The sequence below is a fragment of the Gymnodraco acuticeps genome, unplaced genomic scaffold (assembly GCF_902827175.1).
Source record: "Gymnodraco acuticeps unplaced genomic scaffold, fGymAcu1.1, whole genome shotgun sequence".
Lineage (NCBI taxonomy): Eukaryota > Metazoa > Chordata > Actinopteri > Perciformes > Bathydraconidae > Gymnodraco > Gymnodraco acuticeps.
The window spans coordinates 3,371,082-3,443,170 of NW_022990981.1; the positions used below are offsets into that span (position 1 = coordinate 3,371,082).

The 72,089-nt window shown below is 40.4% G+C and overlaps 1 protein-coding gene across 2 annotated transcripts; it reads left to right on the forward strand.

The window, feature by feature from the left end:
• Positions 1-35,380: 35,380 nt before the first annotated feature.
• Positions 35,381-49,895, forward strand: LOC117559063 (neoverrucotoxin subunit beta-like). Of its 2 annotated transcripts, none has more exons than XM_034235708.1 (4): positions 35,381-35,483; positions 41,985-42,122; positions 47,719-47,765; positions 48,465-49,894. In XM_034235708.1, exons 2-4 carry the CDS (start codon positions 42,010-42,012, stop codon positions 49,037-49,039), a joined length of 735 nt encoding a protein of 244 aa, XP_034091599.1. In that variant the 5' UTR covers positions 35,381-35,483; positions 41,985-42,009; the 3' UTR covers positions 49,040-49,894. The 2 variants fall into 2 exon arrangements, with proteins under 2 accessions (XP_034091599.1, XP_034091597.1); XM_034235706.1 differs by lacking the exon at positions 35,381-35,483 and adding an exon at positions 39,422-39,889 and having other exon boundaries at positions 48,465-49,895.
• Positions 49,896-72,089: the final 22,194 nt, after the last annotated feature.

Consider the following 72,089-nt stretch of genomic DNA (forward strand, 5'->3'; position numbering starts at 1 on the left):
CCCTCATTCCACGTGTCTCTGCTCAAGCCCTTTGTCTCTAGTCCACTCTCTCCTCCGGCTGACCCTCCCCGGCTCATTGATGATCACCCTGCATTTACAGTATGCCGGCTGCTGGACATTCGGCGGCGTGGTCGGGGTTTCCAATACCTTGTGAACTGGGAGGGATATGGTCCTGAAGAACGGTCCTGGATCTCAAAAGCCCTTATCCTGGACCACAGCCTCCTGGAAGATTTCTATAGGGAATTCCCTGACAAGCCAGGAAGGCCGCCAGGAGGCGTCCGTTAGGGGGGGGAATACTGTTATAGTTTAGGTGTTTTGCTTTCTCCTCCTCCCCTCTGTCTTCTCTCTCTCTCCTGTGCAGTGTGGTGATCGTTAGAAGGCTCAGCTAGTTCACAATGAGGAGCACCTGTACTCATCTAATCAACTCCTCCATAAAACCCTGGTCATGTTCACACTCCAGTGCCAGATAATTCCGTCTCACTCGGTAGAGCTGAACGTCGTAGTATCCTAGCTTAGTGTGATTTTCTCTTGCTGTTTTTGTTGAAGAGTAACCTTGTTTTTTCCTCTGTTTTTCCAGTGTCTGCTCGAGCCAGCCTGAGTCCTGCCGCCGCCACCGGCGTGAACTAGATCCACCTTCATTTTGTGGATTGTTTTTTAGTTGCTCCTTTTTTCCTTTATTAAACTGTGTTAAAAAACTGAATCCATCTGGTCTCTGCCATTGTAGGTCCTGAACTTTTGACCCAGCCTTAACAACCAAATGGGTATCAAATAAACAGTAAGCATTGGTAACACAACTTCCAAAATTACAGTAAAATAAAAAGGACCCTGTCTCGGACAATACACAATCCAACATGTTCAACAGAAGAGAATCAGTTATATTGTTTGTATGGTACTTTACATATATATCTGTTTGTTTAAGGTGTCCAGGTGATGCAGACAGGCTGGACCAGAGAGTGAGAGACAGAACTGGACTCCTCACAGCAGTGAACTTCAGCACAGGTACAAAGACTCTTTTTTTCATACTGTACAAAGAATCAAGAAAGATATTGGTTTAAATAAATGAAGTATTGACTTGAATACACTGATATACATTCCATTAAACAATACTAAATACTAGATCACCTACACATCAGTTAAGTTGAGGGTTTTTTCCTTGCAAAAAGTTACATTTAGATATTTAGCAATATGACTGTCAGCTTTCTAATTTAATGTATTAAAGGCAAAGATATTTAACACATAGTGAGAACTGCTACTATTTATCTCTCAATATTGTCTGTAAAAAACGTGGTAAAAGTGATTCTTTCAGTGAGACAACAGAGCAAGCTTCTACAGTTGCACTACGTTTTGATAACAGTTAAATATTATTTTGATAATAACATATATTTCAATGTTGATGAACTTCATACTGTTCATTCAAAATATAATTGTCTTTGTAGCTCACTGTTGAAATAAAAAAAAAACATTACAATTACAAAATAATTATATCTACAGCCCCTACAAACACACCACTTTCATAAATAACACACTTGTTCTGCAATAATATGTTTTATGTTTCCTGTCATTTTTGTTAGGAAAGGACATGCCTGAAAGACACGACATGTTCTCCTTCTCTGAGGGTCAAGAAGAACATCCAAGAGGAACATTAAAAGCTGATGTTATGAGATTTTAAGACCAGTACAGGACATTCACTAAGAAACTACTTTTATTGTGAAAACACAGTCAGCTAATCGAATGCACCAATTTCCACATCTACACTCCATCAGCTGATTATTTCTATTTGCCTCACTTTATGAGCTTCACATCACTTGTGCCTTGTACCGCAGAGTTTGCAATGTCACAAATAAATGGGGCCAATCTTCAGTGTGTAATCTAACATTTTCAGTAAGAATAATGGACGAAAGGAGTGCAAATACAAATACAATTTATTGAAATGTGAACCAAAAGTTAATCAAACATGTTTTAAATAAAAAGCACATATGGACAGAAGGTGTAACCTATTAAATGTATAAGTAAACACATTTAGTCAAATAAAGTGACAGACTAGGCCTGTGCAGTTGGTATCAGCTTTGCCCAGCATGGGCTCCTCCATCAGGCCTGGTCCTCCTCGCTGAGGAAAGACCCTCAGTCCTCTCCAAACCAACAGACAGGACGTCCATCACACGGAGGTTTCTCCCTGAAGGCTCTGGTGCTCTCTGGACACCATGCTGTCTCAATCCGTCCACACTGAATATGAGAGGGGGAAAATGAAAATAATAAATGCTTTAGACAATAAGAAATATAAAGTTGACTGTTGAGTTGCTCAGTTTTTTTAGATTGTCAATACTATTACTGTATAACTAATATCTCAGGTTAAGAGGCACATTCAAATAAAGATTGGTCTTTAAATACATTTTGTCTCTTGAATTGTTTGTCTAAAGTCAAGGATCTAGAACTGGTACTTAGTTTTAATGATACAGTCTGGTTATTATGCTGTTTGGAGGAGGCCTCACAGGTAAGAGCACTAACTAGCTACCATCACATGTACCTTAGCTTGACTTAAATGTATTAAACGTATAATTAAGTGATATCAAAATATAAATAACTAATGTCATGCAAACATATTAATATTTTCTTGATTCCAGTGTTGAATTTAGCACAATTGCATACAAACATTAAGGGATTTTAAGATACTGAAGTATTATGCTAAAAACTCAATAACTTAGATTATTATTTATAGTTTTGCTGAATAGTTCCATGTCCGCTTACCTTAGAAACGTAAAATGCCACGGCAGATGGGGATCATGTTAGCTTAGCTTGGTAGCTTCAGCTAGCTCTGGAACTTCCAGCTCGGTGGCAGCAGGTCCCGCCTCGGCTCCGCCTCTTTGCCCTTATTTGGAGCAGGCGGGAGTTGAACTCTGACGTCACTGTCGAGCCGTTAGTGGCCGACTCCGCCTACTAAGGGCTTCTCGGCAACTCTGCAGAATCCTTTGGGTGACGTCACGGACCCTACGTCCATTTATATATACAGTTTATGGTTTTAGGCCTACTAGTAGTTTTAAGCCATGTTTTGCTTTCCTTTTTTCGTTTTCAAAACAGGCTTCAGAATGCCTACTCAGAAAACTCCAGAATAGGTGGCAGAGCAGTGTGACGCACAAAAACGTCCTTGCGTGATTTGTTCTGAATAGCGATTGGGCTAATCACAAATAGTTATCCATCCCTCCATCTTCTCCCGCTTATCCGTGGTCGGGTCGCGGGGGTAGCAGTTCCAGCAGAGAGCCCCAAACTTTATTTTCCCTGGCGACATCAACCAGCTCTGACTGGGGGATCCCAAGGCGCTCCCAGGCCAGCAAAGAGATATAATCCCTCCACCTGGTCCTAGGTCTACCCCTTGGTCTCTTCCCAGCTGGACGTCCCTGGAACACCTCCCGAGGGAGGCGCCCAGGTGGCATCCTAACTAGGTGCCCGAACCACCTCAACTGGCTCCTTTCGACGCGAAGGAGGAGCGGCTCAACTCCGAGTCCCTCCCTGATGACCGAACTTCTCACCTTATCCCTAAGGGAGACACCAGCCACCCTGCGGAGAAAACCCATCTCGGCCGCTTGTATCCGCGATCTCGTTCTTTCGGTCATGACCCATCCTTCATGACCATAGGTGAGGGTAGGAACGAAAATGGCCCGGTAGACAGAGAGCTTTGCCTTCTGGCTCAACTCCCTTTTCGTCACAACGGTGCGGTAAAGCGACTGCAGTACCGCTCCCGCTGCTCCGATTCTCCGGCCCATCTCACGCTCCATTGTTCCCTCACTCGAGAACAAGACCCCGAGATACTTGAACTCCTTCACTTGGGGTAAGGACTCATTCCCTAACAAATAGTTATATATTAGTATATTAGTTTATTAAAGATCATTTCCAGCTTGAAGACAAGACAGTTTATAATAACTCTTACTGCCAGAAGGGGGGAGGTCCACGGTGCTGACATTTATAACAACAAGTTCACCGGAGATAAACTCAGTTAACCTGTCTGTTGTGAATTCCCTGTGTGTGCTGTTTAGCTAGCAAACATTACCTATTTAATTATTAGCTTTTTAATGTAAAACATAGTGGAATAATAGAATAGTTATTAAGTATTCAAATGGAGTCACATGGAGCACACGTTAGCTATGTTACTGGTCATACTGTAAAATTACTAAGTGCATGTATGTATTTTATTGCTCATAGCCTAATGCATTGATCTGATAGGACTTACTTCACCATCAGCAGCCAAACCCTCAGCATAAATATCTTATTAATACTAAAACACCACTGTATATATTCTTATATATATTAAACGTAATGTAATGCAATTTACAAATGTTTACTTAAAAGTATAATTATATATTTAATTTAAAAAAAACATATAATATATATACACTGCACAAAATGTAAAAGCAATACTTTTGTTTTTGCTCCCCCAAAATAAACCCTAGGCAAATGGTGGACACAACAGATACTGACTGGTTGTGCAATAATCATGCTGTCTAATCAGCATCTTGATACGTCACAACTGTGAGGGCGATGGATTATCTCGGCAAAGGATAAGGCAAAGTGCTCACTAACACAGATTTAGACAAATTTGTGAAGAATATTTGAGAGAAATAGGTCTTTCGTGTTCATATAAAAAGTCTTAGATCTTTGATTTCCGCTCTTGAAAAATGGGAGCAAAAAATATAAAGTATTTTTGGTCTGTGCATGTATATATTAATTATATTTAGTTATCTTTTTATTTAATATGTTACTCTATCTCGCTATGTTTATTATGTTGAATTCTATGTTTTCTTTTAATTTATCTTTTAGGAAGATAAGTATGATATTTACAAAGTTGTATAGTCTCACGTTAGAGACGTTTTGAATTTTTTATTTTTTTCTCATATAAAATAAAAAACCTTACCATACATGTAGATGTTTTCATCATTTTGAGTGAATGCATGTTAGTTGTTATTAGAAAATGTGCTTTCAAATGATATGATAATGGACCATTGGTGCATGTCACAGTGGAAATCAGCATGACGTCCTGTACATGGCAGGCGTAGCCATCGGATGGCCCTCTGCTGGTTGGTTCGTGCTTTTTCCAAAAAGTGGAACAGCAGTAGCTTGTAGCTGAGTTTTTTTCATTTGGATTGGAATGGCAACCATGACAACCACTCATTGATGCATATTGAAGTATGTGTAAATACATCACTAGAGGTTCCATCAATGTAAGAATTTCCTTGGTCTCGGATATATCCTGACCTATAACTGTGTGAAGCCAAGGTACACTGTCTGTGTGAGCAGTGTCACTCAGGGCTGTATATGTTTACAGGTCACCAGCAGAAAGAGCACCAACCAATTCAAGCTGATGTGCATATTCACAACCAATCACATCCGTCACAGTCACAACACTCTCCGGGGTCAGATCAAGGCACATCGATATTCCATGTGGCCTATTTCTCCCGAGCATGTCGCAAATGATACACATTTTCACATCCTAAATGTAGACTGGTGCAGGATTAGAGCAGTCATACTTCTACATTTCATATCTCAGATATGAAAATAAATTGCACAGTGGTTGCGAGATGCAGCTCTATGTAGAGAAGTGTAATGCAGGCAGGCAGTCACAGTGTGACCCTGAATGTCCTGTTAACTATCCACACAATCACAGTAGCTCTGCCTGGGTCAATTCTCAAATAACAGAAATATGGTAATATGCGTATTGATATTGGGCTAAGCACCTCCTGAAGAAGCCTGAACAATGGTCTCACCCTGACCCTAATGTTTATCGACTCAATTATCCTTCCATCTCCACGTTCGGTGCACACTTGGACTGCTTATTTGTCCCATGTTAAAAGATGAAAGCCAGTGAAAAGTGTGCCGAGGAAAAATGAGGGGTGTGGAGAGTCAAAGAGTTTCATTTCTAAGACGAGGAGGCATTATGAGCACATTTATCCAAAATTGGAAAATAATGAAGAAAGATTAAAGCCCTCCCAGTATTTTAGATGCTCCAAATGGACAACCAGTCCTGCAGTTGACAATGGAACACAGAGAGTTCCAGACACCATTATGGGCCACAAATGTGAGAGAAAATATGAAAGCCTCTTTGCAAGAGAGAGGGAGAGAAACTTGAATGTACATCCCCTTTAATACATGCTGTGTTGTGGTGACAAGACAAGAGATAAGCGCCCACTGTCTTTAATGACGGCTTTTACATTACCTATTTCTGCTGTGATTATACACCACCTTTGCAAGTGCTGCAGCTCTATTCAGGCTGATCCTCCAGACCCCTTATCCCTCTGTCATCTGCAATATTTGGAGCCAAACACAAACATGTATGTGGCCTGCTCATTCAATGCTGTTGCCACCCCTGATTTAATTCTAAAATCTGAGATATATGCTTTGTTTGGTTCTATTTTGCATTCTCAAATCAATCGACACCTATTGCACTGTGTGCGCAGTTCGGGCTACACATGACAGCAGTGTATGAAAAGCATACGTCTGATCGTCCGGGACGTGTTATTTACAATATTGGACAAGGACATCTTTCCATTGACTTGTCCGACGAACAAGTGACATTTTTCGCCCATATTTATTGACAAATGATTGATAAATTCAGCTTACAAAAGGCAGAACTCATTCGCAAATTGTCCGTGTCCGCCATTGTTGTTTGCGACCGCTTTACATTTAATTCTTTGTCATGTGTGATTAGGGATGGGCACCGATCCCCGGTATTAAACGGGCCCCGCGACGGAATTATTAAAGACAGTGGTACCGTTACGGCCCGTCCACACGGTGGCGTGCGTTGAAGCTTCAACGCTTCTTCCCATTCACTTTGAATGGGGTGACGTCACGCTTTGCCGAACTGCATTGTGGTTCCGTCGCAAAGTTCAACTTTTGAAGCTTCGACGGAAGCGTCAGCCAATCAAATCATATGCCAGTACAAGCTCTAGCCAATCAAACCGCGTGGTTGTGTGTCCGGGGCGGGAGATTCATGTGATTGGTTGTTGGTCGAGTTTCAGACACGCCCGCCGGCAAGCTTCAACGCATGCTGCCGTGTGGACGCTGCGTTAAGCTCCAACGTTTTCGGTGTTTTTATCGGTACTGGAGACATATAAAAAAGATATGGCATATGTATTATTGCTACATAAACATTACATTGCAGTTTTAGTGTCGCCAACAATTAGTGTTCTAATATGCAATAAGACTACAAAATTCGCCTATGATGTATTTTCGATCTTTCCAATCTAGACGAGAGATCTCTCTCCCCCATCTGTTTGTGAGGGGGCGGGGGAGTTTACACACACGCGGCTGCTAGATGCATGCAACACACACACTAGAACTAAGCACTCCAAGGTGTGGTTAAACTTTACCCGTCTCGATGTGGACAATGCTCGTTGCCAAAAGTGCAATAAGAGTTTAGCATGTAAGGGCGGTAACACAAGCAATTTGTCTAAACAACAACACATTATGTCCCGTAATGTTCCACCACAACCTCAATCTTCCTCCAGAAGAACCGTTAGGCCTTTTGCAGCATACCCGTATGCCCCAACTGTGTTGCTCTGTACCATTGTAAAATACGATGCAGAAGAAGAAGATTCCAGTGGCCCCAAGAGGGAGATTCTTATATAGCATGTTTCTTGCCAAATATGAACAAATTACATTACATTTCATTTAGCTGACGCTTTTATTCAAAGCGACTTACAATAAGTGCATTCGACAAACAAGATACAAACTTGAAGAAAACAGAATCATAAAGTACATCAGGTTTCATAGAGCCAAAACATTTCAAGTGCTACTGGCTTTAGATAAGCCAGTCCTTTGTTAGTATATAAGTGCTTAGTTAGTATGTGAGTGCTTAGTTAGTATATAAGTGCTTTTTATTTTGTTTTGTTTTGTTTTAAAATAAACAATAAAATGTTACCTTAGTTACAGTAACCCAGATTCTTGTATGCTTTATGTTGATATTTAATAATATTTAAAATAGGTGCAGCATGCACAAAGTATATGGACAAGTGAACAATGTATTCGGACAAGTAAATTGCCAAACTCACTTGTCCATGGACAAGTACTCTCTAAAAACTTTTTCTTACATTGGACAGGTTGAGAATTTTGTTCAGATGAGGACTACAGCCCCCCCATCACCTCCATCTAAGCTGAGAAAATACAGACAACCAGGTCACAGAAATTCGGTCACAAATTATTGGGCAATTATTGTTGGAAATCCTATGGTGCGATATTATTCTCTGTAAATCTCAAAGTGTGAATAACACAAGCCAAGCAATTTAAGCAGGAAGGTCATAGCAAAGTAAAGCAGGAAAATTGCCAGGAAAAAAAGCAGGCTTTCTGAGAGAGTGAAATAGATGAGAGATGAAGGGAGATGAAAAGTTGACGGGCTACCCAGGCAGGTCTACAAAAAGTAATGAATATCCCTTGGTGTGGAGCGATTTTGAGGAACTGTCATTCTGAATGAAGTGAGATAAAAATTATATTTCGTCCAGATAAAAAAACCCAACCAATACAAAAGCAGAAAGGACATATGTCTGCCTGATGCTGCCCTTAATCCAAGACAAGGCCTGACAGCCTGCACCATCAAATGTCAGAGCGACTGAAGCATCACAACACTGTGATTATAAACACTGCAGCATTCAAGGAATAAACATGCAATCTATGGATACAACGTGGAGTGAAATCTAAATGAACATGTATCTCAACTTTTAATTATATTCTTGGCACTTCCTTGTAATATTTGGGAAATAAAAATATCAAAAAGAGAGAAAAATGTGTCATTTAAAGATCTCCTATCATGCTTTTTTTAGGCATATATTATGGGTCACACATCATGCATTTTAGACATCCATCATATCTATCCATTTCAGCCCTGTTAGAGAAGTGCTGATTCTTGGTCAGTAGCTTTTGGCCCAGCCCCCTTTTGAGCACGGCAAGGCAAGCAGTGAGGTCTCCTCTCTCCTTACAGATACTCAACTAAACGCTGCCCTGATTAAATGCCATATCATGTTCCAAAGTATTTCAAGGGTTATATCTGAAACAGTATGGAGCTCAAATGCTTTTTTTCTTGCGGGTTTACTACAAGGTGAGTTCCTTTTTTTATTTCCTGCTTTTTACACAAACTCTCTCCAGTTAGCTCTGAGTGTTAGCGATGCTTGCTAATGTAAACAAAGACCATATTACTTCCAAAACACATAGCGCATTGTTTCTGATACAGCGACGTTTCTGATATCATATCGGATGCAAATCTGGATCAGCTCCGTTGTACCACCGTTTTTAGAGATGTGGGTACGGAGGAAAAAAGAGAGAGTTTTGTTTTCTGACACTTTGGGAGTCCCCTGACACACCGGGGAAACATATTTATGTATCAAAAAGTGATGTTTTTATAATAGGAGACCTTTAAATGTATTGTTTTGTGTTTAGTAACATACTACTGGACTCAGTCTAATATTCTTGCACATTTATCACTGTATACACATTTATCACCACTCAAAGACCTTTTGTGGTTGCATGAAAAAAATGTAAAACTATTTTTTTGACAATAATATATTGATAAATTAAAGGTGGGGTTGGTAAGTTTCAGAAACCGGCTCGAGTGCACTAACATTTGAAAGTACACAGCCGAAAAGAATCCTCCCCTTCCTTCAGACTTCCTTACAGAGCACCTCCTCCAACACACATGAACGCGCACATGACTTAGGTTGGCTATATAGTTCAGGGGAATTGTAAACCATACAAAACAGATAATTACCTGTCCAAGAGAAAAAGAGTGACCACGGCGTCAGATTTCGACTCGGTGTGTATGGAGGTTATTCCCTATCTTTATTCAAGAGCGTGGTATTTAAATTTGAGAGCATACTTTATTGATTTCCTTCACTCAAACCCTGTCATCGCACCAAAGACAAACCAAAGAGTAACCGCCCTTACGGGACACTGTAATAAGTAAAGCGAACGCACCCGCAAGGACACCTGGCCTCCTATTGGTTGAGGGATTTTGACAGGATTGTTGCACAAAAGTTTCGAGCGCGCACAGAATAAATCTGAGAGCAGAACAAATCTGTAAGCAGCAATATATCTGAGTGCAAGCGTACAGTTTGAGCAGAAGCAGAGCTAATCTAAGTGCAAGCAGGCACTATTTGAGTGCGAGGACAGGGTTTGAGGGAAATAAATACATAAAGTATGCTCTCAAATTTAAATACCACGCTCTTGAATAAAGATAGGGAATAACCCCCATAGGTGTGTTCCATCAGTAGTCGCCATCGTTGAAAAGCAACTCCGATATTGACTCTGGTTTGAATTCTCCTAGTTTCCACTTTGTTTTTGTTCCTAATTTGCTCCGTTACATTATTTCTTTTGCCACCAGTAGACGATGTTGAACCTAACTCTGCCATGGTGAAAGTGGCCGCCTGTTGCTGGCGAGTCATTGAAGTACTGCTGCAATGCACGCCCAATGAGGGCACGCCCAATGAGGGCACGCCCAATGAGGGCACGCCCAATGAGGGCACGCCCAATGAGGGCACGCCCAATGAGGGCACGCCCAATGAGGGCACGCCCAATGAGGGCACGCCCAATGAGAGCACGCCCAATGAGGGCACGCCCAATGAGGGCACGAGATACATTTGTGCATGCACGAGATGGAAGGCTGACAGACAGGGCGGCAATCCAATCCGTTTAGCCGGCGGATTGGTCGTACTTTTTACAGTATTACGGCATCCACAGGTGACATTTTTTTATGGATTTTTTGTCAAAGCACTTCAGATATTCATTGCTATCGGGATGTTAAGAGCATTCCATGGAATATAACAAAAAGTGTATCTCGAGCCGGTTTCTCAAACTTACCTACCCCACCTTTAATATATGAAATACTGACATCTCAATGCTCTTACATGGCCAGGTGGGGCCTAAAGTGATTAACAAATGCTTCAGAAGCACAAGGCATTGCCATCTATCGGCTAGGCTAATAACAACTCTTACACAGTTTGTTTTAGGCCGCATTTTGACCTTTGTATTGACATCCGTTGAACAGTTTGGCTTCATACAGCAGCTGTAGATTAATAGTGAAGGAGGATTCAATTAGAATCCACATGCAGTCGCCATACATGTACACGACAGACAGTCTAATCAGAAATGTTAAACAAAAACACAGGCTAAAGCTAGCATTAGGAGTTAGAGAAAATGTAAGCTAGTTAGCTAGTGTAAGGAATAAAACCAATATATGTGCCGGAAACTTTAAACACACGTCTAAATCATCTTATTGATGCTGTATTAATCACAATCTGAATGCCATGTCACCAAGAAGCCAACAGGAAGACCTGATTGATTGACTACTTACTTATTTCATTCACAAGACATAATGTGATCAGCAACTGACAGAGCTTTTGTTCTGTTGAGTGGTTTATCTGGTCATGTGATACGTTATGAAATAATGTTATTTGGATACGCCACTAGAGGGCGACTGAAGATCACATGGACACAACTATGCGCTCCGGGTTAAAGACAAAGGCCAATAAGAACCTGGCCCCTCCCTGCCCCCCGTCAACGCCAAGCCAATGGGAGAAGACTTCAGATGATAAATATGTGACCCAAGCAGGAAGTCGGTGTCTTTCCCATCCCATGCGGTGGACGGGAGAGCAGCAGCTGTTCACAATTTTTGAGATTTCACTGTATCATCGTATCATTGTTTTATTAAACGCTGTTAACTTGTAAAAAGGCTTCCTGGACTCTTTTTGGCTAGATCCTGGGCTCTGAGCTTAAAAGCCCTACAATTTCTAAGCGTTTTATTTAATAGAGTGGTGCAGGAATGAGTCCTAAAACCCTTGTTTCCAAGTCAATGGTTTTTAGGATGTGTTTGTGGTTAGAAGCCTGAAATAGGCTCTGTGGTTAACACAAGCTGAAGAGATGTTCACTTTTTTGAAATATGTCAGTAAATACACCACTAGTGAATATCTGAAGCTCCTATACTGTATGTCATAAAAACGACAGCTGCAAGCAAGTCACTAAATAAACTACTAAACTTCATCACGCCAACATAAGTCCGCCTTTAGCTTAGCAGTGGTGTTGCGCAGCCATGTGACCGTGATGTACTTCATTTATAGCCTAACGTTAGCTTTTTACTACTGGAGATTGCATTATCGCTTGAAAAATCATAAAGTGGTGTAAATGTGACGAACAAAACCTAAGTATCATAAACGTGTTTTGGCCACAAAGTTTATTTTCTGCAGTATACCTATGGGGAAATCCCATTGCATTTTGTTAAGGGAGCCCTTTACCCATTGCATCTGCCTTCAAAAGTACAGATGCGCTCTGCAGTGGCGGTTCTAGACCAATTTGACTGGGGGGGCCACTGGGGGGCCAGTTATTTTCTGAGGGGGGCACAATAAATGCAGGACGAAAAAGAGAACTAGACAGTATGAAGTAATTGCGCATAAGAAAACAATGCAATACAGTTATTGGTATTTGTTTCAGTACACTTATTTATTTCAGATAGATCTTATAGTTATTACTGTTAGCTTCAGCTTAAGTTATAGTGCAATGTTTGCACTAACACCATATTTATATAAAAATAAAGGCAATGAACAGTTACATCTCTACTTTACATAAGGGTGTCTGCACAATCTCACATTACAGCAACAAAATCCTGCGGTTGCGGTGCCGAGTACCAGAAAATATACATTTAAAAAAAAAAAAAAATGTCATTGTTAGGGTGGCCACAGGGGGGTCAGAGGTCAGTGTTAGGGGGCACTGGCCCCCCCTAGAACCGCCCCTGGCGCTCTGTATTATGGGCGCATCTCCGAGTTTGGTCCGTCTGAGACTCAGAGACTCACACAGCGGTCGAACAGCGCTGCAGGTTTACGAACCGTCCAGTTTGTGCTTTAGTCCACTGTGGCACTCGTAGTGACTATTTATGAATGCAGCCTTGATGTCTTACATGGCCTAAAATGGACCACATGCTTAACAGCTGCATCTCTGTGGTAACCAGTCAAACCTCTGAACTGTGAATTCAGACAAACTTTTTCCTCCTCTCCCTCCTTTTATCTATTTCTTTTGTGATCGCAGAATGAATTAGGCATAGATTTTGCCTTGTTTTGTAGAAAATGATGTGTCCTTCGCTAAACAATACAGCCATGCTATTCATTCCAAAATCATAATGATTTTCCCTTGAATAAATAATCCACATCCATTGACTCCTTTTCATTTTGCAACACAAGCCCACTATTCAAAGTGGAAAGAAACGAGTGTGAATGACTTGGAGCTGGAGAGTTACCTTGCATAGAGATGAATTAGGCAACATTTGCCAATATTGTGGATCAACTACTCAGAGAATAAAAGCAGCATTCTTGTGTTACCTGGCTGGGGAATACAGCCACAATGGACTTCAAACAAGGACCAGCGCACAATCCGCCGATTGATTTTTACTTTTGGGACCTTGGACTTCACAACAAAAAAAATCCGGCAAAGACAAGCATAAAGGAAAGCGTTTTGAATACTTGTTGTATTACCCTCTTGCCATTTCTCAGGCAGAATGTAGGCTGTGCGTTGTACGTCAATGGATGACCTCAATCTCAAATGTATCTTGTGATGCAGAAAGTAAAAAGCTCCCTTTGGAAACGCTTGTTTGGCATTGGTTTACTATTTATCGTATGTTTGTATATCACCTTCACATGCCCTTGTGTTTTTCAATGGATTATAATACAGTATCCCCTGAAACAATGATGAGTAATACTTCCACTTTCTATAGAAGTGATAAAAACTTAATTTGTTTCTCCATCCCTTTCAGACACACGGGAGAGTTTGTAAAAGTTTGCAGATTTTGAATAGATCTCCTCAGAATATGTTCTGTGTCAGTCTGTGTAACTCTCTGCTGCTCTGGAAGGTGCCCACACTCCCACCTGAGTGACACTCACTTGAGCTCTGCTCCAGTCTCCAGCCCCTCTAACAGCAAGATAAGACTCTTATCACCTCAAGGAGTGAAGATTTGGCCTCAATCCAAGAGAACCAACGGAGCAGGGAAACCACTGTCTAGACACTTAAGGTGAACTAAAAGCAACAATGCTCTGTTTGACAGGAAATACTAAAGGGCTGTCGCTAAGGCGCGGCACGCCGAGCAGGCTGTACTTCAGACAATGTCATTGTGCAAAAGCGCCTCACCAAATCCCCTTTCCTGCAGTCATTTCTCACCACCAACAACCAGGAACCTCCTGCAGGACAGGGAAGATGAGGGCACATGTCATATCAGAATGCAATGCGATGCAATGCTGTTAAATGCTACGATCCACATCCCAGTGCTGAAGTGTAGTAAAAACAAACAGCAGAAACATAATCTCAGTGTTCCTCACCATCCTCGTGGATTCATCTTCTTATTACAGACACATGCATTTCCTAACATTCGGTCTATATGCTGTAAAATGTATTATCTCTTCCATTTACACACGGCATCTATTGCACGTCTGTCCGTCCTGGGAGAGGGATCCCTCCTCTGTTGCTCTCCCTGAGATTTCTCCCATGTTCCCCTTTAAACTGTGGGTTTTCTCTGGAAGTTTTTCCTTGTACGATGTGAGGGTCTAAGGACAGAGGGTCTAAGGACAGAGGGTCTAAGGACAGAGGGTCTGAGGACAGAGGGTGTCGTTTTACTCATACTGATATTCTGAACAATCTGTGTTGTTGTATTTGCTGTAAAGTGTCTCTACTGTAGGTTATTTTTATTATATGTACAGCACTTTGGCTCGACCAAAAATCGTTTATAAATGTGCTATACCTGTATAAATAAAACTTGATTTGATTTGATGAGCCGTTCATGTGTCCTTGAGGCTAGGCACAGCGTGATGACGGCTTTTCTTTTCTGCATTAAACATTTTAAAAGAAAGAAATACAATTGTGCAGTGTTCAGACTGACTCTGCTCCAGCATGCAGCCTCCTTCTCCTTGGCCTTTGTTGGTTTTGTTGCGTGTTACACAAACTTGAGTTTATGTCATTAATAAAGGTCAGCGTGGATGGATTTTTTGCAAGCAATAGATTATTGAGAATCACAATTCACACAGAACAGTTTACGTCGGCCGTAACCCAACTACACTTTTGAGAACCTCATAGTACCTTTATACCTAAAATGCATTGAGTGACACAATTAGTTGTTTATTCTGAACATCAGGTAAAGAGCTAGAAAATAAATGTTTTCCATGCAGGAACCAGCTCTACTGGCAACAACGCGGGGTCTCTTCCTCTGGTAATAGGATTTAATATAATTGAATTTATTATAATACAGACACAAGGACTGTCGCTATATGGCGGTGTATAAAATAACCATGATATTTATGTTGGTAATACAACATGCCAACATGATAGAAAACTAAACTTGTGATCTTTTTCTTTCTGTTTGTTTCTCAGTTCATTGGTAGCGTTTTCTCTCTCGATGAGTGAAATTGTTTTTTTTGTCCACTTTATTACAGTTATGGTTACAAACGTAGTCTTCTCTCTATACTCAAAATATATGTGTTGAAAACAAATATAACAGCTGTTCTTTAGATATTGCGATAATATTGTTATCTTGAAATGTTCTTAAACAATAACTGTGCAGTGGAAATCCAATAGTGTCCGCTCTAACACACAGCTTTACATCTTTGTAATAAATACTGCTTCAAAAAAGCAGAATTGTATAATAGATAAATAAATACATAATTTTTGATAGATAATATCCAATTGACTCTCTAAAATAGGCCAACATACATAGAATAGAATCATTTTTTCTCTGATATGTATGAATATTTCATTTTTAAAAGATGATACAAAAATGTGCTGTCAATTACAGTTCTATGCAACAAAGTAAACCAAAATAGGCCAAAATTGAAACTGGCATGTTAGACTTTTAAAAATCTGAAATTGGTGGAGGCAAGAAAAAGGCTATTGGTGCATGTCAAGTTCCAAAATGGTGGTGAGGTGATACAGGGGAGGCTTATTCATGTAGACTGGTTTGCTGTAACACTGACAAACATTAAACTAAACTAAAACAAGTTTCAAGAGTCTACAACAACAAACTCAACTCTACACACACTCTGTTCTACTGAAACACAACTTCAGATCTGTGGGTCGACAGCAGACCCAGATGTGACACTAATCTGCATTGAGTATAATAATAATCAATTTTGTAGTTTAACAACAGTTGTTCGTCTGCAGGTATTCGTCAACCTCAAAGCATGTTGATCGCTCATGGTTGAATCTAATTTGTATTTATGATGATTTTGTAGTTTTATTAAAAGATTATATATCAACCTAATTTAAAAAATAATGTATTTGACATTAACATTCTTTAAATATTATTATTAATTATTTCATTAAAATTAAAGCCTGTCTATGGGACATTTAAAATATATTGTTTTCAGCTGTTTTAGTTTTCAAAGACCTGCCAGTGCTGATGTTCACTAAAACATAACCCTTTAAAACCCTCTCCTCACAGACACAAGTGTGAGACTGTTCATGCAGAAGTGAAATCTTTTTGTACATTTATTTAAAGTGTAATTGAAAAAGGTATTTATGAGGTGAGTATGATCATACGACTGAAGAAGTTGTGTTGGAGTTTAACGCGGCCCCCATTTACTTCCATTCCAAACACTTTTGTGTTTTCTGAGTATGTTGTCACAGAGGAAGCATGCAAGAAACGTTTTCTTCATGAATTCAAGGAACCACATGAGTGATTGATGGGTGACCTTCCTAACACTGGGATGGTAGAGGGAGCGGTAAATACCGTGGCCATGTGTGACCCCTACTGGTCACTGGAGCAGAATTCTCATTAAAGAGCGCCTTCCATTAGTTTTCCTTCTTTTAAACATGTGAAGGTGTGTGGACTCCTCACTGTCTCACTACAATCCCAGGATGTGTTATCGTGTCCTGTCACCAGATTCAAGGATGCACCAAAATATGGTTACTGATTTTAAACTGTAGAGTCAGACCCAGTGCAGGACTAATCAGAAAGCAAATTGGATGCTTGTTTTTTTTTTAAGCTCAGCAAAATGTCATATGTCCAAGTCTTTTCTGGGGGCATTGGGGAACATTGTATTCAGTTGCATGTGAATGTGTTGCCTCTCATTGTGTGATTGAGCCCTGCCAGTCTCCATCTCAGGGGGATTCCACAGTCTGCCTGCGCCATTTACTGCCAGGCCCTAAAATACACATTTCCATCAACAAGTGAAATCTTTTTTAGCAAAGAAAATATCAAATTAGAGATTCAAGCCAGTACACACTTATTTTTTCTGTGTCAAAATGGCAGAAAGTTGAAGATGAATGCCACAGTCATAATATTCAACTCCTCCTGAAATGATTCAAACATACAGGATGTCAGCAGTCCCCCCATTACTCCACACAACTTTATTTGATACATCTGTTGAAATTAAAATATCTAATAGAAAATATATCCCTTCAGCTGTTGAAAAGCCATCTGTATCTAACGGGATATTCTCTGGTAAGTAATCAATGCTCTTTCAAAATGAAAAGGTGCACAAACATTTATAAACTGAAGGAACTCTGCTGCTTAACATATATTCATGTACATTTCTGTTGACGCTACAAGAAGATACAAATTCAAATGAAAAAAATTGACCAAGGACACTGGACAAAATAATCATAATCATTTTTACTTGATCTCAACTGTGTTTTAAAAGCTGATGTGAATACATCAAATAATGTACCCTATCTTTTAGCATTTGCAGCTGTCCTAATGAGTAGTATAGCAGTATAAGCTGAGGTGTTTCTACCCAGCGTGTGTTGGGTAAAGGTTGCTGAGAGAACACCATACTCAGGTCTATCTCTGCCATCTAGTGGCGGACGTTGGCTATTTGATACTACACAACATATATTATTTGTTGTTTAGTGCACAAGTAGTTGGATACTTAGGTAGATTCAGGGGATTAAAATGTGTCCAGAACCTTTTTTCAGATTCACTCATGTACATTTTAAATATTAAATTAAAAACACAAAAACCCATACATACGGAGAGAAATGTTTTTAGAAAGTGTACTTAATTATTGTTTGTGAGGATATTGTGTGTTTGCGTTGTTCCTATAGTTACAGAAAACGTGTCAGCATGGCCAGCACTAAAAGAGTCCTGGACCTTTTTCACCAGCTCATGGTATAATCATGCAAGTGTTTAAGATATTACTTTAATGCTCGGATCAAGTCTGAAATTTGACTTGCATCACACTTTTTACCATTACTTAATGGAGATTTTAAACATGACTAAATTAAAACAGGTTGTACAATATTCTACAAAATATTTAGACCGACTAATTGATGGGTGTAAATATGAAATGTTTAGGCTGAAAAGTAATGAAGTAATAAATATGGTCGACATATCTGACCTGACAAGTGATCATAATGCTGTGTAACAAATTCAGATTAAATGATCAAATAAAATGGGTTAGTTACATTAGGTATATTTGGATATTATCTACTTATTCTTAATGAATACTACTAGCTCTAAAACACTCACATTTCTCCATGTGACCGTGTTTGTGTTCCACACAGGGATTCAAACCTGATCCAAAATGTAACTTCCTTCCTTCAATTAACTTGCATCAAAATCTGGCCAGTAGTTTTTTTTGTAATCTTAATGTTAAACTACTGTTCTATCATTTGCTCCCTAAAACTCTAATATTTGGAATGTCTGTTTCAGCTTGTGATGCTACAGTGACATTTTGTCTCAATGGTTCAGTGCTCCAGACTAAAGTATTTTCTTGCTAAGACATCTATTACATTTAACACATTTGGGAAATCACATATTGGCTCTTTTGCATGTCACAGAAAAAGCACAGGTGTATATTGTATTGGAAATGTTTATAAGTATACATTTAATGTAACCATGTTTGCATAATAATATGAATTATAATGAAGAAGGGTTAACTATTTGCTTAAAATATAAATAGAATGGGAGGGATGAAACCCTGTGTAATGGTCACACATGCAGAGCACACAGCACACACAGTGAAATGTGGCCTCTGCATTTAACCCACCCTAGTACTAGGAGCAGTGGGCAGCTATTCTACCGCACCCGGGGAGCAATGGGAGTGGGGGGGAAGGGGGATGCCCGGTGCCTTGCTCAAGGGCACCACGGCAGGGCCCGGGAGGTGAACCACACTCCATATTTAGGTCTGTGCGGGGACTTGAACCGGCGACCCTACGGCTCCTACTGACTGAGCCACTGCCGGCTTATCTCAGTATAGGAGGAGAAATAAAAGTGCTTGCCCTCTTTTTGCACTTTAGATCAGAAAACATCCCTCTGTAATGAAGGGTCTGCTGTGATGCTGAGGGTTCAGGGAAGTACTTTGGACTCTGGTCTGGACAAACACTGTTGATTTAGGCTATATACCAAACATGTGCTTTTCTAAATAATGTTTAAGAATGTAATTTGCCTTGAGGGGAGTGAAATCAAGTTACTATCTGACAAGGCAGTTTAAGGGTGCCATAATAGACCCTTTTTTTTGGAAGACCTTTTATGCTTAATCAATTTGCAATTTCTTGTTCATTCCCATAAATCAGTGGCCAGAAAGAACCTAAATCTGCTAATGTTTTTTTTATACTCAAGGGGTTTGAATAATTTCTAAAGCCACTGTATACGCTGACAACAATATTTATAGTTTTTTGCATTGAGTTTGAAAATGTAATGTAAATCTATTGTATGTACTTTGTTATACTTGGAAATAAAACATTTGTTATGTTTTATCCATACAGTATGTAATTCAAACATTTTCAACCAAAAAAAATAAAATAAACATAGAAAATATATCTTCAGAGATCTGATAACCCCTCCATTCTTTTAGAGCAAGGCTTCAGAACATCCATATCTCTCTCTGCTGCACGGAGGGTTTTATTCTAATGTTCAATCTGTTTTACTCTTAAGACTTTATCTCACTCTTCTATTTTATGTTACTCGTTTATAATCCTATTTATGTCCTCTGTAAAGCAATAGGGTCAAGGAAAGACAAGGCAAGTGTATTCATGGGAGGCAACGCTTTGTTGTTGGAAGGCGCTGAAAAAATGTAAAATAAAAATGTCCTTTCTTGAACAACATCAAGCATTTCATTTGGGAGTCCTTTTTTACAGAAATCTTTGTGAATTTATCGGCTGCGAGGAAGCTAACATCCTGCACAGACTTCACCCCCACACAAGGTAATCTCGTAAAGTGTGTGTTGAATTTGGAGTTTGTCGTTGGATGGCAAATGAAAGACAGAACAAAAGGAGTCAGAGAAAGAAAGTGAGACCCAGATAACGGGCCACTTGGCTCCTTTTAAGTCACCAGATGCAGGAGCAGATGGCAGCAGAGGCAGGTAATAGGACGACAAATGCCCAGAGACACAGCTCAAATGCTTCTTTCATTTTCAAAATCCAAACTATATTACCTTACAGGCAACCTCAATGGGCAGATACATACCTGAGGCCACCTGGATCCCACTCCAAAGAGTTAGCCAACACAATTTCCCTCAAATCACCCGCTATCTTAATCTGACAGCCAGACTTGATTACAAGGCGTAAAAATTGCTTTTCTAGCCACCAGCAGTGGTTGGGAAATTATCTTAATTGTGTCATGATTATGCCTCAAAGCTGCCGTGAGAGCTTTACGTTCCTCCTTTCCAACACACGATTTGAAGAGGAGAGGGGATGAGATGGAAATACAGACATCTCCTCTCTGTCTGCTCAAGTACTTCACAAACAGGAACACATGTACCACACAAAAAGGGAGGAGATTCCTAAAATGGCTCACATTAGGAGTAGGGCTGTCAGTCGATTAAAATATTTAATCGCGATTAATCGCATGATTGTCCATAGTTAATCGCGATTAATCGCAAATTAATCGCACATTTTTGATCTGTTCTAAATGTACCTTAGAGGAATATTTTTCAAGTTTTTAATACTCTTATCAACATATGAGTGGACAAATATGCTTTATGCTAATGTTTATTATCATTTGAACAATGACAAATATACTCATGAATATTAAACACAACAACCTCTGAACATTACAAATATTCGCCTCAATTCAACCTGGAACCTCTCATACAATAATACAATACAAAGTGTGTGTGTGTGTGTGTGTGTCTGTGCATGTGTGTGTGTGTTTGTGTGATGGATCGTTGGAGCTATGTGCAACTCAAGGCATATGCTCGAACGGGAGCTGCCTGGACGCTGCGATCATGTTGCGCGCACTATCCGAGCTGAGTGTGCTGACTTTTCGTACATTGTCCCACTGTCTGGCTTCCTGCATAAAGTCAAGTGCTCGGCGCAGTTGTCGGCGAAATGTCACTCCTCTGTTTTCATTGAAACAGCTCCTTATATCCGTTAGCGCAGCTAGCTAGCACCAGATGCTAACAACAACAATACACGTAAGGTCTCTCCCGGTCCTCCCGATGGCCAGTCAGGGCCTGCCGGTGAGCGTGGAAGTGTGGTCTGCAGCAAGCGGGCGGCAGGAGCGGGGCTGTCAGCATCAGCTTGTAGATCAGGGGTGCCCAACCAGTCGATCGCGATCGACCGGTCGATCGCGGGGAGATTCCCAGTCGATCGCGAGATGTGTCTAAAAATAGAACAACTATAATCTTCCTGTGCCAGAATAATGCACTTGAACGCATCAAAGCTTTGTGATTGGCTGGCGTGACCCCATGTGTCGGGGCGTGGCTGGTGGGCAGTGGGCACTATTTCGCTGACGTTGTCCGTGTCAACAGGAGTGACAGTCCGCACACACACAAGACCGCAATTATGGCAGAAGCAAAAGAGCCCAACATATATAATTTTCACTCCGAGTGGGAGGATGATTATTTTTGTATCTATTCCAATTCAAAGTCCATCTGTCTCATCTGCAGTGCGAGAGTGGCTTTATCGAAGAAGGGTCATTTAGGAGCGGCATTTCAAAACAGTGCACAAACGCTACGAGACGGAATTCCCTCCTAATTCTGCCCTACGCTCTCAAAAGGGGAGGGGCCTGAAAGGTCAGCTAAATGCACAGCAGTCCATTTTCACCAGGCCCAACAACAAGAGCAAGGCTGCTACCAGAGCATCTTATCGTGTCAGTCACGTTCTTGCGAAACACATGAAGTCTTTCAAAGACGGCGAAGTTGTGAAAGAAGCATTCCTGGAGGCTGCGACGCGCTTTTTGGGGACAGTAAAAAATAACAGAAGCATTTCAACAGGTTTTTGATAGAATAAAAACTAAAGTTAGATACCGTTATTAATCAGCTGTAAGTTTGAACTTATTCATTATAATTATTGTACAAAATGGTATAAGAATGCAAACTTAAATTGATTATAGTCTATTATCAATTCAGGTTAAGAAGCTAGTGTTGCTTGCATCCTATTTTAAAGGCATTTATTTTGATAATCTACTAAAATGCAACAAAAAAAGGGTTTGATTCTATACATTTTTTAGATAATCTTTTTTTATTGCACTTTGGCAGCAGATTCCTGTGTAGCTTCAGGTCTGAGTTGTCTTATTAGTAAGCCTAATTTATACTTTTGTAGCAACACTATTTTTATATAATGGCAAAGAAAGGGTTCAGAGTCTTTTCTTTTTTCCCTGTGTCATATGTGGCAGCACTGTTCAATGTTTCTTAAACATTACCCACTGTGACGTGTGAATAAACTCCAACTCTGTATCAACAACACTGTTGTGTAACTTCAGTTGAATACTTGTATGTGTGTAGATTAGAAAGAGGTAAGATAAAGGATCTGCAGTATTTTATGAAGTATTAATCGTACGAAGGTCAGTTTTATACAAGTAGAAGTGTGTATTTACCTGGTAGTTTACCTGGTCAGTAATGGCTACGCCTCTCTATTTGGACTGGTAGATCTCGGCAGACTGGCAACTTTAAAAGTAGCTCTCGGTTAAAAAAAGGTTGGGCACCCCTGTTGTAGATGGTATTTTAAACTCGATGCGCTCTGAAACTACGGGGCGGCCGAGGACAAAAAATGCACATGCGTTAATCGCGTTAAAATAATTAGTGGCGTTCATTTTTTTTTTAACTTGACAGCCCTAATTAAGAGATCTTACCAGGAAAAAACTCATGTTGATTAGAAAATACCTTTTAGATTTGAAGGGCTGTAAATAATAGTAGGCTACTTGTAGGAACAATAGCATTTGTAGCTTGTTGCATTGTGAGAAAATGTATCACGTTTTTTTGGTTGTGTTTAACATCGGCTGGGAAATATGGCTAAAATGTTCTATCACGATGCTGATCTATCCATATCTTGATAATAATACAAATGTAACCCAAAAATGTTCTGTATCCTTGGGAATACATTTATTTGATAAGCGGTGTCTATGTGTAAATAGGGTGTAATATGGGTTTCATATTGCTTTTAAATAGGTGTTATATGGGTCTAAAGTTTAACATGGGTGTAATAGGGGTTCTATTAATATGTAATATGGGTGTAATAACAGAGCAACATAAGTGTAATGTAGAAAATAGCAATCAATGCATTTTCCAGAATATTGAATCCCCATTTTAGGGTAAGGAAAAGCATGTTCTTTGCTAATTGAGCAAATCAATGACGAGTCTAAATGAAAAACCCAAATGGTAAAGCCAACCTTTGTGCACTCCTGTGTGAAGTTAACACTTAAGCACTGAGTATTTTCAAATGTTAAGAACTTAATCTGTCTGTCCTGATGTGGAAACACAGCTATATGCCGATGACACTGTGATATATGTGCATGCCAGCGACGTGCAGTCAGGGGAGGCAGGGGAGGCAGAGCCTCACCTGTCATACTCATAGACTGGCCATACTACAATGTAACGGAAAAACAACTAAAGACAAACTAAATAGTAATAATAATAAAATGTCTCCACTAATCTGTGTTGTAAATGTGATTTATGTATGATTCCAATCGCTTTTTATAGTCAAAATCAGCAAATTTGCCGAGCTCCGCTACAACTACGGGTAGCGATGAGAAGTGAGGCAGGGACGAGCTCTGCCTCACGTAAGCCCACAGTAACTTGCTGGAGCGCGGGCACTAATTTAGCGCGGGCACTTATTTTGTGAGCGCTCTCCAGTCAGTTACTGTGGGCAGTGCTTGAATTGGAATGAAAAAGATGCCAGTACTCTAAAATCAGCAACTTTTTCAAGTCAATTTTATATATACAGCCCACAAACAAGAATTTGGCTACTATAATGCTGGTGGGTTTGTCTCTTTACTACTGTATATTTTAGAAAGGTTCACTGTACTTAACATTTTTTATGATAGGCAGCGGATATGGCTAAAGCTCAGTAAGGTCAATATTAACTGAAAATATAGCAATCAAAGTCTAGATCTTCTGCTGAAGACACATGAAGCAGACCTTTCAGGTGAGAGCCCCTCTGGTGGTGTTCAACATTAATGACAAGGAAACAAAGCTCTGGTCAGAAGCATTTTTTATAAAAAGCTTTAACAAAATTAAGTATTTCTGTACATTTTGAATGCAATCTAACTTTCCAACTCAGAAAACGAAAAACGAAAAAGTGCCAAAAGTCTTCTCACATGGCTGAGCTGCTTTGCAATATACTTCACCACTGAAGAATACAAATATGTATAAAGTAAACTATGATGCAATCTAACTTTCCAACTCAGAAAAATGATAAAGAGCATGAACAAAGAACATGTAAAAACAAATGCAAAATTTGCACAATCTAAAATGAGAAACTGTAACTGCAAGTAACAAAGTCTGAGCCATGGTAAAGAGTTACATTGAACACCAAGCTGATCAGATAACTCCCTGGTTGGTCTGAAGTCCTTCTATCTCCAGGATCTGTACAAATCGGCACATTATGCCAAAAGTCTTCTCACTGGGTGAGCTGCTTTGCAATATACTTCACATTGTTAGAAAAGGCTCCAGAAGGCCTTGGGGACATCAGTATCAGGGGCTGGAGCTGGACAGGCTCTTTCATCAGCACTTCTCCTTCCCTTTGCCAGCCAGGACCTCACATACTGTTCCGGATTGAACTGTCCTAGTGATGGTCCATTACATTTAATGAAAACCAGGCTGGACAGTCGGCTGACAGAGAGAGCATTCCTTTTTGCAGTAAGGATATCGTTCATGCAGCTGAATGCCCGCTCACACTCACTAGTGGAGACAGCGATGGTTCGGACTGCTTTCAGTAGAGGCTCCATGGCAGCAGGTGTACGGGATGCCCTGGTTTCCTTGTATTCGCGAAAGCCCTGAACAGTCTCTCTTCTGTCCACTTTCAGCACTTCGCACAAACGTAGCACCTCTACGTCCCCATACTGTACGTCTAACTCCTCTTCAGGCCAACTTCCAGGATGGATAACTTTCATGTCCTGGATTAGCTGATTGTCCCGGGCCTCCCGGCCATGTAATGGGATTTCTCTTGTGCTGACATGAGAGGAGGTTGTGGAAGTCATTCTGTGTCTCAGATTCTCTACCATACTGCGGAAAAACTGACCAGCATGAATCTGTACAAGCCTACCATTCTCACGCAGGAGTAGTTATACACATACCACTTCAATCTCATTAGTATGCATAGAAAGTGACAGGTGGTGTGACAGGTCACACCTCTCCCTACTTATTAAGCCCCGGCCCCTTCCGCCGGAAGTCCCGCCTCCCTAAGCCCCGCCCACTTCCGCCGGAAGTCACGCCCCTCCATAAGCCCCGCCCCCACTTTAAAAAATATTTTAAAAATAAAAATGCTGCCCCTACCGGTCGCCCCCGCTTCCGGTTTTCAAAATAAAATTTAAAAATATTTTTAAAATGATAAAAATAAAAATGCTGCCCCTACCGGTCGCCCCCCGCTTCCGGTTTTCAAAATAAATAACATGACATTTAACAACCATGAGAAAAATAAAATGCTGCCCCTGCCGGTTTTCAAAATAAAATTTGAAAATAATTTGAAAATGATAAAAATAAAAAATGCTGCCCCTACCGGTCGCCCCCGCTTCCGGCAAAATAACATGAAATGTAACAACCAGGAGAAATAAAATGCTGCCCCCTACGGTTTTACAAAATAATAATTTTATAATGAATCACATATGCATAGGATCAATGTCCCTGCCACCTAGTCACTTCCTGTGCGCCTGTATACAGCAGTATTGACTGCAACTTACAAATACTTGCAAATAACATGAAATATACAACCATATATTTTAAAAGTAATGTCTCAGCTCTAAAGAGCAAGGTCCCGCCACCTAACCACTTCCTGTGCCCCTGTATACAGCAGTATTGACTGTAACTTACAAATACTTGCAAATAACAAGAAATATACAACCATATATTTTTAAAAGTACTGTCAATCTCACTAACTCTCTCTCGCTCTCTGCTATTCTCTGCCGTGAAAAGTTTGGTGAACAGTCAAGACAGGTGTGGGGACCATAAAACCCCCAGACATCCTCTGCAGGCAAATGGTGGGAACACACACACACACACACACACACACACATCCCCCACCACTCACCCCTCATCCGTTAGGGTTAGATAAATAAGAGCCATACGTCTTTCTCACTCTTCAATATTTTCTCAAGTCGAGAGAAATGGCCAAGAGACGTCTTGATATGGGTGTAATCTGCGAGACACCGCCACCTAGTCACTTCCTGTGTGCCTGTATACAGCAGTATTGACTGCAACTTACAAATACTTGCAAATAACATGAAATATACAACCATATATTTTAAAAGTAATGTCTCAGCTCTAAAGAGCAAGGTCCCGCCACCTAACCACTTCCTGTGCCCCTGTATACAGCAGTATTGACTGTAACTTACAAATACTTGCAAATAACAAGGAGAAAATAAAATGCTGCCCCCTACGGTTTTACAAAATAATAATTTTATAATGAATCACATATGCATAGGATCAATGTCCCTGCCACCTAGTCACTTCCTGTGCGCCTGTATACAGCAGTATTGACTGCAACTTACAAATACTTGCAAATAACATGAAATATACAACCATATATTTTAAAAGTAATGTCTCAGCTCTAAAGAGCAAGGTCCCGCCACCTAACCACTTCCTGTGCCCCTGTATACAGCAGTATTGACTGTAACTTACAAATACTTGCAAATAACAAGAAATATACAACCATATATTTTTAAAAGTACTGTCAATCTCACTAACTCTCTCTCTCTGCTATTCTCTGCCGTGAAAAGTTTGGTGAAACAGTCTGAAGACAAGCTAGGACACGTCATAAAACCCCCCGACATCCTCTGCAGGCAAATGGTAGGGCGATGGGGAGGGGGGAACACACACACACACACACACATTTAAATTCAGAGGATGAAAAAGCAGAAAACATAACTTGTTTTGTAAAACGGTCAGCACGTCAGTTTCAAGAAAGACGTTTGCATACATAAAAAAGTGTATCTTACAGTTCCTTTTGTGAGAGAATTACACACAAATCTGCAGAGTGTCACTAAACAGTTGTAACACAGGGACTGACATTCTGTATGGGGTTTCACACGGACACAAAGTCTACTTCATTATCTACTTTTGTCAGCTTGTATACACAAAAGGGTATCTTGCAGTAACTTTCTCAGAGAATTTAAGCATAAATCTGTCAAAGATTCTTAACGAAATCTACTTCATTATCTACTTTTCAGCTTTTATTTTTTTTTTTTTCACTTTTATTAAAAGTGTATCCTTCAGTAACTTTCTCAGAGAATTTAAGCACGTCAGTTTCAAGAAAGACGACAATAATTAGTAGTTAGACATTTTGGATATCGTGCGTTCTGGCAGTACTATTCCGGTCATTGGGAAACTTTTTGGGACCCATTTAAAAGAGAAATGTTCTCTGTCGTTCTTAATGCAAAAACAAATCATCTCTACTCCCTTTGGGTGAAGTCCAGGAATGTTCTCGGGGGGAGTGGACACTTGCTGTTACATGGCATAAAGCTTCTGCAGTGTGCCAATAAATGTATAGTTTCCCTAAAGCTCCATACATTTACACATATTGACTAATGACTCAGCACATGAGGGGTAAATACAAAACAAATCTAAATATCACCAATTATTCCAGAATGTGACTAGAATAGAGTCTAGAGAATGGACCCAGGCTTTGTCTTCAGCCATCAACTAAATAGGGGCGTGCTTTTTTTTTTGAATCACCAGTATGTTACTCACCATTGAAGACAGTGTTGAGGGGGCAAGCAAAGTGTACTCAGCGGCAGATTGCATGGAAGCAGAAAGGCCTGGCTCAGACACCATGTCTCCAAAGGTTGACGGGGAACTTCCAACCAGTTCCATCACCTGTTTAGCTTGAGGGAATTTAAACACCATTAAAAATATGGATTACAGAAAAACAATATATGTAGTAAATCGGGTAATCATTAATAAGGGGGAAAATGTGCAAGTCTAACCTGAGTCTGGCATGAGCACTTGATCAATAAGGTGGATGACAATGTCCTTCTTGAGCACCATCTTGATGCCATTGACTGTTAAACTCTCGCCATCACAGCCTTGAAATCAAAGTAACGCTTCTAAAAACATATATTTTAGAAAAGTAATGTTAGTCATGTCAAGTTATCAAGACTGCTGTGTTTCATCGAAACAGTGTACAGAGCAGAAAGGGGAACATTTGTCGCCACATTAACATACCGACTCCTCTATCAGTTTTTGCATACATAAAAAGTGTATCTTACAGTTCCTTTTGTGAGAGAATTACACACAAATCTGCAGAGTGTCACTAAAAAGTTTTACACAGGGACTGACATTCTGTATGAGGGTTTCACACCTGAGCTGCTGGGGGGAGGGCGTTGAAAAGGGGGTGAGTATGTTTTGGCTCTCTGGTGTGTTAAGAGTCACAGTCTTAAAGAAAAATCTGGTCAGAAAAAGTACTTAACTTTCTACCAGTTGTAAATTGTCTTACATATAAAAAAAGTAAGAGACTTACTGTTTCCTTTGTGAGAGAATTACACATAAATCTGCAGAGTGTCTGTAAAAAGTCTCAAAATCACAAACTGCAGACGCCTCAAGGAGAGACCTGAAAAGATCCATGCCGAGTGGGGGGAGAAGAAGAAGACTAATAACCAGCAGTTGACTGAAGCCAGGGACTTTTTTCTTTAAAGTAAAATAAAAATGGGAAACTACTATGCAAAACGCTCTGTATATATTGATCAGAATGTAGTCAATACCCTTTTAATAAGTGTGGTGATGAGGACGATTGAAAACAGAACGAGTAGTGACCCCTGTGTAAACAGAATGGCTGAAGTTTGTAAACTAGAAGACATTTTGGCTATCGTGCGTTCTGGCAGTACTATCCCCGGTCATTGGGAAACGATTGTAAACGAAACATTTAAAGTGGTCCTGGAATCTTCATTTTCCGAAACATTCTGTAACATTATCTCAGAAATGAAACAAACATCAAAAGTGTATCATGTGCTCTCAGTGTATGCTCTGTTTGTAGATGTAATGCATCTATGTGCAGAAAGCAGCATACACATGAATATTCTGACTGAAGTGAAAAAACTCCATCACGATATCTCCAGTCATATGGGGAATTCTAAGCTGGAGACGGTCCTGCGGATGTTGCAATCAGTATAACTATTTGATTTTGGGTGTGAAAAATAAAAAAGTGTTTTTTACATTTAAAAACTGTTGTCTTCATTATAGCAAGGGGGAGCGTGTCTCATACATGTGTATTACAGTCCTTCTTTTTGTGTTTTTCAGTGTTTTTCTGTGTGTCTGTGTGACAAAGCACAAATCATTTCAAACAAACCCTGAATCAAATTTAGAGAGGACCATTAAGAGTCAGATTCTTAACAAAATCTACGGACACAAAGTACTTCATTATCTACTTTTCAGCTTTTATACACAAAAGTGTATCTTTCAGTATATTTTTGAGAGAATTTAAGCATAAATCTGCCAAATGTTTCAAAAACAGCCTTGTTTCACTGAAATAGCCTCAAAATCACAAACTGCCATTAAGAGTCAGATGCTTTTACGGAATCTAATAAAACAGAGTATTTTCTACAGATGACTCCTCCCACTCAACGCAATAAGTCCCATCCCATTCAGCAAATCATATAAAACTAAGGACCCCCACTAAGACGACCGTTGAAAGTAGCCATGAATCTGAGAAAAACCAAGTCTGATATAGCCTCCCCTTATTATCACCAGGATAACGGATATGGGCTTAATGACTGGATGTTACAAAGTAAGGGGGAGGATGTTCCCGAAGAAGAGCCCTCCTCTATATCATATCCATGTAAGGTCTTTAGGACAAAAGAGGACCACGATAACATGACATATGAAGAATATCTTTCTTTAAAAGATGGTATTATAGATAACCTTGATAGAAACAGTATATCTCATACCACTCGCCAAGATCGCAAACGACAATTAGCAGAAAAGAAAAAGTAAAGAAAAAACGAAGAAAAATGAAAAGGAGAAGAAAAATGAAAAGCAAACGCAGAATGCGAATGAAAAGAAAAGGACGGAAAACCAAAAAGACAAAACGAAGGAAGGTGAAAAGAAAAAGGAACAAAGTGAAGAAATGTAATGGTGTTGTTGAGTCATTACCGGATCATAATAATCTTATAGATCATCTACCGCTAACCGACTGCTGCGAATGTGTTGAACAAATACCAAAAGCAATGGCAGAGCTTTGCTTCAATATAATGAGAGAAAAAGCACGATACTGTGGAATTGCCCAAATTGGTGACAGTGCCAGAACATGCATTAAAAGAATGTTGGAGGATTTCTATTCTAGTATCGGTTGTCATTACATCGAAGGATATGCCAAAACGTGTGACGACATAGACAAAGCTTTTGAAGACAATTATATGGTACCTGTCCTTACAGCTAAACAAATCCTACGCCAGGTATTCAACAGACCACAAGAAGCACAAGAAGTGGTTAGGTGGCGGGACCTTGCTCTTTAGAGCTGAGACATTACTTTTAAAATATATGGTTGTATATTTCATGTTATTTGCAAGTATTTGTAAGTTGCAGTCAATACTGCTGTATACAGGCGCACAGGAAGTGACTAGGTGGCAGGGACATTGATCCTATGCATATGTGATTCATTATAAAATTATTATTTTGTAAAACCGTAGGGGGCAGCATTTTATTTTCTCCTGGTTGTTACATTTCATGTTATTTTGCCGGAAGCGGGGGCGACCGGTAGGGGCAGCATTTTTTATTTTTATCATTTTCAAATTATTTTCAAATTTTATTTGAAAACCGGCAGGGGCAGCATTTTATTTTTCTCATGGTTGTTAAATGTCATGTTATTTTATTTTGAAAACCGGAAGCGGGGGCGACCGGTAGGGGCAGCATTTTATTTTTATCATTTTAAAAATATTTTTAAATTTTATTTTGAAAACCGGAAGCGGGGGCGACCGGTAGGGGCAGCATTTTTATTTTTTTCATTTTTAAAATATTTTTTAATTTTATTTTGAAAAAAACCGGAAGTGGGGGCGGGACTTCCGGTGGAAGGGGCGGGGCTTATGGAGGCGGGACTTCCGGCGGGAGGGGCGGGGCTTAATAAGTAGGGAGAGGTGTGACCTGTCACACCACCTGTCACTTTCTATGCATACTAATGAGATTGAAGTGGTATGTGTATAACTACTCGCAGGGCAACACCCTTGAAGGACTTCTCAGCTAGAGCTGTATGAACTGTAGTCATGTGTGGGCCAGGCATGGTGACCATGGATTAAAAAACTCGTATTTCTCGAGTTAAGAGCCTATCTGCTGTAGGCAGTGTCATCTCTCTTTTTTGGAGTTGCCGAGAGAGGTCGCTGAGCTCTGTGAGCGCATCGTACATCAGTCCCAGATTGCTGACAAACGTTGCAGATGTGAGCACATCATCCAGGCCCTTGTACTTTGCTCTGTCTCTGGAATCCCTGCTCGTGTCGTTTGCAGCATTTGTGAAGTGATCATGAAGCACTCGGTAGTTTTCCCAGACTGCTCTGACGCTCCTTTCACTTGAAGCCACCCAGCGGATGGACAAAACACGCCCTATCACCAGGAGACGCTGTCCGACTGCTTGCGCACACTGCGCTAACTGCCTCTGATTTTTGGGGGAGGCATGGAACAAGGAATAGAGTTTGTCAAAAAAGATCTGGAAATGATTGAGCCCTGAGACCTCCTTGACCACATCCCCAACTGCCAGCTCTAGACGATGATTGGAGCAGTGCCACACAAACAGGCTTGGGAATTTTACTACACAACTGGGTAGCAACGCCTGTTCTCTTCCCTAGCATGACTGAAGCCCCATCACATGCAAAAGAAACGAAACACTGACCTAAAAAGTCCTCGTTAAAATCTCTTCCAAGACACTCCATTAACGCCTTTGTGATGTCATCAGCCGTTGTTCCATCCAACTCGATCAGTTCCCAAAAAAACGTTTCGGGCTCAGCATCAGCTAATGCTGAGCGTAGACACACAACAAGCACCGTTTTACCACTAATAGTGGTAGATTCATCGACCAAAACACAGAGTTTTCTTTGGTTTTCTGTAATGTCTTTTGCCATTTTTTTCTTCAGCTCATGAGCTATGTGGTCGATGATTTCGCCACAGGTTTTATTGGAGTGCAAAACCCTGCCCACGTTCAGCCCATTCAGTTTTCTGTACATTGAAATCAATTGGCATGTCTGTGAATGGCCGGCTATGTTTGCCAATTTTATATGCCGTTCGAAAAACTCTGATAGTGGTGTCTAATTCAGATTTATGCATAGACTGCACTTGATGTTGAATAGTTTCACGTGAAGCAGATGTAAGGATGTCAGCAGCTTTTACATGGGCTTGTGATTCTTTATGTTCTTTGATTTTTTTTTCTCAGGCTAGCTTGTTGTTTGCCCTTGTCAACACCGAAATGAGACACTGCACACTCACCCCATTCAGTTGACAGTTTCAGTCCTTGTCCAGTGTGTATTCCCAAAGATTTGACATCTCTGCATATCCGACATCCTAGCTTCTTATCTTTAAGAAGGAGCCATGCATTGGTCTTGCAAAAATATTGCACCTGGTCCGTTGTCCAGCAGTCAGGTGCATCGCTTTGCCCGGTGTTGGTGGTGGCAGTTGCGCCAGCAGCAGCTAACGTTAGAGGCTCTGGAGGAGGCGGCGGAGCTAGTGCTAATGCTAATGCACTAGAACTTGGAGCAGGAGGATCAACCAAAGAAAGCTCCCCATCAGACACAATTTCCAACACAGGCACAGCATTCTCTGTATTTGAAGTTTCTTCCGGCGACAACCGCTGTCTTTTTGCACTTTTATTAATCCACGCTAACATTTTAGAAATGCTAATTTGTGACGTGACTTGCTTTCCTTCTCTCGGGGGCGTGCCTGCTCTGTTCTATCACTCTACATAGCCACCCACTGGGTGGGAGTTGCACTGCATAAACACAACACACGTGCATCTAGGTATGTAAATTGTAAAGCATTAAAACATGGTTTTACTAACAGTTTTCAGTATGTTGTTACTTCGGCATTATTATTATTATTACTTTGAAACGTGTATTACTATTAAATCACGGTCAAATAGGTTAATTTTGACATAGTCGTTTCCACCACAGTATTTACATGGAGAATATAAGCCCCGCCCCCTCTCCAGCACGTTCTGTTTGAATGACAGGAGTAAACAGCTGACAGCCGCTGTGAAACTCCAGCGGTGAGAGCGATGAGAATGTCCGTTCGGCACCTCATGACGCATCTACTGAGTACCGGGCGGCTGTATATATATATATGGATGTATAATAAGAACGGCGGGAGAGTGTTGAGTACTGGCACGGTGCATGAGTACCGGAGTACCGCCAGCATGCCGGTACTGAGCAAGAAGTGCCGGTACTCCATGGGTCAGAACCAGAAGTGCCGGTACTGCGTACCGGTGAGTACCGGCCCAATTCCAGCACTGATTACTGGTGTTTTATCATCTATAAATAGCCTGATGAATCTGATGAATTAACATTACCTCAGCACTGCATAAGTGTGGTCGTCAGTCATATTGACAAAGAACCACTATTATATTATTATAATTATAATTATAATTATGGGCGTTTAAAAGGACGGTATTTCGCTTGTCAGATTCATATTTGCCGCCCATAGAGATGTAACGCCAGGTTGCTATAACAGCCGAAGAAGAAGGCTATGACGCTATCGCGTAAGCTACGTTCTTGCGTAATGCGGAAGCAAAATCTAAACTGGGTTGGAATAACGATAGACGCTGCCGGGAACGAGGAGCGGTGACCGCAAGCTGTGTTGTTAGCATAGACGGTTGTTAGCATAGGTTGTTAGCTTAATACTGAGAGCATGTTAGCTTAGCTTCTTAGCCTGAGCTAGGACTCGAACGTCACGCTCGTTGGCAGCAGGTCCCGCCCTGTCCCTCCTCTTTGCCCTTATTTGGAGAAGGCGGGAGTTAGACTCTGACGACACCGTCGAGCCGTTATTGGCCGACTCCGCCTACTAAGGGCTTCACGGCTGTCACTTCCCGATCTGCAGCTCTGCCCGATCTGCTGTGCGCATGTGCGAGATGGTCCGCCATATTGGACAACGCCGGACGGCAACCCAAGTAGGACAAAATTGACATATGGTTGTGTGTGAAAATGTATATCTCTAAAATGTGTGTTGGTGTATGATCACATTTGTATATGAAAATGTCTGAAGTTCATAAAAACATTCTCAGTGTTCAAGTCAATCACTGCAAAGGGTGACGATATGGCAGAAGGTGCTATATATATATATATATATATATATATATATATATATATACATATATATATATATATATATATGGAATTTTGTATATATATATATATATACACAATTCCAAGCTGGTAAGGACTCTTTCAAATTTAGCAATAATAGTCTGAAGAAAAGGACTGATAACAGAGATTTGCTCTAATATGTATTCAGTATGATAGGCTCTGTCTTAACCCCAAATAATAAAACACAAAAGTCTTCATTCTGTCAGATGCAAAAGTCTTCATTCTGTAATAAAACACAAAAGTCTTCATTCTGTCAGATGAAAAAGTCTTCATTCTGTCAGATGCAATGCAAATCACCGTTTGTCACATGTAAAAACTCTACAAATCACCGTTTGTCACATGTAAAAACTCTGCAAATCACCGTTTGTCACATGTAAAAACTCGCGAATGCGCAATGCATATTTTGTCACATGTAAAAACTTGCGAATGGTTCAGACGGTCTAGATGTCAATTTTGTCCTACTTGGGATGCCGTCCGGCGTTGTCCAATATGGCGGATATCTCGCACATGCGCACAGCAGATCGGGCAGAGCTGCAGATCGGGTAGTGACAACGGCAACTCTGCAGAATCCTATGGGTGACGTCACGGACCCTACGTCCATTTGGAGGGCCGGCCCGCAGGGAGGAGCCTGCAGAAGCTATATAACAGCAGCACCTGAGCTGTTCGGTCTCTTTTCTCTGCTAGCGAGGGCCAGAGACAGCTGCTTTTCTGTCGGACAAATATCCTGTTTGTGACTTTACCGCGCTTTTTATTACCAATTTGAAAACATCTCAGAGACTCCATTTAGTCTCCTTTTTAAGCTTCTCTTTCCTGGACGCGAGAATAACCATCACAGTTAACAGTAAGTACAAAATGTATAGGAGCTGTAAACAATTACATTTACTTGCATTCACTTTGATCAAAGCTCAGTTATGCTACATTAAAATAGCGACCGCCATTACACACACGCGCACAAAGCAACCACGAGGCAGTCTCCTACGCACAGGCATGAGAATCACTCACCTTTCGGCGAAATTCGCCGTTTTGAATCCAAAATAGGTCGTTTGTGTGATTCATGTAGATCTGCAATAACAATATTTTTGGGGTATGGGGGGGTCTGGGACCCGGAATAATCTGCGGGCCGCGAGCTGTTATGTGCCGTCATGACACGCATGGTGTTCTTTTTTTATATATTATAATGCAGCGCGAGCTGTGTGCTCGAGTCTTCCTGCCTGTCGGCTCTGCTGCTCCGCGATGATGGTCTAGCTTCAGCAGCCACATTACGGGTGCGTTCGTTAATATTAACTGTGCGGTCCGGAGTCACTGTGGTACAGACTGGACCGCTGTTAGAACGGGCCGTTCAGGTGTTCAGAGCAGAGCTCCCTGTCGGAGCGCAGAGCGTGATGTAAACTGAAAAGTTTTTCTGTCGCAATATTATCGTTGAGCTAGCTAGCTAGCATACATTGTCACTATCTGCTAACGTTAGCTTTAGCCTTCGTTTTCTAATAGTTTTTCATAGGCTATAAACGGAGGTGGTATAAGTATAGATCTTGTACTTGAGTAAAAGTAGAAGTACTCAGATTTTGTACTTGAGTAAAAGTAGAAGCACTCAGATCTTGTACTTGATTAAAAGCAGAAATACTCAGATCTTGTACTTGAGTAAAAGTAGAAGTACTCAGATCTTGTACTTGATTAAAAGTAGAAGTACTCAGATCTTGTACTTGAGTAGAAGTACTCAGATCTTGTACTTGAGTAGAAGTACTCAGATCTTGTACTTGAGTAGAAGTACTCAGATCTTGTACTTGAGTAGAAGTACTCAGATCTTGTACTTGAGTAGAAGTACTCAGATCTTGTACTTGAGTAGAAGTACTCAGATCTTGTACTTGAGTAGAAGTACTCAGATCTTGTACTTGAGTAAAAGTAGAAGTACTCAGATCTTGTACTTGAGTAAAAGTACTCACGTAAAACACATATTTTTAGTAAAGAGAATATATCATTTTGATCAATGAAATCCTTTTTTTAAAACCAAAAATCTGTTTCACATAAAAAATGTTTTACAATAAATAAATCATTCATTTAATTAAATATATTTCTTAAATAAACAAATTACTTTAAATTAAAGAAAGTGTTTAAAGGAATAAAAATACATTTTATATCAAGTTTCATCACTAACTAGAAAATGTATAGCTATAAAAACTCCTATTTCTTAATAAAATACATTTAAACTAAATTAAGAAATATATTTTCAGTCAAATAATTGTTCTTAAACAGAAACAAATCATGTCTTTAAATTAGGGCCGGGACTTTAACGCGTTAATTAAGATTAATTAATTACACAAAAATTAACGCGTTAAAAAAATTAACGCATTTTAATCGCACTTATTTTTGCACCGCGGAACGTTTCTCACTGGATGAGTTTCAGGCGTACCGATTATACTGGAGCACCAACTAACGTTCATGACTTCAGACAACAACAAACCACAGTGAACAACAGTGGGAAATGTTGTTTTAAAAAACGGACGGATGGAAGCGTCGATAAGAGCACGGTTGTGTGCAAATTATGCAAAAAGGAATTCGCATATCACCGCAGCACATCAAGCCTCAAGTATCACCTCAATGCAAAACATATAGCAGCTAGCGTGGAAGCTAGCGTGGACGTTAGCCTCTTTTATCGCGTTCACACCAAAAAGAGCCGGAACTAAAATTAGTTCATGAGAACCTTTTTACCCCCACGAAAGTCCCTGCTAGAGAGCAGAGAGCTGCTAGAGAGCAGGGACTTTCGAGCGGCTCTCTTGTGAGAAAAGAGCTATATTTCTGATTGGCTGGGCGGATTGCAAACCACGCCCCGTAAAACTCCCAAAAAGTTTTGTGAAGCCGCCATTTTATTATCCTCGCATTAGCATTATTAGCATTAGCATTAGCCCAGCGCAGAAACGCAGAGAGACTAACTTATGGCAACACAAAATAAAACATGGGGAGCGGTGGAGATGAGGAGGTGTCGGCGTTCTGGCGATTTACTCGGAAGGCTGCTGGGACTCCCAGCAGCTTCTACTGAAGCCAGTCCCCAACTCCGGGGACTTCCGGCCGGGGACTTTGGGCGGCAGTATACGCCGTGAAGTGGTTTGCGGCCTGCCAGTAAACCCAAAGAAGAAGAACAAGTGACGTCAGCGGCTTCATTTGCCTAATCCACCCCCAGGTTCAAAGAGTTCTCATGAACTAAATTCTCATGAACCTTTGTGGGAAAAGTACTGCGGTGTGAATGCGCCTAATGGTATACTAAAATCCATGTGAAAAAAATTGCTTCTCACTGTTCTTAGGTCAAATATTTATATGTGATTAAAAATGCGATTAATTTCGATTAATTAATTACAAAGCCTCTAATTAATTAGATTAATTTTTTTAATCGAGTCCCGGCCCTACTTTAAATCAATCAAATTATGTTTCAATCAATGAGGTTATAAGTTTTTCCAAATAAAAAATATTTTAGACATTTAACAAAATACAATAACCAAATGTATCAATAAAATACATATTTCATAATATTCAATAAAAACTTCATAAATTAATGTTATTTTGATTTCAATATTAACATTATATTAAAGTATTCTCTTGTTAGAAAGAAATATTGCCTTAATATATTAAATGATTTTGATCACAATAAAATAATAGTATAATAAATCATTATAAATGTTATAATGAAAATTACTTTTGAATCATTAAAAAATGTATTTAATAAAGTTATTTTAGATATTAATAGCATCTTCTTTTCAAACCTTTAAAAAAAAAATCTATTAAATACATTTTCATCAATAAAAATAAATACAATACTTTTTAGCAAGTATTACGAATAAAATATATTTTTTAATTAATACATTAAAGGTGGGGTAGGTACGTTTGAGAAACCGGCCAATCATCTGAGCCGGCCCGGCTAAAGTAACTGGATGGCCTACCTGCCTGTCAGCCTTCCATCTGTGCACAAACTTATCTCGTGCTCTCATTGGTCATGTGCGCGTTCGTGTGTTGGAGGAGGGGCTCTGTGAGGAAGTGGCAGATTTGTTCCGACTGTGTATTTTCAAATTCTAGCGCACTCGAGCCGGTTTCTCCAAAATTACCTACCATTAATAAAATAACATTTAAATTCAAAATATTTTAAAATCTATTAAATTGTTTTTTCAGACAATTTTGCATAGTAAGAAAATATGTATTAAAGATCCCATGTCATGGCCATTTCTACTGACTGTAAGGGAAACTTCTGCAGCAATGGAGAGTCAGGACTCAGAGAGACGCAAGGAGAGTTGGAGCTTTGATGTCAAACACTGGTAGTGTATTACAAGTATCGGACGGCGAATTTCACATCACAAGTCACAGCAGCCAGAGGTTCTGACTGCACGGGTGGGTTGCCACATCAATTCTGCCCAGCCTCTCTCTCGATAGACCTTTTAACTAGTTTACAGAGAGTTCTGGGAACATTGGAGATAGCCCCAACATCTGGAGACACTCAATCACTTGTCTGACTCTTAGGCTCTGTGACCGATAGTTGCCCGGTCATGAAAATAATATCAACATTATAGCTGAGGCCTCCCATTCCTTAAGACAGATAACAGAGTCAGGGTGGGTCATACACGTCAACAGGCAGAATTATTCCCTCACACTGATCATAATTCCATTGTTGAGGTCTACTAGAATAGATTCACATTGTTCAATGTTCCAAACTCACATTGGTTTCAAACAGCATCTCTGTATAGTATGTGTATTCACTCTCTGTCCTACACGGCTTGTTGGAGCTCCTGCCCCCCCCCCCCTCCCTATGAGCCCAGTGACCGTCTGCGAGACAGCGAAACCCAGCCCGAAACCAGCCCGACACCCGCAGCCTGGCTGTGAGTCGGTGTGTGTGCTCACACACCGACTCACAGTCTCGCCGCATCCCGCCATCTCAGGGAGGAGAAATCGGCGGAGCTGCAGCTGAGAAAAGATTGAGTGTGTGTGTGAGGAAGTCCGGGATTGGTCCATTTGGACCAATCCACGGACATAACGTAACGGCTCCACGGATTGGGCTATTTGCATAAAAACCTTCATAACACACAAGGGGACGGGTAATAACCGGAAAAGCATGACATGGGACCTTTAATGAATGAACTAATTTCAGTCGGGTTTAGGAGTCATTTTGCTGACTCGTGTTAACTGAGAGGAGACGCCATCTTTATCTTTGTCTGATATCAGTATTAGGATGCAGCAGCAGAGACCTGGACCCAGCTGTAAAAGGAGAAGGTTTGTGATCCGGCTGAGCTGTTGAAACATTTCTTATTTAGATCTAAACCGTGAAATATGATTCCTGATATTTGAGGCAGAAATAGTAAATGCAGTATAATAATCCAGATCTAGTTTTGAATTGACTAAATCACATTTTTAAAATCAAGTAATTCCTAAACCAATAATAATTCAACATCAGTAAAATCTTTTTTTAAATACAATGAATGAACGCAATCATTAATAATCTTTGGGAGGGTCCAAGTGAAATCACAAGTCATGAGACGGGAGCCAGAACTCTTACTGTTATTATTTCTTAATAAAGAACAGAGCCAAACCGAGCAGGGACATTTCTGTTGAGGATTGAGAACCCAGAGCCATAAAGCACCAGGAACAAGGACTCCTTCATCTGTCCGGCTGGGGTTCAGTTATTCTTAAAGATGATTTCCCTGTCCGAAAACCAGTCAGTATCTGGTGTGAGGGGTAGGGTTAGGGGTTAGGGTAATGTTGTGAATCGAGTGGCCTGTGTTCGTCGTCCATAACATAACCCCACCACCACCATGGGCCACTCGATTCACAACATTACCCTAACCCTACCCCTAACCCTCGCACCCAATACTGACTGGTTTTCGGACCCCCCCTCCAGACCCCCCCAATAAAGCAAAACTGCATGTTTCAGAGTGGCCTTTTATTGTGGCCAGCCTAAGGCACACCTGTGCAATAATCATGCTGTCTAATCAGCATCTTGATATGCCACACCTGTGAGGTGGGATGGATTATCTCGGCAAAGGAGAAGTGCTCACTATCACAGATTTTTTCAGATTTGTGAACAATATTTGAGAGAAATGGTTATTTTGTGTATATAGACAATGTTTTAGATCTTTGAGTTCATCTCATGAAAAATGGGAGCAAAAACAAAAGTGTTGCGTTTATATTTTTGTTCAGTGTAGTTTGTGAGTTGTCATGATGGTTTGAATCCCCCTTTCTATTCCCTCTATTTCATGCTTCAATAACCAAGCAACACTTTTCTCCCGTGTACATTTTGCATATATAGTTTGCATGTTTGTAGTCGTTCTAACACTTATCGATGCAGAGAAAATGTGTAATCACATTTAAATTGTATTTTTAATAATGTAGACACACACACAAGCAAATTGCAGACTTGAAAAAAATAACCATTAACAAATGTCAAGTAACCAGAAACTGCCCTCTATTCTTTATGTTGTGCAGGCCCATCATTACTGCATTATTAACCTGTTAAGCCCCATGCCACTGCCGGCGGGGGCTAAACCCAACATCTTGCAAGAAACAGCGTCTGAGGTTCTTCTTAACATTTAACAAACTATGAATGTGTCATACCCACCTAACGGGAAGAAACTCAGCTAACTGACGATAGTAACAATTTTTACCGAAACAAAACAGCTGAGATTCTACAGATTCCAATGGTATAAGTCTCATCACTGCACGGCCAGAACTCACTGAGCTAGCAGCCAGAACAGAGCAAGAAAACAATATCCGGTTTCAAAACCATAACAATAATTACGTCTTACCTTTTCTGTTTTGTGACCAAAAGTTGTGTTCAAGGGAATAAAAACGCTGCTGAAGGTTAATCCAATGTCTCTGTGGCACGTTGAAATGATTCCTGATCTTTTTCATTTCATTTCAAACCTTTATTTTACCAGGTGAATCCCATTGAGATCATCAATCTCTTTTTCAAGGGAGACCTGCACTGCATTGATAATCCATCATAACATTTATGGCAATAAACCGGGTATAAAGTTTAGCAGTCCAGGGCTTCAGCTTTCGGATATGCTGCTTGCGCATCATTCTAACTGACCAATGGTAATGTGTATATGGGATTTAAGAACTTCCACTCGATTCTATTGGCTATAACGGTTAAAAAAAAAGGTGTCAATCACCCAAATCGACCAATGGGTTCCAGAGATATGGTCCTGCGTAACATATCAATTATGACAGCCAGCTCCGGTTTGCAGCAGGACACAGAGCGGACAGCAGATATCAGAGCAGATTACAAGGATGCTTATTTCTTTGAGTTTAGGACTTTTTCTTTACGTTGACTTTTGTCTTCTCTTTCCATTTTGTCAAATAATGGCAGGCAGGACACCGAAGAGGAACCAGAAATGCTGGATGATTACTCACCTGTTGATTCTTTGTCGGATGATGAGGACTCCCAGCAGTCAGAACGTGACACGGACAGTAGTGACCCTGATTTTGGACTTCCAGATCGGGAAACGTATGTAATCTCGTACTTGTTTGTATCTATTACTTATTTATTTGGTGTAAGATTATTCATCTATAGTAAATTCACACACTCAAAATGGATGCCATGTTTGCTTGCCTGCAGGAATTATTTACCAACATTTATTTATCTATTTTTTAAAAACACTTGTATTCGGATGGAATTAATACCTTGTAGTGGTTCGACTATAGTTGCTGGGGTGCCAGTCAGGTCCGACCTGACCATTTATAGTTAAGATCGAGTCAAACCCTACAAAGGGTACATGTTACTGATGGGAAAAACATACAGCACATGCCCCTCACCAGTACAATATTTCTGTATTTTCAATATAGTAAATTAATACCTTGGAACAAAAACACACAACACATCTCTTTAAATACAGACAAATAATATATTCAAGTGTTCAAGAACAGTGAGTCCCATGTGAGTGAAAAAAGTGTAATAAATATAGTTCATGAAAAATAGTCCAACAAAAATAATATAATCCACAAAACTCTGTTCCAGATTTTCTTTGTGGATTTCCCGGTTATTCCAAAACAATAATCCACATATCGTATTAGTTTCAGTTCAGTTCACCAACCAAAGAAAACACATCTTCGTTTAACTTCCCCCCATCCTCCCACACGACACTTTAAATAAATACAGATTACCCTGCTTCGTGTAGTCAGGGCTGAGTATAAATTCCAGGCTTTGTTATACGCCCAACCCGGAAGTGTAGCGCCTGCCGGCATTCTACTTACAGTTCCATGTGCTGCTCTCAGCAAGCAGAGAAACAGCGATCCAACGGGGCCGAGCACCAGCTCCCGTGCAGCCAATAGAGGGGTTTATTCCCCCGTGACGATCGCGCCGTCCGTCAGCGTCTCCGATTCCTCAAAACAAAACTCTTCCATTTTGGTTTGCTCGCTTCTTTTATAGACCCGCCTTGTCACAGCTGACGAGACATTTTTAATGGCTTGTGGAGGAGTGGACGGGAGGTTTTGTATAACAGGAGGGATTGTGTGTGTTGGTATGACAGGCAGAATCGCTACATTCCCCCCCCTTGTAAAAACCAAACATGGGGAGAAGACCATCTGCCACAGCTTCCTCCCTAAAAACCTGGGAAATCCTGCTCATCACTTCAATCAATCAATCAATGTTTATTTATATAGCCCAATATCACAAATGTTACATTTGTCTCAGTGGACTTTACAGTTTGTACAAAATATCAGTATGACAATACGACACCCTCTGTCCTTAGACCCTCACATCGTACAAGGAAAAACTGCCGAAGAAAACCCACAGTTTAAAGGGAAAAATGGGAGAAACCTCGGGGAGAGCAACAGAGGAGGGATCCCTCTCCCAGGACGGACAGACGTGCAATAGATGCCGTGTGTAAATTGAAAAGATAATACATTTGCAACATAGGTAGTCCAAATGTTTGGAAATGCATGTGTGTATAATAGGAAGATGAATCCACGAGGATATCCATCCAGGACCTATGATCCAGGACCACAGCCACGACTCAAGATCCAGGGCTCGCGATCCAGGACAGAGGAGCGCAGGATCATCCATGACTCCGGATCCCGGCGTATATAGACACCAAAAAGAAAGACATTTGGGGAAGCTGGGTTAATCGGAACATGAGAGTACACAGGTATAGACAGAGAGAAGGAAGAAGTAAGATGTCCGCCGACAAACTAAGCCTATATCAGCAAAACTAGGGGCTGAATCTAATCAGACCTAACTGTAAGCTTTATCAAAAAGGAAGGTCTTAAGCGCACTCTTAAAAACGGATAGGGTGTCTGCCGCCCGAACACAAACTGGAAGCTGTTTCCACAAATGTGGAGCTTGATAAGAAAAGGCTCTGGCTCCCATTGTACTTTTAGAGACTCTAGGAACAACCAACAACCCTGCATTCTTGGAACGCAATGCCCTAGTAGGACAGTAGGGTATAATGAGTTCTTTAAGGTAAGATGGCGCCTGCCCATTAAGGGCTTTGTAGGCGAGAAGAAGAATTTTAATTTATATCCTGTGTTCTATAGGGAGCCAGTGTAAGGCAGCCAGAACAGGAGTAATGTGGTCCCTTTTCCTAACTCTGGTTAGTACACGAGCTGCAGCATTTTGAATCAGCTGAAGCGACTTGACTGACTTCTTGGTACACCCTGATAATAAAGAGTTACAATAATCCAGCCTTGAAGTAACAAATGCATGGACTAGTTTCTCTGCATCGTTTGAGGCAAGATATGCCTGATTTTTGCAATGTTACGTAGATGGAAGTAGGCGGTCCTTGAAATTGATTTTATGTGGGCGTTAAAGGATAAATCCTGATCAAATATAACACCAAGATTCCTTACAGTCTCACAGGAGGCCAAATTAATGCCATCCATAGTTAGTATATCCTTAGATAATTTGTTTCGTAGATTCTTCGGGCCAAGTACAATAACTTCAGTTTTGGTCGTGTTTAACATCAAAAAGTTTAAGGTCATCCACGTTTTTAAGTCCTTAAGGCAGTCTTGAATTGTATTTAGATGATTAATTTCATCAGGCTTGATTGATAAATATAGTTGAGTATCATCCGCATAACAATGAAAGTTTACAGAATGATTCCTTATAATATTGCCTAACGGAAGCATATATAATGTGAACAAAATAGGTCCGAGCACTGAGCCCTGTGGCACTCCATGGCTAACTTTGGTTTGCGTGGAAGATTCATCATTGACACGTACAAACTGAGAGCGTTCAGATAGATAGGACCTAAACCAGTCTAAAGCAGTTCCCTGTATGCCAACTAAGTGCTTTAGTCTTTGCAATAAGATACACTTTCCTCCTCGAATATTTCCAGGGGGCGTTTTTTCTGCCTTTCGTCCACTTCCTCTGCGGTGGGGAAGCAGGGCTTAAGACGGGCCACATGTACCACCTTTTGGTCTTCTCCGGTGTCTTCCCTTACTTGTACAAAAAGTACATTCATGTCATTGTTAGTGGAGGAAATGTAGCTTTTAACAGGATATTTGTCTTCTTTGGGTTTCTCTGCACGGCTGTCTAACACTATAGCCACTGTGGTTGCAAAACTGCTTCCTTTGCTCTTATTTCGATATGAATCAACAAGAGTCTTGGTCTTGAAAGCCGTCTTTGTACTATTAAGTTGATCGGGAATGTTGCCAAAAAGAGGGTCTTGAAGTATTCTAGCTTGTCTTTCAATAAATACAACAAGGTCATGTAATCTTGCTCTTTGATGGCTCCGCTCCAGAATGTCACAAGCTGCTGTTCTCCACTACTCCATGTCCTGCAGATCCCTCATTGCATTACAGCAGCCTCTCAGAAAAAGTGCATAACAGTGCAGTGACTTTCCATCCTCTGCCTTTATAGTTAAGAGCTTTTCCCATATATGCGTTTGCTATCTTGAGCCATCTCCAAAATGCAGTTTCTTAGCTTCAGCAAAGCCACTATTAGCATCCATATGAAGGCAGCTTCTCACCAGTTCCCTGCAGGATCCCGAACAGGGACGTGCACAGGTACGGGCTAATGTTGCCCGGGCAACAGCCCGTTTGCCATTTTTGTCTGACCTGCCCCTCTGGAGAGAGCAGTTTTTATTTGTTTTCTGTTGTGGCCGAATCAACATGATAAGCCCACAATTAGTATTGTAGCATCTCGCTGCGGGAAACACACCTTGTCAGCGCTGTCATCTGCCCCCAGTCATGTGACTTTGTTTACAATCTGACACCCCCAGCTGTGTCCTATCAACCTACCATATATAGGCATATAGCCATGCACGTGATACTGATGCACATATAACAAATAATAAGTGAGCCTTAAATTAATACATTTTAAACCATAATGTGACTCACAAAAATACCCGATAATTTACAGTTTAATCTAATTTATATTATTATTAAGCCTAACATTCAGACAATAATAACAAAAGGAAAATGGCTCTAACATAGTCATTTGTTCTGGGCATGTCATTTTCGAGCCTGAGGCCTGAAAAACAGGCTCAGGGCTTAACAGGTTAACTAGATGACAATGATCCCTCGCTCTACGCCTCCTGTACCTGTTCGCTCTGCTATCGCGTGAAGGGTCTGCTAACAAGCACAGACAGGTTAATGTTGTTGCACGTCACAAAGCCAGCCAATCGTTTATGGAGGCATTCAAATGTAAGACTGGTAAATTAACTCAGAAAACACAGATTTTCTTTGCATTAAGTCATACTGGGATGTTTGCTGTAATTCATTGCATGTGGCACAGCCCTACCTAGAAACAGTTCCACCAGCCACCACTGTGACTCAGATGTGTTTTATGAGGGTGTGACGGCGTCCTTTGTTTATCTCTCTTGGCCTTTTGTCATCATTCAAATATATAGCTATTTATACCGATTTATATTATTATAGGACACATGTTGAGTTTCTCTCTGCTCCCATAAATCCCCAAAATGTATTTGTTCTACAGGATGCATATCTGGGTGCATTAACACATTTAGCATGATTATAACAGAAGAAATATCAAATGCTTCACATGTCTTTTTAATTTTTGGGATTATTCATTTGTTATCTGCCAAATTCTGACAAAAATATAATAGGGGTGTCAGAGCGAATATTTCAAGTGTAACAAATACATTTTGGTTAGATACAACACATTACCATGAAAATTAGGGATGTAACGATACCAAAAACTCACGGTACGATAATATCGCGATTAAAAAGTCCACGGTACGATATTTATCGCGATATTGAAAAAAGAAAAAAAATGTGAATTTTTTTTTACTTGAATTTGTTTAATTTATTAAATGATACATTTGATTTGTACAGCATTTTATAGGATAGTAGTATTTTAAAGTGTCAACAATATAATAATCAGACCCTGCAATAGAATAACTCAAGTTTCACTTTAGTTTTTCAAGTAACTTGACTCTAACTCACTCACTCAGCGTAATCAAGGTTATCTTTTAGGAATATGAGCATGTCCACATTTCCAGGTAGAAGCTGGGATGTTTGGGCGTTTACAATATCCCCTGCTGTGGAGAAAATTATCTTGCTTGGTACTGATGTTGCTGGGACAGAGAGATATGCTTTGGCCATGGGTGACAGCAGTGGGTCAAACTGTGCATTGTCTCTCCACCTCTTCAAAAACAACACAGTTGTTGCCAAGAAGGTGAGGCTTATTGACAGGGCGAGATATAAATATACTGTTGGTACTTGTCAATATCTCTAGGTGTGTAAATGTAGCCCTGTAAATACGATATGCTTAAATCTGTTGTTTTATGTTCATGTTGTAACCTACTTGCTGCCATGTTGGACAGGTCTCCCTTGAAAAAGAGAATGATGATCTCAATGGGACCACCTGGTTGAATAAAGGTTTAAAAAAATAACATTTAATAAAAAAATAAAATGTAATAAAAAATTGCGGTATATTTTGTCCGTCTCACGACGGTATTGAGACATTTATTTATCGCGATATTCGATATATCGTTACATCCCTAATGGAAATACATTCAGATATTACATTTAAAGGGTTATATGAAATCAGCCTGGTCTTCTAGAAAATATGTTCCTATTCATCCAAACTGCATATGAGTGAAGGTGTATGACGTTGATACTGACTGTGTTTCTTCCTGCAGGATGGAAGATGAATTACTGGAGACGTTTATAGAGCATCTGAGGGGATGTGAGTGTGTTTTCAGTTTGATTCATACAGGTTACACTGATAAACACACTTCATAACAGACAGGAAGCTCACCTCTTCTCTTCACTGTCTTTACAGATACATTCTGATATTCAGGGTGGGGAGGGTTCCTCTAAAATGTATTCAGTTACTAAATACAGGTTAATAAATGTAATCAGTATCTTAATATAAGTATCAGAATATCAAACACCAGCAGCACAGTTTAAAAAAATCAGAAATAAAACCTGAGCAGACAGAAAATACTCTGTTTTAGTTGAACACACTCTCAGTAGATAAAGTGCTCTTCCTACACGTGTTAGGATCCCAGAGATGTGAGCTTCCAGGTTTCCACCTGCTGCAGAAAGAAGACTGGAAGTAACGTCTCTGAGCACCAGGAAAAGTGCTTTATAAATATCATGTATTTTATTGTTAGTCTAAATGAAAACCACAAAGCAGATTCAGGCAGTTCCTCTACCTGTTCCAAGTACTGGACTACACATACATATCATCTACACATGTTCCTGTGAAAGCTTCTTCACATGAGACTCTTTGGATAGTGACAGTAGATCAACAGCTGATGAAGATCAGGCGGTTAGACATCGTTCTCAGTGAATATGAGACGTCAGTCTGAATGGTTTCTGTCAGTCAGTAAAGTAGTTCATAAATGAACAGATGATAACCTGCAGCTGTTCTCTCCATCAGATGCCTGTGAACTGGAGCTGGACTCAAACACAGCTCACAGAGGACTCAAACTGTCTGAAGACAACATGAAGGTGACATCTGTGGAGGAGGAGCAGCCATATGCTGATCATCCAGAGAGGTTTGACTCCTGGAAACAGGTGATGTGTAGAGAAGCTCTGACTCGTCGCTCTTTCTGGGAGGTCGAGTGGAGCGGAGAGGTTACTATAGCAGTGACCTACAGAGGAATCAGCAGGAAAGGAGTCAGTGATGACTGTAAGTTTGGAGAGAATTATCATTCCTGGAGTCTGGAGTGCGCTGATGATGGTTACACTGTCAGGCAAAATAAGGAAATCATCACCCAAACCTCCTCCTCCTCCTCCTCCTCCTCCTCCTCCTCCTCCACCTCCTACTCTGGTAGAGTAGCAGTGTATGTGGATCCTCCTGATTGCTCTCTCTCCTTCTACAGCGTCTCCTCCTCTGACAAACTGACCCACCTCCACACCTTCAGAGGCATATACGGAAACTTATTCACAGTCAAGGAACCTCTCTTTGCTGGTTTTGGGCTCTTGTCTGGTTCCTCTTCAGTGTCTCTGTAGGTCTGAGAGTCTCTCCTCAGTGTCTCTGGTTCCTCTGCAGGTCTGAGAGTCTCTCCTCAGTGTCTCTGGTTCCTCTGCAAGTCTGAGAGTCTCTCCTGACGACAGAAACTGACTGCAGATCAGTTCAGTGTGTTCACCATCACACACACATCTGTCTCACACTCAGACACAACACATTTATCTGATTCCATCCCTATGGCTAACATCATTTTTAAACTTACAAATATATAACATTTCTACATTTACATTTGCTTGTTCTATATTTAGTTGTCTTGCGTGGGTTCAGAGAAACGTGTGATGTTCTTCGGGGTAACGATGTGTTTCCTCTGGTCTCCTGTGGTGCCTTGTATCCTCTTTGAGCAGCGTCAGTGTTTGCTGCCATGAACTGATTCTGAATCCAGTTTGAAGCCACATGTTTCCCATATGCAGTGTGGTATGCAATAATCAGACATATTATTCTTTTTATTCAAAAGATGACGTATTGTTTTTATAATGGTAGGAAACATCTGAAAACAAATTGCCTTCCTTAGCTTCCTCTTGAATAATACTGTAATGTTATAAATGTAAAACTGTGATATTTTTCTTCTACTACTTCTACCACTGGCTCAGATAATGAAGAACAACAAAATAAGTTACCATAGCTATGCGGATGACACACACATTTACGTAACAATTTCACCAGGAGACTATGCTCCAATTCAAACACTGAGTAAGTGCATTGAACAAATCAATGACTGGATGTGTCAGAACTTTCTCCAATTAAACAAAGATAAAACTGAGGTAATGGTTTTTGGAGCCAAGTCAGAACGTATAAAAGTTAGCGCTGAGCTTCAGTCTGCAATGTTCAAAACAACAGATAAAGCCAGAAATCTAGGTGTAGTCATGGACTCTGACCTGAGTTTCAACAGTCACATTAAAACTGTTACTAAATCAGCCTACTATCACCTAAAGAACATATCTAGGATTAAAAGACTAATGTCACAGCAGGATCTGGAAAAACTTGTCCATGCTTTTATCTTCAGTAGACTGGACGACTGCAATGGTGTCTTCACAGGTCTCACTAAAACATCTATTAGGAAGCTGCAGCTAATTCAGAACGCTGCTGCTCGAGTCCTCACTAACACTAACAAAGTGGATCACATCACTCCAGTTCTGAAGTCTTTACACTGGCTTCCTGTGTGTCAAAGAATAGATTTCAAAATACTGCTGCTGGTTTATAAAGCACTGAATGGTTTAGGCCCAAAATACATTTCTGACCTCCTGCTAAATGATGAACCATCCAGATCTCTCAGGTCTTCAGGGACTGGTCAGCTTTCTGTCCCCAGAGTCAGAACTAAACATGGAGAAGCAGCGTTCAGTTATTATGCTCCAAATATCTGGAACAAACTCCCAGAAACCTGCAGGTCCGCTACAACTCTGACTACTTTTAAATCCAGGCTGAAGACTTTTCTTTTTGTCGCTGCTTTTAATTGAACTATTCATATCTTAAACTGCACTGTAACTTTTATCCATGTATTTTTTCTTTTAATGTTTATTTTATTAGCTTTTCTTTTTAATGACTGATTTTAAATGCCATTTTCTTAATCTCTTTCATTTTTTGTAAAGCACTTTGAATTGCCTTGTGTTGAAAAGTGCTATATAAATAAACTTGCCTTGCCTTGCCTTGCCTTCTAATGTTTCTGAATATTTTGAATACAATATTTTCTTTTTATTCTGAGGCTGAGCTTTTGTTTTGTCATAAAGTAAAACTAGCACCAGAATCACTTCACACATCTTCTAACACGCCCCCTACCGGTTCTACTACTACATATATTTTGAAGGTTTAAATGCTATTACCTATTTTTTGGAGAACATTAAATAACGCCACATTGAAGTGCTTCCAACAACACTTGGATGGTCTCCTTTTGGTTATAATTCAATCCACCTTTAGTTCCACATCAGTTATTAGATTGTGTTTCAACACACTCATTCCCTAAGCGTCCAATAACGACGTTTGGTCAGTGTCCGTGGCGTCCAGTTGTGACGCTCCTAGGCTCCTTCAGCGTCATAAAGGGACGCAAATAGCGTTCAACTGATTGCAATGTATTCCCACCTGCGGCGGTATTTGAGGCTCATGGAAGCACGGCATTCGTTTGTGTCGGCTGCCCTTAAAGGCAATGTGAGCGTCCATTCCCATTGGATAACGGAGAATTGTACACCCGGAAGTAAGTATTCCTCTTACTGTCGATTGATTTTACAGTGATATCTGTACTACTCATCGACTAAAAAACACCAGATTATCCTTGTTAATTACACAACATTGATTGGTTTAAATTGTGTGCAATGCTTTTGTATTTTTCCCCTTCGATTCGGAGAAACAAATATTTTTTCGGAGTAAAGAATGGCAGAAAACACTACACTACCCAGAATCCCCAGCTATCGTTTGGACTACACCATGTGCTCTGTTTGACAAACCCCGTGATAGTCCTCAAGCTCTGTGATTGGTGAGTGTGCTCCGAGGGTTACGCCGATTCTCGAACAGCACTTGAAATGGGATGGAACCACGGCAGACTGTCCAAAACTGGATTTGAACGGGTCCACCGCGTCCCCCCCTCCCCCACCCCGTCCCCAGAACTACACATGCTGGCTATTCTGTTTCGCAACATGCTCTCTATCTATGGCACGTCTCTACTGGGAGTTGTAGTTTTAAAAGACGTTTTCGTATTTCCCATAATAAGAAGTTGCCAGTATTAAACTGTGTACATCCCTGGAGGTTTAGGGGATAGGAAACACTCAAATGTAAAACATATAATTAATAAATGGGTGAAAATTCCTTGTGCCCATAATGGGCAGCATTAATATATATACACACATGCCAGCTAAGGTCAGAAGAGCTTTATTTAACAGCTGGTCTTATGTTTGTGACCCCTGTTGTTAATTGATTACATTACATGAATTGATAAGCCTGAAACATGCACTTGTCAAGGTTCAGAGGCAAATTTTGCAAATATGGCAGTAGCCATCGATCAGCTTAAGATAAGATATAATTTATTGATCCCAGGTTGGAAACATTTGCGTTACATCAGCATGTGTTACAGTTGTACATTATGCAGTGGTGTTTATTTGTAAATCATTTAGTATAATCACACAAATTCTGTGTTTTATATTTAACAATTCTGTGTTCTTTATGTATTGATTGTTCAATACCTGACAAGGCCGGAGATGAAATATCTACATACATCTTATAAGGTTATAATACATGATGTATAATATCAGTTAAAATAAGTGCTTCAACATAGTTAACATTGCTGGAGGTATGCACAAATATTGATAGATGTCTTGTAATGCACTATTGAGGAACCTGCGACCCAAGTTTTTCATTCAATGCAGAACTACACCATAGTTGTGTAGGCCTATATGATATGTCAATAAACCTTAGAAAATCTTGAAATCTTGAAAGGGATGTGCAAAATAGTCATTATATACAGTCTTTAATGAACTATTAGTAGAGAATAACGAGTAATGAATATACTTTATAGGGATCCTATTAATATCTAATAATAAAAATAATGAAATTCAATAACATGCTTTAACCACTAGGTGTCCCTTTATATCAGGTGTGCACCTTTATGGTGTAAATACAGCCTATCTACCAATTGGATCAAATATAAAAGTCAGCCGAATTAGTGTTGATACTGCAAGGAGACGTATTGTGTGAAAAGAAATGTAAGATGTTGTTTAATGGCTGATATATTTATGATCCACGTCACGTTTTCAGTTCCTCATGTTTGTCTAGAAGTCTTCTCATCAGGGCTGTATAAATAGAGAACTACGGCAGATATGTAATATTTAATGCAGCCGAACCAATGCCGTTATGTGATGACTTTCAAAGAGAAAATCAAGCACACTCGGAATAAAGTATTATTTTATTTTTTTTAAATGTTTTCGGTCTGTTTCCGGTATTTGTTAATGACGATGTGCTGTGAGATGTGAGACTGGAATTGCACAGGGGAAAATAACGTATCTTTAGATGCGGATTTTGTTAAACTAATATGTTTTCGCTGTGGACCAACACTATACATTGACGGGGAAGGGGGTAGCAATAAAGATAACACCATTAAACAGTTACACAACATAACAGAAATAATATCGATAGCAGCGTCCCTAGCAACCACCTTGGTAACAATGAAAACGTCGCGATTTCCTGAAGTAATCTTCGTAATAATTAGCAAACTAAAGATCATGTACATCCACTGCACACATAATCTGAAATAACAACTCATATTTCTCGCATCAAATGACATCAAAACGCATTTTAATGGCCAAACTAACTTTAAAATAGGCATTTTCCACCGAGAATAAAACGAAGTTCGGCCATGTTTTATTTTTCTGCAGGGAGAAATTTGAAGATCACGTGACATAGACGACAGCCATTGGAATCATAGATATATATAAACACTAGATGACTCACCCGCGCTGCTGGCCAATGGAGACCGACGTTGCCACTTGGCCGCCATCTTGCTACAGGCAGTTCTCTCATTCATAACATTATGGTTGACTATTTAAATAACCATAGGTTGCTCAATTTTCAACCAATATTCAAACGGTTTGGTTTTTTATAAACATCAAAGATGTAGTTATGATACTGCATACTTATAATCATGGACTTTCATATGAAAATAACATTAATCAGATAAAGCAATAGCTATACACACACACACACACACACACACACACACAAGGTATTTATATTAAATATTTGCCGGTGTATATATTTCCATTTATTTTATTATATTGTTAATATTTAAAATAAATTATAAAATTAAAATAAATTTATATTTTATATATAAAAATCGGTCTCATGTTACCACTCTGTAAGCCAAGAGTTGTTAATTTAGCAATGCCTTAGCTTGAAGAACAGGGACACAACTAATGACAATAGCATATGTTGGTATATTATTTAGATATTCACACCTTTATCAGAAGAACCAAACCACCATGTGCTCACAGACAGGCCAGTGCTGTCTAATTTATCACAATTATTTTTGACATGAGATCTTCATATCATCCTAGTTTTGTATTTAGTTTCTAAATTTGTAAACAAATCCAGAACCTTTGAAATATGTTATTGAAAAAAGACCAAGAATAATATAAACTGTACCATGTGTCATTTTGTGTCCTTCTGTAGTCCATTTGTGGTTTGTCTTGTCTCACCCCGGCTGATATATCACAAAATCCACTGTTTGAATTGTTCCCTATATTGCCCCTATGCCCCTGTAAGGTGTCCTTGGGTGTTATGAAAGGCGGCCCCCCAAAATAAAGAAGAACAACTTGGTGTGGTGTGGAGGGGATGTAGGAAGCAGGAGCAGGTGGGGAGAGATGGGGCTTCAAGGTTCAAGGTTATTTGTTTTAAATGTGTCTTGGAGATAAGGACCAGCTGCACACAATACAATACAGTATAACACAAAACCAATAAGACACACGGTGGCACATGGCACACCAACAATCAATCATCGTCCAGCCTCAGCTTTGGTATTCTTTCACAACCATGTTATGGGTTTATTAGACTGAGCAAACAGAAACATATGTGGGGAACATAGTGCTGCGTCTCATGGAACCTGAAGATGTCCCTTCTTAGGGCGAGTTCCCACTGCCTCCTCCTCTCTTCGGTTTTGGGAAACCTTAAAAACATGAGAAAGGTAGCCAGATATATAAATTATTGTCAACATTTTCCTCCCTTCTTTCCTTTAACATTAAGGGTAAGGACAAAAATACACACCGAAATTATCATATTTTTGGTATGTATGCATGTATGTATAGCCTACTTTAAGAATAAGACAACCACACTAAGAGTAATAAAAAAGGTGTCCAAAAGAAACATTCAATAATTGTGTAAAGAAATGGTAACAACATATTCTAAAGAGGCTGGGTCAACAACAATCTTGCAATACTATTATCTCACATAGCCCCACTGATCCTGTGTAGCAGGACTTGTAATGTACATACATCCACTAAGTAATTAACGATTATCCTAATTTTAGTCATAATATTGTCATATCTTACAGGTGAAAGGTGATTCCACGGGTTCTTGTTTGCAGATGCGGTGATTAGAGCATCCGTAGGCTGCACAAAAGTCCGGCATAGTCAGGTACTTCTGTAAACACAAAGCCAGCAAATTCCTGTATCATAATGCAAGATGTTTTTAACAAGCCCAACCACTTGGAAGAAATCATGTGTAACTTAAGTTATGTTGAAAAGAAAGAGCAGTTATGCCTCTCCCACTGGTCTAAAGTTGCTGGGTCAACTTTGTAATACTAGGTCTCACTCACAGCCTCTTGTTATTAGCCAGCTAATAAATACAACCACATACACAAAGAAAAGCTGCAATTTCAACATGTCCAAGCATCCTGTATCATAGCCATGCTAATAATGTTTATAATAAACAAAACCGTTTGAAAATCAGTCAAGATTTTAGCGAGTTAAGAGTATTTTTGTGCAGATCACTCACCTTACAACAGCTACCATAACGCGAATCAGAGTAACTGTTAACTGTAGCAAGATGGCGGCCGGTCAGCTACGCTGGAAAATCTCCCATGAGCCATCTAGTGTTTATATATATCTATGATTGGAATGAATGGTGAAAAAAAACGGGTTTGTCAAACAGAGCACATGGTGTAGTCCAAACGATAGCTGGGGATTCTGGGTAGTGTAGTGTCTTCTGCCATCCTTTACTCCGAAAAAATATTTGTTTCTCCGAATCGAAGAGGAAAAATACAAAAGCATTGCACACAATTTAAACCAATCAATGTTGTGTAATTATCAAGGATAATCTGGTGTTTTTTAGTCGATGAGTAGTGCAGATATCACTGTAAAATCAATCGACAGTAAGAGGAATACTTACTTCCGGGTGTACAATTCTCTGTTATCCAATGGGAATGGACGCTCACATTGCCTTTAAGGGCAGCCGACACAAACGAATGCCGTGCTTCCCTGAGCGTCAAATACCGCCGCAGATGGGAATACATTGCAATCAGTTGAACGCTATTTGCGTCACTTTATGACGCTGAAGGAGCCTAGGAGCGTCACAACTGGACGCCACGGACACTGACCAAACGTCGTTATTGGACGCTTAGGGAGTGAGAGTGTCTTGGTTTTACACAAGGCCGTAACCATGGAGTCAACATGGGGGGGACACAACATTATTTAATTTTTTCTTTGGCTATATATTGGGGGGGGGGGGGACATTTTCATTTTCATTGTTAAGGAATGGGGAAATATATGCAATGAAATAACTAAGAAAAAAATAAACACATTTTGTTGTCAGTTGCCTAGCAACAGTGTTCACGTAATGTACAACACTTGAAAGCCAGTTATCAATTATCATAGGTGTGCCGCAACAACCCAGTCGCACGGCATTTTGTGTTATAGTCACGACATTTAATATATTGATTCGTGTTCATCAACACGATTTTCCCCTTTTTTTCGTGTCACACAGAACGATTTTAAAAGCAATGTATTTCTATTGGTAGTGTGTTTCGTGCCTCCAACACGTCTTTTTGTCCGTTCGGATCTTATTCAATATCAAGCCACGATTTTTATTTTTATTTTAAATCGTATAATGTCGGACTTTTTTTGTCGTCTGTGAGGAAAAGAAATGGGACTCAGAGCCTCAAAATACTGAAATCTGTATTTGTTTTAATCTTTTTTTCCTTCTAATTTGTCATTCTTTTCTAAATAACAAACTGTTATTTACTCACCAATAACACACAATTATCCTTGTTTTTATTTATTTGTTTAATTTCATAATCTCTGGCTTTTCTGGCGTCCATCAGGAACTGAATTTCAAAATAACCGGAAACAGACGTAGGCCTATAAGGGACATTTTGAGCATCATCGAGTTTAGGATGGCCGAAGACACTACAATACCCATAATCCCCAGCTATGGTTTAGGACTAAAGTCCCCATGATTAATCTTCAAGCTCTGGGATTGGATGTTGGAGTGGTAGTGCGCCAAGGTTACGCCGAGCGTCAAACAGCTCTTTGAAATGGAACGAGACCACGCCAGACTATCCAAAACTGGAATCGAACGCCCCCCAGAACTACACATGCTGGCTATTGTGTTTCGCAAAATGTTCTATGGGACGTCTCTACTGAACGTTTTCGTTTTTTCCCACAATCAGAAGTTGCCAGTATTAAACACATTGGTGTTATCAAATGTAAAACATATCATTAATAAATGGGTGAAAATCGCTTGTGTCCATAATGCGCAGCATTAATATATACCCACATGACAGCTCATTGTTACTTTGTAATTCTACTCCACTACAATTCAGAGGTTAACCTGGTATTTTTACTCCACTGCATTTATTTTAGTTACTTTGCAGATTCTGATTAATGATGTGAAATATAAACAACCCTTAAAGCCGATTGTTCAAGCCCTTATTACGACCCAGAGACACGTTTTAAAGTGTATGTTGTTTCTTACACGACCACTAGAGGTGCTCTAGTGGTCGTGTAAGAAACAACATGCTCCCGGCCCGTTCATTACAAATGCTCCGGAGGGACGTTTATTCACAAATAACCCTCTCTGGAAAATCCTAAATTGTGGAATAGTTTGGCCATTAAAATGCTTTTTGATTCAATTTCTGGCGAGAAGTGTATATTGTACTCTTAGAATCCACGTCCAGTCGATGTGTAGGATCTATAGTTTGATAGATATTACGAAGATGATTTGAGGTCTCGTCAGGAGAACGTGTATGCAGCTTCCATGTAAAGTTAGCGTGGGTGAAAACAGTTTTTCCGGTCTTGAAGTTTTCATAATAAAACCGGATGTATTCCCCTCACTGTCAAATGATTACACTGATACGCAGAGTGAAGCAGGTAGGACCCAAACGCAGATAGCACTTGATAACACCTTTATTTCAAGGACTTAATTAGACTTGGACAGACAAAACACTCTATGGTGAACTAGGTCACAAACAAAAGAAGCACCAACACTGAACACAGGAAGAGACAAGACTAAATACAGGGAGAGACAAGACTAAATACAGGGAGGGGTAATCACAAGATGAGAAACAGCCGGGCAGGGGAGGAGAAACACAAGGGCCACAGGTGAACACAATCAGATAACTAGACACACCAGGGAAACTAACGACAGGAGGAAAAACACAGGGAAAAGGACCAGACAATATAATAAGAGGAAAACATGACAGGGAGAACAGCAAAAACACCCAAACCTAGACATAGAAATGTGACATGACATGAGAATCGTGACATACACAGTGATATCTGCATTACTCATCCACTAAAAAACATCAGTTTATACTTGTTAATTACACAATATTGATTGGTTTAAATTGTGTACAATGCTTTTGTGTTTTTAACCTTCGATTCAGAGAAACAAATAGTTTTTTAGGAGTTTAGACACTACAGTTTCCCAAGACACTACACTACCCAGAATCGCCAGCTATCGTTTGGGAATACAACATCCGCCTTGCTTTACAAACCCCGTGATTAGTCATCAAGCCCTGTGATTGGGTGTGGGAGTGGCAGTGCAACAAGGTTACGCTGAGCGTCAAACAGCTCTATGAAATGGAATGGAACCACGGCAGACTTTCCAAAGTCTCTCAGAATCGAAAGAGAAAAACCTATGGGAAAAACACAAAACCATTGTACACAATTTAAAACAATAAATGTTGTATAATTAAGAAGGATAAACTGATGTTTTTTTATAGGGCTGTCAGTCGATTAAAATAGTTAATCGAGATTAATCGCAAATTAATCGCAAATTTTTTATCTGTTCCAAATGTACCTTAGAGGAATATTTTTCAAGTTTGTAATACTCTTATCAACATATGAGTGGACAAATATGCTTTATGCTAATGTTTATTATCATTTGAACAATATCAAATATTCTCATGAATATTAAACACAACAACCTCTGAACATTACAAATATTCGCCTCAATTCAACCTGGAACCTCTCTCATACAATAATACAATACAAAGTGTGTTTGTGTGTGTGTGTGTGTGTGTGTGTGTGTGTGTGTGTGTGTGTGTGTGTGTGTGTGTGTGTGTGTGTGTGTGTGTGTGTGTGTGTGTGTGTGTGTGGTGTGTGTGTGTGTGTGTGTGTGTGTGTGTGTGTGTGTGTGTGATGGATCGTTGGAGCTATGTGCAGCTCAAGGCATATGCTCGAACGGGAGCTGCCTGGACGCTGCGATCATGTTGCGCACTATCCGTGCTGAGTGTGCTGACTTTTCGTACAATGTCCCACTGTCTGGCTTCCTGCATAAAGTCAAGTGCTCGGCGCAGTTGTCGTCGAAATGTCGCTCCTCTGTTTTCATTGAAACAGCTCCTTATATCCGTTAGCGCAGCTAGCTAGCACCAGATGCTAACAACAACAATACACGTAAGGTCTCTCTCTCTCTCGCGCCACACATACACACACCACACCCTCCCGGTCCTCCGGATGGCAAAGTTGGTGCCTGCCGGTGAGCGTGTAAGTGTGGTCTGCCGCAAGCGGGCAGCAGGAGCGGGGCTGTCAGCATCAGCTTGTAGATGGTATTTTAAACTCGGTCGGCGGCGGCCGAGGACAAAAAATACACATGCGTTAATCGCGTTAAAATAATTAGTGGCGTTAATTTTTTTTTTGCAACTTGACAGCCCTACATTTTTGTTGATGAGTATGCCTACTGCCGATATCACTGTTAAATCATTTGATCATTGGTTTTATTATGAAAACTTTGAGACCGGAAATACTGTTTTCAACCCGTAACTTTACATGGAGGCTGCCTCCAAATCATCTTCGTAATATCTATCAAACTATAGATCCTACATATCGACTGGATGTGGATTCTAAAAGTACAATATACACTTCTCGCTAGAAATCTTATCAAAAAGCGTTTTAATGGCCAAACTATCCTACAATTTAGGATTTTACAGAGAGGGTTATTTGTGAATAAACGACCATCTGTAACGTTTGCATTCAACGGGAACCCTAGAGGGCGAAAACTTTCAAACGTAATTATAGGACGTATTAAGCGCTTCAATAAACAACATATTGGGTCGTAATAAGGGCCTGAACAATCGGCCCATTTGGTCGTATGAGTCGGAGGACCTTTGATACATAACTATGGTGTGGTTATGCAATGAATGAAAAACTTGGGTCGCAGGTTCCTCAACAGTATAAGACATCTATCAATATGTGTGTACCTCCACCATTAAACTGTCATATTCTGCACATTTCTTATACTATCTACATACATAAGAGTATAATTCATATGTATAATATCAGTTAAAATAAGTGCTTCAACACATTGCAGGAAAGCAATATATTAGACCTTAAGTACTTTGTCAGGCTTAATATTTATCCAAAGCTTTTTTATTATTTAAAAGAAGACCTTAATCTAAAGTATTGTTTTGCACCTCCTCCTATTAATATCTTTGTACATCCGGCACTAAACTGTTTTATTGTAGAGATCACTTATAGTATCTTCTTGATTTTTTATATTCTATATTTCTATCATTGACCTTCTACTTTCCCCCTATGAAAGTATGTACTCTTAATATTATTTTCATCAAATCTAACACATAAATACAATAATTCAATAACGTGCTTTAACCACTAGGCGGTGCACACAAGGTACACACAGCCATAATAACTTTGTATTATTAGTGTAGGACACTTATGTATGTACAACATCTGAAGATGTGTAGTTTTATTCATGTTTTCACATAATTTTACAGCATATTGCTATACTATTTCAGACTCAGTATTTACATTCTTATATTCAAAGAAAATCAGTAATATCTTTAATCAATCAATCAATCAATGTTTATTTATATAGCCCAATATCACAAATGTTACATTTGTCTCAGTGGACTTTACAGTTTGTACAAAATATCAGTATGACAATACGACACCCTCTGTCCTTAGACCCTCACATCGTACAAGGAAAAACTTCCGAAGAAAACCCACAGTTTAAAGGGAAAAATGGGAGAAACCTCAGGGAGAGCAACAGAGGAGGGATCCCTCTCCCAGGACGGACAGACGTGCAATAGATGCCGTGTGTAAATTGAAAAGATAATACATTTGCAACATAGGTAGTCCAAATGTTTGGAAATGCATGTGTGTATAATAGGAAGATGAATCCACAAGGATATCCATCCAGGACCTATGATCCAGGACCACAGCCACGACTCAAGATCCAGGGCTCGCGATCCAGGACAGAGGAGCGCAGGATCATCCATGACTCCGGATCCCGGCGTATATAGACACCAAAAAGAAAGACATTTGGGGAAGCTGGGTTAATCGGAACATGAGAGTACACAGGTATAGACAGAGAGAAGGAAGAAGTAAGATGTCCCCCGACAAACTAAGCCTATATCAGCAAAACTAGGGGCTGAATCTAATCAGCCCTAACTATAAGCTTTATCAAAAAGGAAGGTCTTAAGCGCACTCTTAAAAACGGATAGGGTGTCTGCCGCCCGAACACAAACTGGAAGCTGATTCCACAAATGTGGAGCTTGATAAGAAAAGGCTCTGGCTCCCATTGTACTTTTAGAGACTCTAGGAACAACCAACAACCCTGCATTCTTGGAACGCAATGCCCTAGTAGGACAGTAGGGTATAATGAGTTCTTTAAGGTAAGATGGCGCCTGCCCATTAAGGGCTTTGTAGGCGAGAAGAAGAATTTTAAATTATATCCTGTGTTCTATAGGGAGCCAGTGTAAGGCAGCCAGAACAGGAGTAATGTGGTCCCTTTTCCTAACTCTGGTTAGTACACGAGCCGCAGCATTTTGAATCAGCTGAAGCAACTTGACTGACTTCTTGGTACACCCTGACAATAAAGAGTTACAATAATCCAGCCTTGAAGTAACAAATGCATGGACTAGTTTCTCTGCATCGTTTTGAGGCAAGATATGCCTGATTTTTGCAATGTTACGTAGATGGAAGTAGGCGGTCCTTGAAATTGATTTTATGTGGGCGTTAAAGGATAAATCCTGATCAAATATAACACCAAGATTCCTTACAGTCTCACTGGAGGCCAAAGTAATGCCATCCATAGTTAGTATATCCTTAGATAATTTGTTTCGTAGATTCTTCGGGCCAAGTACAATAACTTCAGTTTTGGTCGTGTTTAACATCAAAAAGTTTAAGGTCATCCACATTTTTAAGTCCTTAAAATTTTTATTTAGATGATTAATTTCATCAGGCTTGATTGATAAATATAGTTGAGTATCATCCGCATAACAATGAAAGTTTACAGAATGATTCCTTATAATATTGCCTAACGGAAGCATATATAATGTGAACAAAATAGGTCCGAGCACTGAGCCCTGTGGCACTCCATGGCTAACTTTGGTTTGCGTGGAAGATTCATCATTGACACGTACAAACTGAGAGCGTTCAGATAGATAGGACCTAAACCAGTCTAAAGCAGTTCCCTGTATGCCAACTAAGTGCTCTAGTCTTTGCAATAGGATATCATGGTCGATAGTATCAAATGCAGCACTGAGATCGAGCAAAACAAGAATAGAGACACGTCCCTTGTCAGAGGCTATTAGAATGTCATTTGTGACTTTAACCAGAGCTGTCTCTGTGCTATGATGTGTTCTAAAGCCAGACTGAAAAGCTTCAAATAAATCATTGTTTTTTAAGTAATCACACAATTGTTTTGCGACCGCTTTCTCAAGAATTTTTGAGAGGAACGGAAGATTGGAAATAGGTCTATAATTGGCTAAAACCTCTGGATCGAGGTTGTGCTTTTTAAGAAGCGGTTTTATCACTGCTACTTTGAATGATTGTGGAACATAGCCTGATAATAAAGACATATTCATAATATTTAATAAATAAGTGCTAATTAATGGAAAAACTTCCTTCAACAGCTTAGTTGGAATTGGGTCTAACATGCACGTTGATGGTTTAGAAGAGAGAATCATTGAATTTAATTGTTCAAGGTTTATGGCTGAAAAGCATTCTAGTTTACTATCTAGTGTAATATTAGAACTTACGTTTCCGGGAGCTGTTGATAACACTATACGGGTCAAAGGCAAGAGGTCATTAATTTTGTTTCTAAGAGTAACAATTTTATCGTTAAAAAAGCACATAAAATCATTACTACTGAGTGCTATGGGAATAGAAGGCTCAATCGAGCTGTGGCTTTCTGTCAGCCTGGCTACAGTGCTGAAAAGAAATCTTGCATTATTCTTATTCTCATCTATTAATGAAGAGTAGTAGGCTGCTCTCGCTTTACGCAGTGCTTTCTTATATTCATTGAGAGTAATATGCCAAATTAAAACGAGATTCTTCAAGTTTAGTGGAACGCCATATCCTTTCAAGTTGTCTCGACTTTTGCTTTATTTTGCGGGTTTCGGCATTATGCCATGGAGCTAATCTATGTTGTTTTATTTTCTTCTTTTTCAAAGGAGCAACAGAGTCTAATTTTATTCGCAGCGCATCTGTAGCACTATCAACAACATGATCAATTTGGGGTGGTGTACATTTTGTATACGTTTCCTCCCTTACTTGCAGACATGCTATCGAGTTAAGTATTGGTGGAATCTCTTCCTTAAATTTGGCTATAGCACTAACAGATAGGTTTCTGCTGCAGGAGCTTTTGACTAATGCTTTGTAGTCTCGTAACAGTACTTCAAAAGTTACTAAGAAATGGTCGGATAAAGCAGGATTATGCGGTTCGACTAATAGTTGCTCAATTTCAATACCAGAAGTCAGAACAAGGTCGAGAGTGTGATTATAGCAGTGGGTTGGTTTATTTACACTCTGACAAAAACCAACAGAATCTAATATAGAGTTAAATGCAACAGTAAGGCTATTTTTATCATCGTCAACATGAATATTAAAGTCACCTACGATAATTACTTTATCTGTTTTAAGTACCAAAGTTGATAAAAACTCAGAGAATTCTGATAAGAATTCTGAATAAGGACCTGGTGCACGGTACACTGTAACAAATAAGATTGGCTGCAAAGTTTTCCAGGTCGGATGCGTAAGACTAAAAACGAGACTTTCAAAGGAGGTATAATTTAATTTTGGTTTAGTATTGATAAGTAAACTTGAGTCAAAGATTGCTGCAACTCCACCTCCTCGGCCCGTGCCTCGGGTAATATGAGTATTGATATGGCTGGGTGGAGTGGCCTCATTTATGCTGACATATTCTTCATGTCTCAACCAAGTTTCAGTGAGACAGCATATATCAATATTATAATCTGATATTAAATCATTTACCAATATTGCTTTAGATGCTAGAGATCTTATGTTTAAGAGACCACATTTAATATTCCTGTTTTGTTGCACTGTAGTAGTTGTTACTGTGGGGTAAGGTGAGGCACAGATGAGCTCTGTCTCACCTCAAAATGCGTCACCTCACAGAAACTGGCTGGAAAGCGGGCCCTAAGCGCATGCCTGCACCATCTCACTGTAGGTCACCAATGTAATGTTTGTAGATCCCTTTATTACATTTATCCTCGCCATCCATAGTCTCTAAATAACTTATTTCACGTATATATGATATTTAGGCTCGCCGTACAACGGCAATGAAAAAAGCACCAGGGGAGGCAGCCATAACCTCTGCCGCACTGAAGGGGGCGCGAGTGAGCCCACAGGTTCTTGTTGCTACTGTTATTCTACGCAGAGACGGTATAGACGCGAACAACAAACTAGACTTTTGAAACTAGAGGAAGATAAGGAGGACTTTTACAAAAAAGTAATAGAGATTGTTGTCCAGAAGGATAGCATGGACTTCATCTTCAAGTCAAGGTAAGACCACATTGGTAATGACAATTGGTTCTTACTAAGAAAGAACAATCCAATATTTAGATTGTGGGTATCCTTTTGTTGAACGGTCTGTTTAAAATGAATCGAAACATCAGACCAAAAAAGCTTTTGAAAATAACAGAATATTTCGATTACGGTCAGAATATAATATTTGTAAATCTGACTCTGAAAGAGTCAGTGCCTCACCAGCCATGAACCTCACCGCACGTCACTGGTGCATGCCAATACAAAGCAAAAGGCTGCTGATAAACTGACCTCAGCTTTAGTGCTGATCACTAGCTGGCTACACCGCTCCTGTCTTCAGCTTAATGTCAACAAAACAGTTGGAATGTTTTTCAAAAAAAGAAAATGCAACAATGTGTCAAATATAAGCATCTCAGGTAAAAATATTGATATTGTGCCTCAGGTTAAGTACCTTGGAATCATTATTGACTCTAATTTAATATTCAAAACACAAGTCAAAAAAGTGACCCAAAGAGTAAAGTTTAGCCTAGCAAATTTTAAATACATAAGAAACACAATGACATTGAATTCTGCCAAATTATACATGAATGCCATGATCATGTCACATCTAACATACTGTCTCACAAGCTGGGGGCAAACTAACAGCTCCACACTGAAGCACTAGCAACCCTGTACAAACAAGCTCTCAAAGTACTGGACCAGAAACCTAACCGCTCCCATCACTGTACCATCCTCAACAAGCATAACATTCTGAGTTGGGAAGATTTAATAAAGTACAGTAACATCGTTCTAGTGTATAAAATCCTGCACAATACAGCCCCTCCACCTCTTAACTCATTGGTTACTCAATGTAACAACACCAGACTGACCACTAGAAGCTCCACACGTGGCGACCTATCAGTCCCATTCAGGAAGAGTACTTTTGGTCAGTCATCATTCTCAGTCACAGCAATACAAAACTGGAACTCTCTACCATACAGCCATATGCCATACATGTTTGCATACATTCACAGTAAATATTTATTCAGTATGATAGCTGTCTAACAGAAGTTAAATTCATTTCTCACTTATTCTGACAATGTACTTAACCCCAAATAAAAGAACCCAATAAAAAGAGTTGTTAAATAATAGTGAAGTCACGTTGTAATAACAATAACTCATCTCTCTCGAGTTTGATTTTTCAGCTTTGCCAAAAGCCACTGTCTCAAGTGTCCTTCTTGGGTTGCCGTCCGGAGTTCTCCAATATGGCGGACCATCTCGCAAATGCGCAGTACAGATCGGGCAGGGGGACGAATCGGGTAGTGACAGTGACAACCATGCGCGGGAAGTCTTCTTCGCTGCTTTTGTGGCAGACTACAGCGCCACTTACAGGCCTGGCATATGTACTACAGCGTCTCCAGCGCTTTCGAGCGGTAATGGCCGGCGGTGGCCCAACCCCACATTCCCCTGATAGGTGGAGAGTTGGCCATATAGGCGGAGCACCACTTCTGTGACGTAGAAAATAATTCAAATCTGGATCAATCTGTATCAGATCCGTTGCAGCCCCGTTTTTAGAGATTTGGGTATGGAGGAAAAGACAGAGGGTTGTGTTTTCTGACACTTGGTGAGTTCCCTGGAATACCGGGGACTGTTATGTCCCGTCTAGGGGAAGAGGAATGCAACATACACCAGAATGGAATTGGTAAAGTTAGAAGGGTTTATTTGTACAACAAGTTAAACAAAAGGCTGGCAAAACGGCCAGGCACAAACAAAAGAGGCCAAAAGGGTGCAGGTTAAACTAAAGAACAAACAAAAGGAGGACTCTAAAAAATTAGCCTGTTCAAAATAGATATAAGGATTTACAACAAAAAGAGACGGTAGACAAACACAGCTACCTGTGAGTACAACAACTCAACATAATGCTAACCTAAGCTAAACACCATAAATCACAATAACCACTACCACATGAGGTACACAGTTAACAGCAAAAGCGTGAGGCATCTGTACACACACAACAGAGCCTCCCGAATGATGTCAGTCGACCGTCTTTATAGTCCTCGCCCGGAAGGTGCGCGCTGGTTGTGCACTGGGATTGGACCGCGTCGGGCCCGTCAGCTCCAATCAGTCTTCGGGGCGGACCAGAGGATGGGCAGCCAATGACATCAGGGCCACTGCACAGTTCATTTACATACATACACCCAGAAGAGACTAAATAGGACCGGAGAATCAGCGGCCGTAACAGGGACACATATTCATGTATAAAAGACGTACAAAAGTGCATTTTGCATGATAGGTCACCTTTAAAAACATGGTTCACTGAGAACTACACCTGCACACACTAGTCTGTGTTGTGTATGGCGTGAGTGTACATGTTGTGTTACATGTTGTGATCAAGGATGTTGCTCCTCGTTTCTGTTATGTGATTGTGATGTGCTATACAGATACAGTGGGGCAAAAAAGTATTTAGTCAGCCACCAATTGTGCAAGTTCTCCCCACTTAAAAAAGATGAGAGAGGCCTGTAATTTTCATCCTAGGTATACCTCATCTATGAGAGACAAAATGAGAAGAAAAAAAAATCCAGAAAATCACATTGTCTGATTTTTAAAGAATTTATTTGCAAATTATGGTGGAAAATAAGTATTTGGTCAATAACAAAAGTTCATCTCAATACTTTGTTATATACCCTTTGTTGGCAATGACAGAGGTCAAACGTTTTCTGTAAGTCTTCACAAGGTTTTCACACACTGTTGCTGGTATTTTGGCCCATTCCTCCATGCAGATCTCCTCTAGAGCAGTGATGTTTTGGGGCTGTCGCTGGGCAACACGGACTTTCAACTCCCTCCAAAGATTTTCTATGGGGTTGAGATCTGGAGACTGGCTAGGCCACTCCAGGACCTTTGCTTATCTTTCTTACAGTGCAGATGCTTTTCTGCTTGCTCCTGCCTCTGCTTACTTTTTATGCTGATTTTCCTATTCTTATTCTCTGAAAACTTCGAGCAACGGCTCCTGGACATTAACTTATCACTGGGACAGTTCATCTTCGTAAATAGACGGAGGGTTTCAGCCATATTTCAAAAATATTACGACGACGTCAGTCTTACAGTAGCATGGCCTAGCAACAGCTAAAGCCTGGTAGGCTACTGCATGCTATTTAGCTTAAGCTAGTTGGTAGCAAAATGCCTCCGTTCTCTACAGATGACTTCCACAAACTTATACAGAAGATGGCTGTGTTGGAAATGAAAATGCAACGGTTGGAAGTTAACGTAGAAGTGAATGGACTATGTCGTGGGAATGACACCACTTTACCAGTGTTGCAAAATAATGGAGAAGGGTATGCTAACTCACAGCTAGTTAGCAGCTACAAGGATTCCAAGGAACAGGAGGGCTGTGTACTGGGTAATAAATCTACAAGTGGTAGTCCTCCCTGGAACTCTCTGGGTGCAAAGCCTAAGAGTAAATCATTTCCATGGGATTTGGGAGGACGGATAACAGGCAGAGCCCAGCGCTCTGAAATCTGTGATGCTACCGGCTGGCCTGCATTGTTATCACCCAGGAAGAGCGCCTCTTCAACCCCTATTCATACTAGGAAACCGCAGAGGACAGTTGCTAAAGGGAGAATTACAAACAATCCTCCTAAACCACAGAGTGTGCCAATCCAGAACAGATACGCTCCGCTGACCGAGAACCGGAGATCTGATGACCTGGATAACCTGTCCTCTTCACACAGCAGGGTAAGGACCAATAGCTACTCCATACTTCTTTTTGGGCGCTGCTCAGTGGCTGCCCTGCGGTGTTTCACGTTGGCATTTTGCTTGTTTTAGTTTGTTTGCTGAGTGCTTGTGACTGTCTTTTATCTCGTCACCTCCCCGAATCGAAGAAATCATGGATCTCGCTCTGTGGTGCATGATCAGCCTGTTTATAGTGATTTTAAACAGCTATTTCTCCCATGGATATAATCACGACTATGCTGCTGGCGGCACAGCCCGAGAAATACATTACACCAGAGAAACGTTGTTGCTGCTGCACAACACATCTCCGGATCTGTCACAGGAGTTCTTATCCAGTGTTGGATCGCTAACCGAACTGTTTTAAAAAGGACCCTTCTACCTATCGCACAAAGCGAAAACGCGGATGCAAAGGAGGCACCCGTCACCGGCTGACAAGGTTAGGAAATAAACTCTTCTGCCTACCGCTCTACTCATTAATGCGCAGTCCCTGAGAGCAAAGACGGACGAGCTGTCAGCCAACACCCGCTACCCTGCATGAATATCGGATGCATGTGTCTTAGCGATCACGGAGACATGGCTGCATAACAACATCGAGTCCAGTGTAGTGGAGCCTTCCGGGTTCTCGGCGTTTAGAACCGACCGAGACCCGATCATCACCGAGAAGGTACGCGGGGGCGGAGTCTGTCTTCTCATCAGGGACGAGTGGTGTCGGGCAGCGGGTGATTAGAGAGCAATTGTGCACTCCAGACATAGAACTGCTGTGTGTCTCTCTACGACCATTCTATCTTCCCAGGGAGTTTCCTCAATTATTTTTCACTGTGGTGTACATACACCCCAAAGCAAATTTTAACAAAGCCACTGAAATCATTTTTAATCTCTCTCAGAGACTTGAATCACTTTCTCCTGATGCGCCGAAATTTTTTCTAGGAGATTTTAATAACTGTCCCGTTAAAAAATCCCTGCGTACCTACTACCAGTATGTTGACTGCCACACTAGGAAGGAGAAGACTCTGGATATGTGCTTTGGAACTGTTAGGGGCGCTTACACTGCATCCCCGCTTCCACCACTTGGGACATCTGACCACAGTGTAGTCCACCTACGCCCTGTCTATCGGAGGCTACTTGAGAGGGAGAAACCTCAAGTTAAGACTGTCAAAATGTGGGAATAATGACAGCATTATGGCCCTGCAGGGATGCTTTGACTGCACACAGTGGCAAACATTCGATACTCCCGATATTAATGAACGGGTTGGGACAGTGTCTAGTTATATTGATTTTTGTGTCGATTCTGTGATAACCCACTAAGTCTTTCAAAATATATTCGAATGACAAGCCCTGGGTGTCTCACAGTTTAAAGAAGCTGATTATTCTGAAGAAAAAAGCTTATAAAAACCAGGATGAGTTTGCTAGGAGAAACATACAGAGAGATATTAAAAGACAAATACAGTTAGACAAATATAGCTATAAGGAGAAGCTGGAGGCAGCCTCTGGCCTCTGGTAATCCCAGAGAAGCATGGCAGGGAATTAAAAACATGACGAATGCTCCACATAAGGGCAGGGGAAAACCGTCTCCTGTCTTGATCAGTGGTGAGGGAAGGGAGACGGCAAATCATTTGAACACCTTCTTCTGCCGGTTTGAGAGTAGCAACAGTATAGAGGCTGACCCTGCCATTCCCCTCCATCCTCCCCCCCTCCCCTCTAGTATGACTATTGAGGGGTCAGAAGTCATCCATCTCTTCAGGAAGTGTAATACACGAAAAAGCCCTGCCCCGATAATATTGAAGGTTTTAAAACACTGTGCAGAACAACTTGCACCTGTGTTCACAGGCATGTGTAGGTCCTTAATCTGCAACAAGTCCCTTCTCTCTGGAAAACATCCACAATTACTCCCGTGCCTAAAATCCCCAGGCCAGTGAGCCCAATGACTTTCGGCCGATAGCACTCACCTCACTGGTAATGAAATGCTTTGAGCGTTTAGTTAAGAGGCATTTCATCGCACAAACGCAGCACCTCTTGGATCCCATGCAGTTTGCATATCAGGCCTCTAGAGGGGTGGAAGATGCTATCGCAACTCTCTTGCATCTTCTGCACACTCACCTCGAGACGCCAAAAGCCCATGTAAAGATTCTATTTGCTGACTTCTCATCAGCTTTTAACACCATTAAGCCAAGTATTTAGCAAATATTTTAACTGAAGAATTCTCACTGAACCTGGTCTGATCTCCTGGATCGTTGACTTTCTCAGCTGTAGAACTCAGCAGGTCAAAATAGGCATGGCACTTTCTGACACAATAACTACCTGGATAGGCTCACCCCAGGGATGTGTCTATCCTCTCTTTTGTTTATTTTATACACCAACTCCTGCATCAGCACTTTTCCCAATAGGCACTTTATTAAGTATGCGGATGATACGGCCCTGGTCAGCCTCCTCTTTGATGAGGAAGAGGAGCATGGGCCTGTCCTTGACTTCTTTATTAACTGGTGTGAGAAGTCAAACCTGCTTCTAAACACCTCACAAACAAAGGAGATGGAAATTGATTTTAGAATAGCACAATCACCCAACCCGACTCTTTTATTAAATAGTGAGCCCATTCAATGTGTCACTGAGTACAAGTATCTTGGTGTCGTGCTTGACCACAAGCTCAGATGGGATGTTTGGGCTGAGAAAATAAATGCTAAGTCTCAACAAAGAATGTTTTTTTTACGTAAATTAAAAAGTATTTTAATGTCGGCAACAGAATGGTGAAGAGGTGTTATCACGCTTTTATCGAAAGTGTGCTCTCCTTCGGCGTCATATGCTGGTTCGGCACTGAGGCACAGAAAGAGTCAGTCAGGAGGGGCCATAACATTGTCCAGTAAATTGACAGGAATCTCATTGGCTAATATAGAATGCTTATATAAGGACAGAGTTTTAAAACTGGCACACAATATTGTGAGTGACCTGAGGCACCCTCTTGCCTCTTACTTTGAATTGTTGCCATCCGGGCGGAGATATCGTGCCCCTTATTTAAAAAAGAACAGATCTAGGCTGTCTTTCGTCCCACAAGCCATCAAACTCCTGAACAAATGAATGGCTAGGACGCACTGTTTACCCAGCTGGTCTGGCCCTGTCCCCCCTATTTCGCAAATGAGGGCCTATAGGCCCCTTGTCATGTCTGCCGATATCTGGTTTTCTTATGTCTGTTTGTTTTTATCTGTGTCTATGTTTGTTGTCAGTGATGTATTGTCTTACTTTTTGAAATGCCTCTGTGATGTGCTGCAACCCATTTTCCCCTTGGGGACTAATAAACGAATACTACTATAAAAAAAAAAAGAAAGTAAAGGCTAGAGGGAAAGCTAACGACTGGGCCTGAAACTCTGATTGTGGGGTGACTCTGCTGTAAGAGATGTAAAAGGGTCTGTGTAGTAAGAACAACACCAAAGTACTCTGTTTTCCAAGGATGTAGTCTCTGACTTGGCTGAGAAGAGCCTGCATATTGGGGCTGAACATCCGACTGTGAAGAATGTGGTACTGATCATTGGAACAAATGATGTTGTGAAACAACAGTCCAGAAGTGCTGAAAGAAGACTTTTAAATGTTTGTTGGAAAACTGCCAGCTCTCTAA

Excerpts from the sequence above, each read along its gene's own strand:
- LOC117559063 (XM_034235706.1), top strand. The coding sequence starts at position 39,849 with ATGCAGCAGCAGAGACCTGGACCCAGCTGTAAAAGGAGAAG. Across the intron at positions 42,123-47,718 it reads GGACTTCCAGATCGGGAAAC|GATGGAAGATGAATTACTGG; the intron begins GTATGTAATCTC and ends TTCTTCCTGCAG. Across the intron at positions 47,766-48,464 it reads TATAGAGCATCTGAGGGGAT|ATGCCTGTGAACTGGAGCTG; the intron begins GTGAGTGTGTTT and ends TCTCTCCATCAG.